This window comes from Rhamphochromis longiceps, linkage group LG19, assembly GCF_057381845.1.
Source record: "Rhamphochromis longiceps isolate RC_006_pf linkage group LG19, R_longiceps_female_GT1.1, whole genome shotgun sequence".
Lineage (NCBI taxonomy): Eukaryota > Metazoa > Chordata > Actinopteri > Cichliformes > Cichlidae > Rhamphochromis > Rhamphochromis longiceps.
This window is the reverse complement of record NC_140575.1, coordinates 34,204,842-34,274,812: the sequence shown is the minus strand read 5'-3', so window position 1 is coordinate 34,274,812 and position 69,971 is coordinate 34,204,842. Positions and strand designations below refer to the sequence as shown.

The 69,971-nt window shown below is 44.2% G+C and overlaps 6 protein-coding genes across 8 annotated transcripts in view; 3 read left to right on the top strand and 3 right to left on the bottom strand.

Moving 5' to 3' along the window:
* Positions 1-4,833, top strand: part of ebpl (EBP like) — a 25,220-nt gene extending 20,387 nt beyond the window's left edge. Inside the window, exons 1-5 of one of the 2 annotated variants that reach the window (XM_085391657.1) lie at positions 1-3,479; positions 3,636-3,812; positions 4,013-4,082; positions 4,252-4,390; positions 4,468-4,833. The exon at positions 1-3,479 is cut by the window's left edge and continues 542 nt beyond it. In XM_085391657.1, coding sequence (XP_085247783.1) covers positions 3,387-3,479; positions 3,636-3,812; positions 4,013-4,082; positions 4,252-4,390; positions 4,468-4,714 — 726 coding nt within the window. In that variant the 5' untranslated portion in view covers positions 1-3,386 and the 3' untranslated portion in view covers positions 4,715-4,833. The remainder of the gene's footprint in view (positions 3,480-3,635; positions 3,813-4,012; positions 4,083-4,251; positions 4,391-4,467) is intronic. The other variant, XM_085391658.1, reaches the window with a different exon arrangement.
* A 1,511-nt stretch (positions 4,834-6,344) lies between these two features.
* Positions 6,345-8,570, bottom strand: LOC146647247 (uncharacterized). The gene has a single exon (XM_085392137.1). The coding sequence runs from the start codon at positions 7,521-7,523 to the stop codon at positions 6,594-6,596; it is 930 nt and encodes a 309-aa protein (XP_085248263.1). The 5' UTR covers positions 7,524-8,570; the 3' UTR covers positions 6,345-6,593.
* An 86-nt stretch (positions 8,571-8,656) lies between these two features.
* On the bottom strand, positions 8,657-9,529 carry LOC146647246 (uncharacterized). Its single transcript, XM_085390747.1, has one exon. The coding sequence runs from the start codon at positions 9,527-9,529 to the stop codon at positions 8,657-8,659; it is 873 nt and encodes a 290-aa protein (XP_085246873.1).
* Positions 9,530-18,272: 8,743 nt separating this feature from the next.
* Positions 18,273-30,736, top strand: LOC146647245 (uncharacterized). 2 transcript variants are annotated; one of them, XM_085391262.1, is made up of 3 exons: positions 18,273-18,367; positions 26,939-26,989; positions 27,080-30,736. In XM_085391262.1, the coding sequence occupies exons 2-3, from the start codon at positions 26,945-26,947 to the stop codon at positions 28,427-28,429; spliced, it is 1,395 nt and encodes a 464-aa protein (XP_085247388.1). In that variant the 5' UTR covers positions 18,273-18,367; positions 26,939-26,944; the 3' UTR covers positions 28,430-30,736. The 2 variants fall into 2 exon arrangements, with proteins under 2 accessions (XP_085247388.1, XP_085247386.1); XM_085391260.1 differs by lacking the exon at positions 18,273-18,367 and adding an exon at positions 18,379-18,874.
* Positions 30,737-39,098: 8,362 nt separating this feature from the next.
* Positions 39,099-45,231, bottom strand: cavin2b (caveolae associated protein 2b). The gene is made up of 6 exons (XM_085392526.1): positions 43,856-45,231; positions 43,018-43,158; positions 42,817-42,918; positions 41,621-41,887; positions 41,399-41,551; positions 39,099-41,182 (listed from the first exon to the last, which is right to left on the bottom strand). The coding sequence occupies exons 1-6, from the start codon at positions 44,087-44,089 to the stop codon at positions 40,838-40,840; spliced, it is 1,242 nt and encodes a 413-aa protein (XP_085248652.1). The 5' UTR covers positions 44,090-45,231; the 3' UTR covers positions 39,099-40,837.
* Positions 45,232-54,910: 9,679 nt separating this feature from the next.
* Positions 54,911-69,190, top strand: vps16 (VPS16 core subunit of CORVET and HOPS complexes). Its single transcript, XM_085392525.1, has 24 exons — positions 54,911-55,144; positions 55,619-55,707; positions 55,805-55,896; positions 55,975-56,103; positions 56,188-56,332; positions 56,422-56,537; positions 56,730-56,852; positions 56,941-56,996; positions 57,102-57,191; positions 59,984-60,155; positions 60,383-60,514; positions 60,611-60,738; positions 60,917-60,952; positions 61,032-61,140; positions 61,219-61,353; positions 61,842-61,950; positions 62,030-62,127; positions 62,214-62,318; positions 62,410-62,487; positions 62,569-62,655; positions 62,990-63,072; positions 63,202-63,298; positions 68,564-68,667; positions 68,742-69,190. The coding sequence occupies exons 1-24, from the start codon at positions 55,095-55,097 to the stop codon at positions 68,881-68,883; spliced, it is 2,505 nt and encodes an 834-aa protein (XP_085248651.1). The 5' UTR covers positions 54,911-55,094; the 3' UTR covers positions 68,884-69,190.
* The last annotated feature ends 781 nt before the right edge of the window (positions 69,191-69,971 follow it).

The window sequence follows — 69,971 nt, the reverse complement described above, 5'->3', positions numbered from 1 at the left end:
AATTTTAGGTCTCTACGTCCATCCCATGGGGAATGGGAGCAGTAACAAAAGTGTTGCGTTTATATTTTTGTTGAGTGTATTTTGAATGTATGTTTGTTAAAAATTCTGAGAATTCCTTGATAAAAGCAGCGCTGTCTTTAGGTGGTCTATAAATTGTGACAGATAAAACTGGAGGGCTGCTGAAAACAATAGCATGGAATTCAAAAGTGGTAAAATGATCAAATAAAATTTGTTTGGTGGTGAGTGTGTTGTTGGCTAAAGATGCAGTCCCACCACCTCTCTCACCACTTCTAATAGAAAAAGAGAAATTAAAATTTGGTGGGGAGGCCTCAGTGAGAACAAATGCCAATTTGCCGCCAAATGCCAAATTGGCGGACAGCAAACGGCGTCCCCAGGCGTTGAGGTGGAGCCCGTCTGCCCCAAAAAGATGCCTCCTCTCCCAGAAGGCATCAAAGTTGTTAATAAAACCCACGCCGTGGGAGATACAGGCAGAGGAAAGCCAGGTGTTAAGGCTGAGCAGCCGGCTGAAACGGCCTATCCCTCTGCCACAGGTGGGGGTGGGCCCAGAGATAAAAGCACTCACCTGCAACTGACCAAGGAGGCTGAAGAGTTCGAGGAAGTCCAACTTCAGCAGCTCAGATTGCTGTTTGGGGATGTCATTGGTGCCAATGTGGATGATGAGCCGGTTAACCTGTGGGTGGGATGCCAGAATGTTGGGAATTCTGTCCACTATGTCAACAACAGTGGCTCCCGGGAACGACAGCGTGAGCGCCCCCCTCATCCGCACGTTCCTGACGATGGAATCCCCGAGGACCAGCGTGGAGAGAGGAGGTGCCACCGAGGGCTGTTGGCCATCTGAGACGCCCGCGCCGTGACACCGGGGGTGTTCAGATGGAGATGCGCCAGCCGGACTGCGTGAGTGACTCCCAGGTAGCCGCGCCGTGGGTCCTCTTCTCCGAGGAGCCGGGGTAAAGCACAGCTCTCCGCGGTGAGTTTGCACCACAGCGTCGGGTTGCCCGCCGCGGCTCCGGGGGCGTAGTGGTGGAGATGGCGCAGACCTCAGCGACACAGCGGGATGGCGAGGGCTAGCGGTCAGAGGAGGAAAGTCCACAGGATCCAGGACATTGAATTTATTCTCCAATACTACCGCACCGGAGGGGTGAGGGTGCGAGAGACAGATCCTCCTGCCCCCTCTGCAGCCACCACGCGTCTCAACCATGGTCCATGGCGCTGGTTGGAGTGGAGTGGAGCTGACCAGAGCCTTGGGTCTGGCCCCTAGCTGAAACCAGGAGTTCTCGTCCTTGGCAGAAGCACCAGCGACGCAAGTTGAGAGCCTGTGTTGACTGTTGGCGGGATCTTGGGACACAGCAGCTGGATGGTGCACTGTGTCGGCTAGCTCAGCGCTAGTAGCGGTGGTTTGAGCTTTGCCAAGGAGGATCGTGTCAAGTTCGCATTCAGCCCCCTGGATTTGGTATAGCGTGGATATCCTTTGTTCCAGCTCGATCACTTTTTGGCTCAGGTTGATGCAGCTTTCACAGCTGGATGTTGAGGTAAGTGGTGCCATTCCGGAATCTCGTACCGGCGACAGCGTCAAAAACAAAAACAGACACTGCCACTTTAGCTTACGTTAGCTAAAAAGTCAGTCGTGACACAGCAAGAAAAGAGTTTTCAGATCAATATCCAGCAAATGCAAAACCAAGCTTTCGTCAGCCTTGATAACTTTTAGCCGAGCAAAATATCACAGATCCGCACGGAGGTTACGGTGGAAGTCTACCTCCTCTTCATGGCGGCAGACAACAATTGACTGCCGCCATCTTGGATTTTTTTTAATATCCTATTAGAGCGATTAGAACATGCTGTAGGTATTACAGGTACTGTGCTGCAGTGGTTTGTATCACATCTATCTAATAGACTCCAGTTTGTGCATGTAAATGAAGAGTCCTCTTCACACACTAAGGCCAATTATGGAGTTCCACAGGGTTCAGTTCTAGGACCAATTCTGTTTACATTATTACTTTACATTTTTCAAAAAATGCCTCTCTGTGCAAAATGGGTTTAAAAACATAATCAACGATGGGATACTGTTTGTCAGTGATTTGAACCAGGCAAATTGTGGCAGGATCAGCCTGATGTTATTTGTATCCCACTGTAACTTTACTGTATAAAGAGCTAACATCTCCAAAATGTCAGGAGTAGTTAGTCATTACAACAAGTGTTTGTGAACTAAAAATCAAGAATGTGGGATACTGTTTGTCCGTGATTTGGAGAGCCCAGCGCTGCTCCCAACGCAGGGGAAACTAATTCTGTCACAGAGACCTACCTCGGCACTTGTGCAGGTGAAACAAAGGGAAGATTTGCTTCACCATATTTTCTAGTCTTTGGCTTAGAATGAAGTTGGTTTGGAAACATAGTCAGCGGTGCTTCATCTCCTGCTTTGCGTTTGTGTGGGCGCACCGTGCTAGCAGTGTCCAAGCGTTCTTTGTGTTTTTTTCCCTTTTCATACCGCGCTCCCCCTGCAATGGCTCTGTGCCCCCCCTAGGGGGCGGGCCCCACACTTTGGGAAGGTCTGTTAATAGATCTCTCTGCATTGAATCATATTTGTTATTAATCTCTGTCTCTCTTCCACAGCATGTCTTTATTCTGTTTTCCTTCTCTCAACCCAACCAATCACAGCAGATGGCCCCGCCCCTCCCTGAGCCTGGTTCTGCCGGAGGTTTCTTCCTGCTAAAAGGGAGTTTTTCCTTCCCACTGTTGCCAAAGTGCTTGCTCATTCAGATTCAGATTCAGAAGACTTTATTTATCCCCGAGGGGCAATTGAGATACTGACCTTGCCGACCGTACATACAATATACAAACATCATATTGGGGAGACAGGTCAGGCTACGTAGCTGGCAGGTCAGCCGCACGAACAGCGACCCAGAACCGAACAATTGAAAATACAAAACATCAGGAAAGACAATGAGGAAAAAAAGAACTCCCCCCAGACTGCGCTCCAACAGGGAGATCAGTTTGAGAACAGAAAAAAACCCACCGCTGCGCATAGGGGTTCATATGATTGTTGGGCTTTTATCTACTGTACAATATAAAGCGCCTTGAGGCGACTGTTGTTGTGATTTGGCGCTATATCAATAAAATTGAATTGGATGTACCAAAGAACTGCTGAAGTACTGTTTGTATTTTTTTAATGAGATTTGGGTTTTATTCCCCTGTTTGTTTGTTTGCTTGTTTTAAACACTGAGCTCCTCATTTTCTTCTTCTGTGGTCAGAATGAATGTTAACGTTTAGCTTCAGATAAACATGATGTTCATCTGCTGCTGACCTTTGACCTCAGCCGTTTGTGAGGGAGGAGGCGGGAACAGGGAGTGGAGTGTTCTCCTCACCAGTGAATGGGAGAGTGTGGGGCGGGATTTAGAAACAGCAGTTCAATAGGGAATGCCAGGGGGCGGAGCCTGAGACGTCCATTTTCACACAGAGCAGTGGTGAGCCTACACAGAACGACTGCATACAGCATTTCTGCAATATTACTACACTAATCCTAAAATAATTTTACTGTGGCATATTTGAAGTACAGTCTGTAGTACTGGTACCTCTTCTATATGCTGTTCCTTCTCTTCCTTTTTCTTCTGTGGTTGCAGATGGACTCATCGGCGCCTCCTGGCCTCTCTCTGGTCTCCGTCTTGTCTCTGTTAGCATGCAGTGGCCAGCTGTTGGCAGCTGTCCTGCTAACACGCAGGTATTGTGGGCGGAGCTCTACACAGAACTGGTGGATCTTGCTGTGGCTCTTTTATGATGTCATTGTCCATCTGACGCTGGTAGGCGGTGCTTTATTCTTAGTTATTCCCATCTTCATCATGATGACAAAAAACGTTATTCAAGTTTCAGCTCATCTTCAAAATTAGACTCATTTCATAAACACTTAGTTTTTGTTTATTCTTGTTTATTTTTTATTCTAAACCTAAAGGTTTTTAGGAAGATCCATTTGTTTCCATGTCTCTGATTTTTGTTTTTTTAGGAGGGTCCGTTTGTTTACATGTCTCTGGTTGGGACAGTGGAGGCTTCTGAAGGGCCACTGGCTGAGCTCTGTGAGTATTTTGTAAATACACTGCAGTATTTCCAGGCAGTGTTAGTTTGATCTGAAGTCCAGTATGAGAACAAAGTAATGAAGTACTTTTACTCACAGATACTGTAAAAACACACTATTTGGTACGTCATTTGGGATGTTTGACTTCTTCTCACCTGTCTTACCTGTAGGGAAGGAGTACGGGAAAGCCGACAGTCGCTGGCTGGTTTCTGATCCGACGATCGTCTCCATCGAGATCCTGACCGTCGTCCTCGACTCGCTGCTAGCTCTCCTGCTTATACACGCAGTACTGAAGGACAAGTACTACAGGTAACACTTCCTGTACTGCAGTTACTGTGTTGCTGGTACTGCTTGGTACTGATGTTAATGGTGAACCAATCTGTCAGACACTTCCTGCAGATCGCTCTGAGTGTGTGCGAGCTATACGGCGGCTGGATGACCTTCTGTCCCAATTGGCTGATGGGCAGCCCTCACCTGAACACATCCTCCTTGCTCTACCTATGGGTCTACCTGGTCTTATTTAATGGAGTCTGGGTCCTGGTCCCAGTCCTGCTGCTGCTCCAGTCCTGGTTCAGCCTAAGGAGTCTGCACGTGCTCAGAGCGGACCAAAGCAAAGCAGCTAAAAGACAGTGATGTCAGTGATATGGTTTAAACTGATTGATGGGGCCGAGTCCGAGGATCATTTAAATATTCATCTGATGTCAGAATCAATCACCACGATCAATCGTTTGAAAAATAAACATTTTATTATAGATACAGTTTCAGTGGCTTAAATTATTGCTTTGGAACATCTAACCACATTCAATTCAATTCAATTCAATTCAATTTTATTTATATAGCGCCAAATCACAACATAAGTCGCCTCAAGGCGCTTCATAGATACAGAGAAAAACCCAACAATCATATGACCCCCTATGAGCAAGCACTTTGGCAACAGTGGGAAGGAAAAACTCCCTTTTAACAGGAAGAAACCTCCGGCAGAACCAGGCTCAGGGAGGGGCGGCCATCTGCTGCGACCGGTTGGGGTGAGAGAAGGAAGACAGGATAAAAGACATGCTGTGGAAGAGAGACAGAGGTTAATAACAGATATGATTCAATGCAGAGAGGTCTGTTAATACATAGTGAGTGAGAAAGGTGACTGGAAAGGAAAAACTCAATGCATCATGGGAATCCCCGGCAGCCTACGTCTATTGCAGCATAACTAAGGGAGGATTCAGGGTCACCTGGTCCAGCCCTAACTATATGCTTTAGCAAAAAGGAAAGTTTGAAGCCTAATCTTGAAAGTAGAGATAGTGTCTGTCTCCTGAATCCAAACTGGAAGCTGGTTCCACAGAAGAGGGGCCTGAAAACTGAAGGCTCTGCCTCCCATTCTACTTTTAAATACTCTAGGAACAACAAGTAGGCCTGCAGAGCGACAGCGAAGTGCTCTAATAGGGTGATATGGTACTACAAGGTCATTAAGATAAGATGGGGCCTGATTATTTAAGACCTTGTATGTGAGGAGCAGGATTTTGAATTCAATTCTGGATTTAACAGGAAGCCAATGAAGGGAAGCCAAAACAGGAGAAATCTGCTCTCTCTTTCTAGTCCCTATCAGGACTCCTTGTCACGGCTGCCGAGGCGAGCCGTGTGGATTTAGAAGGAGGACCCAAGATGCAGGCAGTGGATGAGATACTGGTGGCTTTATTTACAGAGGTGTAGTGGCAAACAAACAGTGGGGCATAACAAATAACTAAAGACACCTAAACTGGGAGAACTAAAAATAACAGACCTGGGAGCATATGACAACGGATGATGAATAGCAGAGAGACGCAGACGAGGAACAGGACACCGTGGAACGCAGGGTAACAGACTGACACGGAGTTACACAGACTGACACGGAGGAACACAGACTGACACATCATTAATTGTGGGTGATCGTGGCTCAAGAGTTGGGAGTTTGCCTTGTAATCGGAAGGTTGCCGGTTCGAGCCCCGGCTTGGACAGTCTCGGTCATTGTGTCCTTGGGCAAGACACTTCACCCGTTGCCTACTGGTGGTGGTCAGAGGGCCCGGTGGCGCCAGTGTCCGGCAGCCTCGCCTCTGTCAGTGCGCCCCAGGGTGGCTGTGGCTACAATGTAGCTGCCATCACCAGTGTGTGAATGGGTGGATGACTGGATATGTAAAGCGCTTTGGGGTCCTTAGGGACTAGTAAAGCGCTATATAAATACAGGCCATTTACCATTAATTAAAAATGTTTTCCCAGCTAAAGATATAACATTTAATAAAGCCACCTTAAGTGTTTTAGAGGTATTACTTGTCCCCTCGTGTTTGGGAGCAGTCTGTGGCACACAAGGTATGTTTAATATATTTAAAGATCTTTTAGAGTGCATTTCTCTGTGTTTTGACCAGGCCACATGTCTCCTGTCACCTAAAAGTACAGAGATTTTAAAACCTTCTAGTAAACAGGGTCCCAGCTTCTCCTGGGAAAAGTCACCACTGCCATAATCCTCGCAGCCCGGACCCTCCACACATCACACATCAGACTTCGGAGACAGAGCATGAAGGTGGTAAGGAGGAACTAAGGGGGGTGAGGCTGAGCAATGTGACTTCGATTGCTCTGTTGAGGGTGGGGCTCGATGGCGAACCTTTTGCCGCTCTGGTGGGGGGTTTATGGGGGACAAAATGGGATTGGGCCGGGGGGTAGATCTGAGCCCAGCATTGACCCGCTCCATCATCTCCTCAGTGAATTTCAGGTGTGGGGAGGAGGGAGAAAGGGAGGGGGAGGAGGGTGATGGGGGTGATGGCCTGTCAGGGGTTTGGGGGACTGGGGAAGATCGTGGTCCCTGGTCCTGGTCGTTGGTGTTGTTGAGAGAGTTGGAGGCAAATAGGGACCCCTCTTCTTGCCTCAGATGTCTCTCCTTTCTGAGGCTCTTCCCGGGTGGGGGCAAATGGAGCTCCTCCTCAAGGTTTCTGCTGGGCTTTGTCTGTTCTTGGAGTACTGTTTGTTCCTCTTTATGAGATAACTCCTCGTTTATCTCAGCCTTGGCACCAAGCACAGATGGATGACGTATGGAATAAAACAAGTTGGAGGTGAACAGTTTCACCCCTGACTTGTTAAAATTAAATCCATTTGCTTTAAACAGATGCCTGCGTTCCCAAAAAATATTAAAGTTGTTGATAAAATGCACTGAGTGGTCAGCACATGCTGATATAAGCCATTTATTCAGTGTAAACAACCTGCTGAATCTCTCGTCTCCTCCTCTGATCGGCGGTACAGGTCCACTGATGAATACAGCTGCATTCAGAGAGTTTGCAGTATTTAATAATCCAGTAAAGTCCTGTTTCAGAACCTCCGACTGTTGTTTGGACACATCGTTTGACCCTGTATGCAGAACAATGTTTGTCACAGTTGGATATTCCTCTGCAATTTGAAGAATTCTCTCCTTCAGATTGTTGACCATATCGTTAGGAAAGCAGAGGACTTTAGATTAGAGACCTTAGTTTTCACAGGAGCTACAGTATCCAGAGTCGTACGTAGTGAGGAGGTGAAATTATTAACAAGATAATCGACCTCTGTTGGGGTAGCGTTCAGATAGCTGCTCTGCTCTGTGTTGGTACAGGGCATTGAAGATGATAACAGTGGGTGGATTATATTCTTAAACTTAGTTACAGCGCTTTCAGAAAGACATCTACTTTGATAAAGTCTACTCTCCACCGCTGTGTAATCAATTATTGTAAATGTAAATGTTATCAGGAAATGATCAGACAGGAGAGGGTTTTCAGGAAACACTGTTAAATGTTCAGTTTCTATGCCATATGTTAAAACAAGATCTAGAGTGTGATTAAAGTGGTGGGTGGGTTCTTTTACATTTTGAGAGAAACCAATTGAGTCTAATAACAGATTAAATGCCATGTTGAGGCTGTCATTTTTAGCATCTACATGGATGTTAAAATCACCCAAAATAATTATTTTATCTGAGCTCAGAACTAAATTAGATATAAACTCTGAGAAATCAGACAGAAACTCTGTGTAAGGCCCAGGTGGACGATAGATGACTGGTTTCTGAGTTTCACAGCTGGGGTGGACAATGTTAAGCATCAGGCTTTCAAATGAATTAAAAGTCTGTCTTGGTCTTTCATTAATTAATAGGCTGGTGTGAAAAATTGCTGCCACACCGCCCCCTCGGCCTGTGCTTCGAGGTTTCTGGTAGTTAGAATGACTCGGGGGTGTTGATTCATTTAAACTAACATAATCATCCTGCTGCAACCAGGTTTCTGTAAGGCAGAGTAAATCAATTTGTTGATCAATTATTAAGTCATGTACTAACAGAGACTTGGAGGAGAGAGATCTAATATTTAATAATCCACATTTCACTGTTTTACTCTTTGGTTCAGATGTGGATACTGTATTGTTCTTTCTTTGTAATTGTTTATGTTTAAGTTGTTTGTTGCTGGTTTTTAGTTTGTTTTTTGTCTGTTTGGGAGCTGACACAGTCTTTATGGAGATGGGTTTTTGGGGGGGTAGCAGGAGGAGAGAAGCTGCAGAGAGGCGTGTAAGACTGCAACTCTGCTTCCTGGTTCCAACTCTGGATAGTCATTTTTTGGGGGGTTTAATAAATTTGTCCATATTTCTAGAAATGAGAGCTGCTCCATCCAAAGTGGGATGGATGCCGTCTCTCCTAAAAAGACCAGGTTTCCTCCAGAAGGTTTGCCAATTATCTATGAAGCCCACATCGTTTCTGGGACACCACTCAGACAGCCAGCAATTTAAGGAGAACATGCAGCTAAACATGTCACTCCTGGTCTGATTGGGGAGGGGACCAGAGAAAACTACAGAGTCCCACATTGTTTTGGCAAAGTTGCACACCGATTCAATATTGATTTTAGTGACCTCTGATTGGCGTAACCGGGTGTCATTACTGCCGACGTGAATTATGATTTTACTGAATTTACGTTTACCCTTAGCCAGCAGTTTTAAATTTCCCTCAATGTCGCCTGCTCTGGCCCCTGGAAGACAATTGACTATGGTTGCCGGTGTCTCTAGCTTCACATGTCTGAGAACAGAATCCCCAATTACCAGAGTTTGACCCCCGGCAGGTGTGTCGGCGAGTGGGGAAAAACGGTTAGACACATGAACGGGTTGGTGGTGTACCTGGGGCTTCTGTTTAGGACTATGCTTCCTCCTCACCGTCACCCAGCCGCCCTCTTTCCCCAGCTGCTTGGGGTCTGCTGGGGAACAGCTAGCGGGGCCTACGCTATCTTCAGCTGCACCAGCTATAGGGGCCTGGCTAGCTACGGGTGAATGAAGGGTGCGAAGCCGAGTCTCCAATTCAGTAATCCTGGCCTCCAGAGCTGCAAATATGCTACATTTGTTACAGATATCATTACTGCTAAAGGAGGCCGAGGAGTAACTAAACATCTGACACAATGAGCAAGAAAGTGCAGGAGGGACAGGTGAAGTAGCCATGGGCTGTATCCCAATTCAGGGTCTGCAGCCTTAAAGTACGCATTTCAAGGCCGATTACGTCACAGCGGCGCGCCGAAGGCTGTCCCAATTCAAAGGCTGCTCGAAATGCGAAACTGTGAAAAGTAAGTACTGAATATTATGTCACTTATTTATGTGCAAATGTTTAATAACGAAGAACATTAAAACATTACTGTTGGCCACATGTCGGCAAAGTTATGTGACATTGGTGACGTTTGTACTAACTTTGTTTTAAAGCCTTTACTTTAAAATATTCGCCGTTCAATAGCTGAGCTTAATCCTACAGAGAATGATCAAAGCTCATGTAGAAAGAAACAAACAAATGAACAAAATATGTTCTCCTTCATTTCTGTCAAACAAAGCTGTATGACACGTTTCCAGCTGTTAGTATCATGGTTGCTAGGCAACCTGGGCAGCGCAACGGAGGCTAGACCGTCCCATTTCACAAGCTTCGCATTTCCGGCCTTAGCGGTCTTTAAGTACGCGGCCCATGAGGATCGTTGAGGCTGCGTACTTTAAGGCTGCAGACCCTGAATTGGGATACAGCCACGGTGCTAACGAGTCGGCTACGAGCTAAGCTAAGCTAGCGAAACAGTACAGAGACAGTGAGTGAATACTTTGGCTATTAATTAGGTAGTGAGTACACAAAAAGTGTGCTTCGGATGAAGCAGGTGAAGATTATACTATGAAAAACGAATGTATTTAAAAGTTGTTAATTAAATTGCTAAGCAAATAAGCTACTCAGAAACACCACTGTGTTTGAGCAAGAACAGGAAATGATACTCTACCGCAGAGCGAGCCCATCTTGATCATCTTGTTGACGGAGTTGAAGGCCCGCTGGAGGCCGAGTCCCTTCAAGGCGCTGCAGGCCTGAATCTCCCATAGTCTGTCTGTGTAGCTGGGGAGGTCTAGCGCAGTGGACACCTGAGGGGGAGGAGTCAGAGAAAAGGAGTCATCAGTTATTGAGGAAATATGTAATCAGATTACAGTAACTTTAGTATTTATCATCAGAGCTCGTGTGAGCTCCAGAGACAGGAGTTAGAATCAGGCCATTTTATCGGGGTGGCTGTAGCTCAAGAGGTAGCACCGGTCATCTATTACTCGACAGGTTGGTGGTTCAATCCCTGGCTGTTTAAGCACTCTGAGATAAGATGTAAGAACCAGTGTATTTAATATTTACTTTATTAATCCCAGAGTAAACAATGTGCTGACAGATGCTCAGAGACAGTAAAAACAGTAAGGGGTTAAGGTTAGACCCAGTGCAGGACGCTCTGAGGCCGTCCTAGTAAGGAAATCAAACATCTGAACTTCACCTGTGTAAATGTTACAGCAGAGATTCTTAAAGTCAGGGCTGTGGCCCTCTGGTGGGTGGTAAAAGTACGGCCCGAGACATCATTTATAATAAATCTACAGATCCTATTTAAATTATTCTAGGAGTGGCTCCAAAATCAAACAGATTTCTCTGTTCAAACTTTCTTTGACTACATTTTTGTCATTCATTTAAATAATTAATGATAACATGTGCATTTCAAAAAGAGTATGAACTGAAAACACAACAAGGCCGAGTGTCATGGGCCTGGGTCTGAAGGACCCAGGGTTTTTGAATAAGTATTGACTGTGTATTTTTGGTGCTGCTGTCCTTTGTTTCCACGTGTTTGTGTATAGGTGGGTGTGTGTGGGTGTGACAGAGCACCGGTTCTTCTGGCCTGGTGGGTGTGTTAGCCAGGAGCCTGGCCACGCTTGCAGAGGAGAATCACACACACCTGGAGCTGATCAAGCCTCGTCGGGGAGCTATTTAACAGTGTGGCTGAGTGCTCCTTGATGGGGGATTGTTGTGTAAGACTCCACGGCAGTGTCTTAGCGTAAGTTAAAATCAGCTAGCGTATAACGGCGCGAGCGTGTGTCTTGATGGCTGCCTCTGGTATTTTTCCAGTCAAGAGAAACAAGGGAGTCAAGGAAACACACAGGGATTTGTCATTTTCTGCACTGTAAATAAACGCTCTGTTCACTGCACAGAGTCCAGCGTTTGGGTCCTCCTTCCCCACGGTCTGCCACTCAGACCGTGACACGGACGGCTTTAAAAGCTACTGACTCTGTCAGATGATCTCATCGCTGTTTAAAAATGAATTAAAAAAAAAACCAAGTGCTGAATCATTCATTAATACAGACTATTAGAGTAACAGGTGTGTAGCATCGCTAACTAGCTAGCAACAAACCTCCAACATAGTGCGTATGCAAGCGGTTAATCTAGCGAACAAATTCACAACAGAGTGATTTTAGAACTATAAGCTATTAGCTATTAACTATAAGCACTTTGCACTTTGCAATAATCTAGAGATCTCAGACCTACCATTTATCAGCTCAAACATCCAACGACATGAATGCTTTAAAAGCATCAACATCAGCGCTTCTCTGACAGCATGGTGGGAGTTTCTAAAATTGACAGCGTCTTCATTAATCCCATGCAAACGTACACCTATCTGGAACAACCCTGACATATTACAAAACAATAATATGATAAACTTTTCAGATTGGAGTGGTAAAGGAATCAAATATTTAGAACATATACTAGAAGGAACAGAATTTATTTCATTTGACAGACTAGTTACACAATATGGGATCAACAAGAAAAGATTTTTAGAATATCAACAAATTAAATCTATAGTAAAAAAGAAATTTAAACCGGGTCAAGTTGAACTACAAACACCACCAAGTGTGGTTCAATTTCTTACTCTTAAAACCCCCAAATTACTATCCAAAATATACAGAATGCTTTCTAAAACAGATGAATCAATATCACTTCCTATTGCAAAATGGGAAGCGGATTTATCAGTTAACTTAGACCTAAACTTCTGGTCTCAGATTTGCTTAAAAACCTTTCATCTAATTAGAAATCCCAGTCTTCAATTAATTCAATACAAAATATTACATAGAGTGCACTATACAGGTCATCGGATGTTCAAGATGGGCTTTACGTCTACCAACAACTGCTCACACTGCCAAACCAATTCACCGGACAATTATATCCACGCTCTTTGGTTCTGTCCACCAGTTCAGAAGTTTTGGCGCGAGATATGTGAAGACTTATCAAAGTGTCTGAAATGTAACATTCCAACTTCCCCCTTAGTGTGTTTGTTGGGCAGCTTAGATAATGTCACTTCAGAAAAGAATATCGCCCATATGGTTTTCACTGCCCTATGCATAGCCAAGAAAACAGTCCTCATGAACTGGAAAAATAAAAATAATCTTAATTCTAACCAATATAGAAATTATCTATTAGATTACATTAGTCTTGATACAGCCTCTGCCACCACATCAGATCAATTGCTCTGGGCTCCTTTGATCAGCTCCATCACCTAGTGGGGGTGGGGGGTCATAGTTTGGTCCCGCCTTCACTGTTGTGATTGGTGTGGGGGTAGGGACAGGCTTAGGGCGTCGGGGGGTTCCCCGGAGGCATTTTCCTTGGGGGGCTCAACCCGGGGTAGCGGTCATGTCCGGTTAGGGGCTCTGTTGGCTCTCAGGTGACTTGTTTCCTCGCGGCTGCGTGCAGCGGGACTAGGGGAGGGTCTGTGGTGACGGGCGTGGGTTACTGACCTGGTAGCCTGGCTGTCCCTGGGTGGGTCCAGGGTATGCGTGAGGTTCTGGGGGCGCTCCGTCTCTGGGCTGGGGCCCGGGCCGGGCCTCGGGGGCTTGGGTCCTGGTTGGTGTGTTGCCAGGGTTGTGGGCGGGTGGGTGCATGGGGGCCCAGCCCTGGAGCAGGGTGCCGCCGGTGCATCGAGCCACCTGGGGGGCTCTTCAACTGGTGGGGAAGATTGTCACATCTTGCAGGAGCTTTCCTCTCCTCAGGGGCTCTCTCTACAGGAGGGGGAGATACAGGAGAGGTGGAGGAAGATCTCAGCCTGGGTGTTTATTGTCTTATGTAGTCTGGAAGAAGAGTGGATGGTGGGGTGGGTGCAGTTTTCTCTGTGGTGGGGTTGGGTGGACTGTCCTGGGCTCTGTGGGGCCGGGAGGCGCTGCTGCGCTGGGCCCCGGTCTGGATGGGCCTGGGCCCCCTTTCCCTGGTGGGTCGCGGAGTATGGGGGTGCCTACTGGGGTCAGCGGGGGAGCTGGCCCCAGGGAGGGGTCACTTGCCCCTCCCTTCCTTCCCTCCCCATCTCCAGCTGCCTCCCTCTTCCCGCTCCATCACAACCACCCACACATGCAGGACCTTGGAGTAGGGGTATGTCACCAGGGTGCAGAGGAGGCCACCCCCCCGTCCCCTTCTGGCTGCCTCTGCCTCAATTTTATCCCACAACTTAGACATTCACATTACTCACACTCTCATTACACATACATATAGGATCTTGGGGGTGGGCACGATACACGGAATCCAAAGTACCATCAGGGTGTACACCCCACCCCTGGCGTCGTTGCCCACCTCTCAATGTTAAATACACGTAGACATTGAGGGCCAGCAGGAGGGACCATGCGCTTACCTGCTGCTCTCTGGCAGGTAGCTCCATGCCCTCCTGGGTTTTAAATGCACCTTAGAACACACATGCATCAACACTACAATGAGCGGGTGGAGGGAGGTTTGGAGTCTTCTCTCACCCCCATTCTCTGCGACCTGCTGGAGCGGGGGGGCTAGGAGGAGGAGTTGGCCGTCCGACTGCGGTCTGGAGTGTGGGGCCTCCCTGCTGCTGCGGAGTCGGGGCGGTCTGCCTCCCCCCACCGCAGGGAAAAGGGTAACACCACCTGGGTCTGGGTGCAGTTCCCCCCCCTCCAGGGCCAAGGGTACCTAGACCCGGGGCTTAGAGTACGCTTGGGGAGTGTGATCGTGTGTACAGCGTCTCTTTATGTCTGTCTCCACGTTGGTTGAGTGTGGAGTAAGTGTATATGAGAGCATGAGGGTGGGAATGGATGTTTGTATATGTGTGTGCCTGTATTTCTGTGTCTATATGTCAGGTTGGGTGTCAGGCGCCACCTCTCTGGGGACATCTTAAGCCCTCCAAGGTATGGAGGCCTATCTCCCCCTACCACCACTTCCCCTGCCAGTGGCGGACTCCCTCAGACGTCGGTGCGTTGGTGGTTCTTTGTGTCCGGGGATGGGCGTCCAGGTACACACCGGCTCACTCCTTGGCGGCCGCTTATTGGGGCCTGGGGCCTGGGGCTCGCTCGGGCCACTTCGGAGGTGGGGTGCCCCCGGCCTCTCGGCCTAGGGCTCGGTCACTCAGGCACGGCTGGCTACCGGTGGAGCTCACGGGCGCGTCACTGCAACTCCCCCTGGCTTCTGCTCCGCGGCTGCTGAGTGAGCCCTCATCTGGGACTCTCCTCAGCTCTTTCTGGGACAGTGACGCGGCTGCCCCTCTGTTGGTCTTCCTTGGTCTCTTGTGTTCTGGGGGCCTCTGGATGTCTGGAGTTTTGATCTCCTCCATACCTGCTTCATGCCCTGGAGGACAGGGCTGTGGCCCCCCCACACCCTCTAGCAGATCATTACATGAAGGAACCTTTTAAAAAACAAAAAACAAGCGCGTCCATGCTCACAGGTGTTCACACTGTGTTCTGTTGATCTTATGTGCTGCACAATAATGTTTAATATTTAGTATTTACTGTCATATTCCCATATATCATTGTGATGTTGTTTATTCTATTACTCTTGTTCTCTTCTGCTTGTTTTCTTTTTTCTTTCTCAGCAGGTGACCCAGGTGATTGATATGTGCATTTTTTTTCTTTTTTTTCTTCTTTTTTTTTCTTTTTCTGCTCATTCTGTTGGTTTTTGGTTTTTGCCCTTCTCCCCCGTCCCTCTTCTCAGCTGTTTCTCTTTCCCTCTTTCTTTCTCCCCTTCTTTCCCCCAGTCAAGTCTGTCCCATGTTCAGTAAGTGAAAATAAAATAAACAATAAAAGGTGAATCAAATGGACCATTATGGCAAGGCTGGGATGGTCAATTTGGTAAAGTAAATCCGTTGGGCATCTTTCTTTGCCTTTAGACAACAATTCTGATGGCAAAAGAGCCAAACGGGACAGGCAAAAAAAACAAACAAACTATAAGCTGATAAGCTGTGTTTTTTTTTTTTTTATAACAGTGACATGGTTGTATTTACCTTAATTAAACGAGTCGTCAGTTGCAGTAAACCAGCAAAAAACTCGGGCTACGTAAAAAGTGTAGAGGGGCGTGTTTGCGGTCACGTCCAGCAGGTGTGTGGGCGGGAGCGTTACACAGTCGCTCCACCTCAACTCACTACGCAGACTCTGGCTCCTAATTTGCAAGATGGCAGCCTCCACAAGCGGGATATTTTGGCTTCATTTTTGCACAATGGGAGGAGGCGGTGTCGCGTCGTCCATCTTTTATACAGTCATTGGTCGAAAGCATCGGAGCGGCTACAACCATTATCATCTGCAAATTATGCCGGGCGACAGTCGTAGCAAGGAGATGAAGCACTGTTGAAAAAACTGCGCTTCCTCCACTTCTGTAACATTGATTCCTTAATGTTGAATTCTCTCGCAGCTGTTCTGTTCCCATGTTGTTGCAGTATATTAATAACTAACCTCGTATTGTGAATGAATAATCTCAGTTGTTCTCCTGACTGAAGTTTGCCCCGTGTATAGCATCCTGCTATGCAATTGCATTTGTCCCTGACCACCAGAATCCCTCACGTTAACTTTTATAAAGTGGAAAAAAAGTTGGTGTTCATCCTTCAGCTTCACTGTGCTAATGTTATGCTAACATAGCTGTGTTGCTAGCAATAACGTAGCACAACATTATATAGCCCAACTTCAGTAACCCTGCAAACATCACTGCTGTTTAGTTTTCTGTCTTCATTTACGTTGGAAGTGATAACAGAGCTGTACGTTTTAAATTGTTTCCAAAACCCCGCAGTCAGGACATGCTATATTGTATTTAGATAGAAGATAGTGGGCTAACTTCCTGCTAACTTCTAACTCCATTAAATGTCATAAATTCCATTTTCATGGATGCCTGGATGTTAAACTCAATTGTTACACCTGGTAGAGCAGAACACTGATCATTTATTAAAGATGAAAGACTTTAGACAGTTTTTCAACTCTCAGTAATGCCATAGTGATCATTTGATATATGGATCTGCAGTGGAGTTAAGTCCCAGACATGGCTAGTGACGTCAGACTTAAGAACCGGATACCTTTCTAATGTGACGTTGTTGTCCCTGGCTCTCTTTCTCTGTCTCTCCCTCCCGCTCTGTTCCTGTGCTACTGAGAGTGTAACTACCAGGGTTGCCAACTCCTCAGTAAGGAAAATCGCTATTGGCTGTCCGAAAAGTCGCTAGAAGTCGCTAAATGACGTCATCGCCTAATTTGCATACTTGGTCATGCTAATATAATTGTAACCTACGTTGTTGGAGAGAGAAATAACATCGTGGAAGAAACATAAAGTGAGTAAAAAACGTCCTAAATGCATTTAGAATTTATTTAGAACTACGAATTAAATTTATTTTAGCAATTATTGTTTTTTGTAATGTCACAATTGCAACCCTGCTCCTTTATCTGGGCTTGGACCGGCAAAAGTGACCTGAAATAGGCACTCTGGTGGAGTTACTTTGTGTGTGTGTGTGTTTATAAGTAGTTTTAAACCTGATCCACAAAACAGCATAACAGTAAAAGAAGAACTGACTGCGTTACAGTCAGTGCGGGAGCAGCGGCTTCGCTCATGTGCGATTCGTTTGCAGTTCGGATGCACAGGTGTGAACATCTCCTGCCCTGATAGCAGCTGGGGGAGGACTATCCTCCGCCTGTGAGCGCTTTGGCACGGGCGAGGTGCCCACGGCAGCACCCGCTGCTTGTTGAGAGTAAGAGCGATACGTGCTTTCACGTCAAAAAGATGTCATAAATAAGTCTCCAATAACACCAGAAAAAGTCGCCAGATTTGTCGCTAGTCGCTTATTAGAAAAAAAGTCGCTAAGGGGGTCTGAAAAGTCGCTAAATATAGCGACAAAGTCGCTAAGCTGGCAACACTGGTAACTACTGTCCCTCCCCCCTCTTCCCAGCGCAAAGCACAAGGCTAGCATGTGGAGTGAAGCGGAAAAAAAGTGGAGAGAGGGTGAGAGAAAGGAAAAAAACAAAACATGGCTTGCGATAAGGAGCCGGCTTGTGTCGTTCACGAGCCATTTCGTTTGCGATCGACACATCACTACTAGTGATGGTAAATTTGATTCTTGTTACTGAATCGGATTTAATGAGTCACTCACCAAAGTGAATCGGGTTTTTGAGTCCATTGATTCACAGAGTCAGTTGACCAGAGAGTGCAAAAAATTTACATTTTCACTCAAACTTAATTTCTTTCTCTTTTCATGTAAATCCTACTGCTAAGATGAATGATTCTAAAAAAAAAAAAACCCAACTATTTTATAGAGCAAAAAAGAGCAAAAACATTTCTAAAATTAAGCAATTTCCTATTAAAATTGCTTAATAAACATTTCTTTTGTTTATGGTAAATGGTAAATGGCCTGTATTTATATAGCGCTTTACTAGTCCCTAAGGACCCCAAAGCACTTTACATATCCAGTCATCCACCCATTCACACACACATTCACACACTGGTGATGGCAGCTACATTGTAGCCACAGCCACCCTGGGGCGCACTGACAGAGGCGACAGAGGTTTATTTTTATTTTATTAGCATTTTCCTTAAATGTGTTAAATATATATTTTCTCATCTAAATGTCCACTGAGCTGTGAGCCAGAGGGCGGTAATGCGCCTTAACATTGGTTGCCACCAAGAAGAAGAAGAAGCTGTGAGCCAGGAGGGAGGGGGTTAGTGAGTCCTGAGTGATTCGCTTACGCTTATGATTCAGCACAGGAAGGGAGGGGGTAAGTAGCTCAAATGTGCTGTTAGCATGTTAGCAGAGCGATGCTACTGTGAACCGAGAAGCTATTTTCTTGATGTGAGCTTCTACTCAGGGTTTTTTCTTCCAGTTCAGAGCAGATTTTTTTTTGTTAAGATACTGGATGTTGTGTTTTTCTCCACAATTTTAATTATAAGCTAGATACATTGCTGCTAACAGCAACAGGGATGAGTCAGTGAGTCAGTTGGGCCTGTGAATCATGATTCATGAGTCAGTAAAGTGATTCTCGAGTATTGAACGATTTGTTCATGATTCGCGCATCACTAATCACTACTGTCCAGTCTCTGAGGTGACAGCACTGCTGTGGCTCCTACAGCTTCATGCACAGCCTGCAGAGCTGATGGAGTCTGCTCTCAGCTGCACAGCAGTGAACACCAGCAGCACCACCCGTTAGCACACAGTGCTCCCTCTGCTAACAAAGGACTGTGGGCTTCCTGTACCAACTGACAGGATCCAGCTCTGCAGACAGATGGTAACACATCACCGCAGCACAAATAGCACAGGTCTAATATATGCACGCATGACTCGGTGTGAATGTGACCTTTAACCCTGATGACCGCAGTGTGCGGGTTGGTGTATTTCACAGTCAGTGGCTAACGTTTGGTCCTGCATGCTAACTGATAACCTTCCTGGAAGCTGAACAGCGTTTGTTTAATTCACCCTCAGCGTGACTGAAGGCTCCCACTGAACATGCTCTTTGTTCCCAGTGACCACATGTTCACCCACGTGGCGCACACACTCTTCTTTTACATGACCTCAGTCACATGTTTGTGTTTGCCTCTTACTTTGTAAAACACACAGGTTGCAGCTGTCTCACTGTCGACTTACTTTGTACTGATTCATTAAAGATTCATCCAAGCTCTGTGGTTTCTAATAATTCTGGAAAGGTTATTGTTTGATCTGTGTTTCTGTCCTGATTATTACGAGGTTCAGTAAGTTCTCAACCAGTGTCGGTGTTGATGTTGGTGCTGTTCTCCTGAGGCGCTGTAACACTGAGTCATTAGTCCAAGCTGTTAGAGCTGAGGGTGTGTAATGTTGGTGAAACATGGAGTTTTATTGTGGTGATCTTGCTGTTTGCATGCTTGTTGTTCAATGTCTGTCCAGGGCTGAGTTTGCTCTGTGGGGCCGATAGGTTGGTCAGGAAGTAGCTCTAAGGTCCTTTAAGACTTTGTGGGATTTTGTAGTGTTTTCAATTTCATTTGTGGCAGGAAAACATAATTTTTATTAATCAACCCAGAGAATTAAACCATGTTGATGTTGGACGAGCTGGGATATTTGAAATAGGCAATTATAACTCATAATTATATTTTAATAATAGGCATTTGTTACGTAATGTGATTTATCTGATTATGTTTGTGTGTCTGAGGATGTTGGGATGACTTATAGTTTCCATTTTGTTTTTAGATTTGCTACAGAGCTGATTTTTTTTCTATTTATGTCAGTGCGCCTCAGGGTGGCTGTGGCTACAATGTAGCTTGCCATCACCAGTGTGTGAATATGTGTGTGAATGGGTGGATGACTGGATATGTAAAGCGCTTTGGGGTCCTTAGGGACTAGTAAAGCGCTATATAAATACAGGCCATTTACCATTTTACCATAAATAGAACCTGTTTACAAGGTTCACGATTCCTGGCATTCCCTCTTCAAGTGTGGAAACAATATAATTGCACATAAGATAAAGTGTCAGGAGTGAGCAGCAGTACAGATTTGAGCAGTACAAGATTAAAAGTGGCAGTTAGTACAGTACAGTACGGAGAATGAGGTTTTGTTTTTTTTTGTGATTACTGATAAAGTGAGTGACCAGTGCAGAATGTAGAATGTACTTGAGCAACTTTAGGACAGCTTCTGTGTGCATCCTGTGGTGTGTAGTGTGTGAGATGTGGTTCAGGTGTCGTATGGCTTGGTGGTAAAAACAGTTTTTAAGTCTTGTAGTCTAAGCAGACAGACTCCTGTAACGTCTGCCAGATGGTAACAAGGAGAACTGCTGATGTGCTGGGTGGCTGTGGTCCTTGATGATGCTGTGTGCTTTATGGTGGCACCGCTGGAGATAAATGTCCTGAATGCAGGGCTCGCAAAATTTCAAAATCCCTGGTAGCCCTTCGGGCAGGGACTCTTCAGTTTTTGGTAGCCCAAAATAAATTTAAGTAGCCCGAATAAAAAAGGTAGCAATTTTTTGATTGATGTTTTGTTTCCCATTTTGTTTCCTTTACAATATTATACATTAAAGTATAAGATTGTAAAGGAAACAAAACATTAATCAAAACAATTGTTGAAACACAAATTACAACATTGTATAAAAATTACAATCATCAACTTAAATACTTGGTTCTAATTGAACAGACATTTCTATGAACTTGTAAAAACTGTGTAGGACATGAATCAGTCTCTGTCAGATCCTGAATTTGAAATTTCCACTGAAGTCACGGGTAAGAGGCAAGTGGAACCAAGATCGAGGACGTTTGCTTTTTGAAGTTTGCAAAGACTGCTAAATTTTCCCAGTGGTAGTTCACTCTTTGCAACATAGTACGCTGTTCCTTTTGCAATTGGTGTTTGTTCTGTGAAAGATATTGCAGACTGAGCAATAATGCATTTCTTGCATTTCTCATGGGTTCTAATGGGGGCCTTTCTTAAAATGACTGGTCCCAGTAACAAAGGCGCTTGTCGACTCAGAAATCGAGGGAAAACCAACAACACATCCGGCAGAACATTATGTTATTTACACGGGTGCACATAAGTGGTCCGCATGTGCGCATTCGCTGTCAAAATAAAAGACGCGCACCAGATAAGAAGTTGCAACGTGCGTTTGCATCCATATAAAAGGCAGTGTTTTTGTCCGCTAGAGTGGGATTTTCACGGCACATCCTGCACCACGTCTCTGTGCGTTCATCATTTGTTTGAAGCCAGCTCACCTCCTGCAACTACTTGTCCGAGAATACGTGCTTCTTTTGTGGTTCGGACTCCTTCTGACATTTCTTTGGAGGTGGAGGAACATCACAGTAATTGCTTAAAGGAGCTTCTTCGACATCTTTAAGAGTTCTAAACAAATGTCTGTCCTCCAGAAAATCTTACAGTGGGGCAAAAAAGTATTTAGTCAGCCACCGATTGTGCAAGTTCCCCCACTTAAAATGATGACAGAGGTCAGTAATTTGCACCAGAGGTACACTTCAACTGTGAGAGACAGAATGTGAAAAAAAAATCCATGAATTCACATGGTCGGATTTGTAAAGAATTTATTTGTAAATTAGGGTGGAAAATAAGTATTTGGTCACCTCAAACAAGGAAAATCTCTGGCTCTCACAGACCTGTAACGTCTTCTGTAAAAAGCTTTTCTGTCCCCCACTCGTTACCTGTATGAATGGCACCTGTTTGAACTCATCATCTGTATAAAAGACACCTGTCCACAGCCTCAAACAGTCAGACTCCAAACTCCGCCATGGCCAAGACCAAAGAGCTTTCGAAGGACACCAGGAAAAGTATTGTAGACCTGCACCAGACTGGGAAGAGTGAATCTACAATAGGCAAGCAGCTTGGTGTGAAAAAATCAACTGTGGGAGCAATCATCTGAAAATGGAAGACATACAAGACCACTGATAATCTCCCTCGATCTGGGGCTCCACGCAAGATCTCATCCCGTGGGGTCAAAATGATCATGAGAACGGTGAGCAAAGATCCCAGAACCACACGGGGGGACCTGGTGAATGACCTGCAGAGAGCTGGGACCAAAGTAACAAAGGTCACCATCAGTAACACACTACAACGGCAGGGAATCAAATCCCGCAGAAAAAAAACAAAAAAACAAACAAAAAAAACCAATCGTAAGTACTCAAACAATAGTATGTACAATATATACAGGATAGCAGCATTAATATAATGCTGCTATGATCACTCACCAATCAGTGCTGTCGCTCTCTATACACAGTTCTATACACAGTTCGCGCGATTGCAAAGTGAAAGCAAAAAACAAGCGCAAATTCAAACGCGATTTCAATATGTCACATATTGACAGTGGCTCACCGATGCCAATGACATAATTACCCAGCTACATTTCCGAAAGAATGCAAAAGCATTGACATATATTTTTCCTTCCTACGATAGGCCGACGGGCAGGGCAGAGATAGATTTTGGTAGCCCGACTGGAAAAATCGCTAGCCCCGGGATGTTGGGCTAGCGATTTTGCGAGCCCTGCCTGAATGGCAGGAAGCCTCATGCCAGTGATGTGCTCTGCTGCCTTCACCACCCTCTGTAGTGATTTTCAGAAAGTAGAGTCGCTTGTGAGCTTTCCTGATAGCAATGTCTGTGTGAAGGGTCCAGGAGAGATCCTCAGTGATGTAGACTCCAAGGAATTTAAAGTTGGTGACACTTTCGACCTCGACACTGTTGATGTTGATGGACTGGTGTTCCCTGACTGGTCGTTTCTGGTAGTCCACTATCATTTCCCTTGTTTTGCTGATGTTGAGAGTCAGGTTATTTTCCAGACACCACTTGTACAGCGCTATCACCTCCTCTCGATAGGCCATCTCATCGTTGCCTGTGATGAGGCCTGGTTGTGTCATCCGCAACCTTGATAATGGTGTTGGACTTATGTTTAGCAACGCAATCGTGTGTGTGAACAGGGAATAAAGGAGGGAGCTAAGCACACATCCCTGTGGCATTCCTGTGTTTAGGATGTGATGAGGAGGTGTGCTTACCTGCTCTCACGACCTGGGGCCTGTTCGTGAGGAAGTTCAGAATCCATCTGCAGATGGGTGTTCCCAGCCCAAGGTCGACGAGCTTCGAGGCAAGTTTTGAGGGGATGATGGTGTTAAAAGCCGAGCTGTAGTCGATGAAGAGCATTCTTGAACATGTTTTTTTTTTTTCCAGGTGAGTGAGGTTGGTGTGCGTTGTTAGGGCGATGGCATCCTCTGTAGTTAGGCGAACTGAAGAGGGTCCAGCCTGTCAGGGAGGGAGAAGCAGATGTGACCTTTGACTAGCCGCTCGAGGGACTTCATAATGACAATGTCAGTGCAACAGGGCGGTAGTCATTCAGACAGGAGACCGCTGATTTCTTTGGGACAAGAATGACAGTGGATGTTTTGAAGGATGTGAGGACCACTGACTGTCTCAGGGAGAGGTTGAAGATGTTGGTGAACACCCCTGCCAGCTGGTCGGCGCACGCCCTGAGAACCCAGCCTGGGATGCAGTTATAGCCTCACTGTCCTCCTGAGGGTAGAGGATCTGCTCCTTGTTGTCTTTATATGCGTCAGGATTCCCTGAGGTAAAGGCAGAGGTTCACGCCTTGACCTTAGTATGATTGTCTTTAATTACCTAGACTTTCTGATTTGTATATTTGCAGACGGTGGTTTTGGTGATGATATCGTCTATAGATTTATCAATATATCCAATGACAGAGTCTGTGAGTTCATTGATGTTGCTATGAGCGGCATTCTCAAATATCTGCCAGTCAGTTGTCTCAAAGCAGTCCTGGGGAGGGAAACAGTCTGTGATATAATGTGAGCCACCTTCATCTCAGCTGACCTCAGAGAGTTGATTCTGTTCATCTGGACATTTTCCGTGGGAGAAACATTTTGGACACACAGGTCACGCTGATGTCTGACTTTAAAAATGTATGATTTCATAAAACAGTTGTACTGAGTAAATTACTGAGAAAGTGTTCCTCTAACTGGTTTAAAGCGGATTGTGCTAAAATGACATGAAGACATGAAATGAAATAACCTTTGCCTTAGTTCAACCGGGATGAAAGGTTGGAGATGGTAAATGGTAAATGGATTGGTTCTTATATAGTGCTTTTCTACTCTATCTGAGCACTCAAAGCGAGATGGAGTGGATGATAAGGTGTAGCTAGATATCGCTGGATCTCATGTGAACAGAGAGATTGGATTAGGGCTGCAACGATTCATTGAGTACTTCGAATAAGTGGAGTACAAAAATTCTCCACAGAAATTCTTTGATGCTTCATTTAACAAACTGGACTGGACTCATAACTCAGACGCCCTCTACAGGAAAGGGCAGAGCAGGCTGTACCTGCTGTGGAGACTCAGGTCGTTTGGAGTAGAGGGCCCACCCCTGAAGACCTTCTATGACTCTGTGATGGCCTCAGCCATCTTCTATGGTGTGGTCTGCTGGGGCAGCAGCATCTCTGCTGGGGACAGGAAGAGACTGAACAGGCTGATCAGAAGGGCCAGCTCTGTTCTAGGATGCCCTCTGGACCCAGTGGAGGTGGTGAGTGACAGGAGAAAGGTGGCTAAGCTGTCATCCCTGTTGGACAACATCTCCCACCCCATGCAGGAGACTCTGACAGCACTGAGCAGCTCCTTCAGTGGGAGACTGCGGCACCCACGGTGTGGGACGGAGAGATTTCACAGGTCTTTCCTCCCCACTGCTGTCAGACTCCACAATAAAGACTTTTGCAGCTGATCAAACCCTCACATGTGCAATAAGACTACTATATGTGCAATTCTTCTTCTGACGAAGTTGTATTTTTGTATTTTCCCACTCAGTTGTATATAGTATTTGTATTTATATTTTATTCTATTGTATTTTATTGCATTCCAGTGTTTTCTAATTTCTGCTACATAACTTTGCACTTTTGCTGTAACAAAACAAATTTCCCACCTGTGGGACTAATAAAGGTCATCTTATCTTATCTTAATGGATGGCTCTGTAGCATTAAATGATGTAAACGTGTTTCACCCACATGTGCGACTACAAACAGACCTGCAATAGAAATGCATTTAGGAGTAGCGTGTGAATATAAAGTGTAACCACATCAGGCCCACGCAGCCCGCAGTTTTAAACAAAAACAATGATAACACAACAGCACTCGACTGGGCATACATTGGAGCTCCTCGAGGCATTTTGGGTCGGTTCATTTTGATTTTGCTGTACCTGTCATGGTCCTGGGTTGGTGACCAGTGTTTAGTGTTGTTCTCTGGATACGTCCACGTCGGATTAGGCCAGCACATCCTCGTCCATCCGCCAAATCACACCGATTTTGGCCATCCACCAAACTACATTGATGCCCACAATCCTCCAAACCACACCAACGATGGCTGCCATCCAAGTCACCTGAAGCTCTTTGTCTCCGTCATCTTCTTCATTGGGTTCCAGAAAAGGCCCTCCTTTGCCATCGTCGTACTCAGGATCTATTGGCCAAGGATCTTCGCCATCAAAGGTGGCCTCCTGAACTGTGGCGTTGTCGCCTCTTCCCACGCGGTCGACCTCCGGAGCTGCTTCCAGTACGCCGCCGCTGCTTTCCGCAAGGTTGGCCTCCAGACCCACTTCGCCTTCGCCCCTACCACTTTCCACGCGGTCGGCCCCTGAACTGTATCTGCACTGCCACGGCCTTCTGGACTATTTGTTTTTCTTTCTGGTTCCGTTCCTGTGTTTTCATCTGTCTGTCTGTCGCATCGCACCATCATGTTCCCTCATAGTGCTGTGGGTTTCCTCCGTGCATCTTGTGATTCCCAGTTCGAGTTTCCCAGTTTCTGCTGTAGTTCATTGTTTCTAGTTTTTGGTCAGTTTTCTCGTGTTAATGTTCGGGTTTCGTACAGCCACTAAAGCTGCCTCCCTTAGTTACTCCTTGGGCCATGTGCACACTAATGCCTTTTCGTTTGAAAACGTGTCTTTTCTCTCCATTTTGGCCTTCCGTCTACACTGAGACAGTGTTTTTGGTCAAGGAAAACTGACCTTTTTGAAAACGCTTTCCAAAGTGGATACATTTGAAAACGCTGGTTTTGCATCGCAGTGTGCCCTGCGAAAACGCAGGCCTTTTGAAAACGATGACGAATTTTAGTCATGTGATGCATTCATGTGACCAATTCAACCAAGATGGCGGACGGCATTGTACAGCAGTTATTTTGTTTGCTCTCAATTTTGACAGCCATATCAAAGATTAATATCAGTTCGGACATGCTCCAGATAGCTTTTCTTCAAATTCTTTAATTCTCACTCACTTTTGCAACTTTGTACTTTTGTGTTACTTGCAGCAACTCCACCTCATTGTTAGTCCATTTAAAAAACTTGATGCTTTTCCTAGACATTTCAAAGAGCCGGAAAGTAAATAAACGGCAGACAGAAATAACGCAGGTCGAATCATCTTACGTTTCACGCATGCGCAGTACAGCAAAGTAATTGTTTTTAGTCGTTTTAGTGTGGATGCACAACTGTTCAAAACTGATTGAAAACAATAGTGTGGACGTTTTCAGTTTTCAAATTTGTCCAGATTAGTGTAGACGTAGCCTTGGTTTCCCGTGAGTCCTGCATTTGGGTCTTTCATCCTTCCTCCCACACAGTTTATCAACACCTGCCAAATGACTGAACCAGACTTGTTGCTGGCCCTGGAGATCAACACACCACTGCCTAACAACAGGCTTGCTGATATGCAAATTGACAATTGATCAATACCAATGAGTAATGCATCCATATTAAATAAAAATATGCAGCTTCAGAGTTCAATATCTTTATGGTCTAAAGGTAACTGCCAGCAAGTGTTTGGATTGTGTTTGATTATCAATGATGATCTTTTCCATCCCAACAGGAGGAGATGGAGGAGCAAAGGAAGAGTTTAGAAATTGATTCTCCACAAGCGGTGAGGAGACAGGTTCATACACATGCTAACATGAATTCAGTGACATTGTCTCAGGACTGCAGGTTCACAGATTAGTTTCTGTCACTACAGGAACAAAGAGGAAAAAATGGCCAGAGACCTCAGCACTGCAGTGGGCCTGACAAAGCTCACCCACCAGCCGCAAAGGGAAACAGAGTGCATCGTTGTGTCGTCTGTGGAAAGGCTTTCGCCAAGATGGACCACCTCAGAAGACACCAACGCATCCACAGTGGGGACAGACCCTTCATCTGTGAGCAGTGTGGAAAGGGTTTTACTCAGTCGAGTGATTTAAAAAAGCACCAGCTCATCCACAGTGGGGTTAAACCATTCAGCTGTGAGCAGTGTGGGAGGTGTTTTATTCGGAAGAGTGATTTAAAACAGCATCACTTCGTCCACAGTGGGGTTAAGCCATTCAGCTGTGACCACTGTGGAAGGGGTTTTACCTGCGTTAGTAAGTTACAGAGACACCAGCTCATCCACAGTGGGGTTAAACCATTCTGCTGTGGTCAGTGTGGAAGGAGTTTTAATGAGATGAGTGATTTAAACAGTCATCAGCTCACTCACAGTGGAGTTAAACCATACATCTGTGATCAGTGTGGAAAGGCGTTCACTTGCATTAGTAAATTAAAACGACACCAGGTCACCCACAGTGGAATTAAAGCATTTGTCTGCGGCGAGTGTGGAAAGGCTTTTACAGAGAAGGGTGATTTGAAAAGACACCAGTTTGTCCACAGTGGGGTTAAACCATTCACCTGTGAGCAGTGTGGAAAGTCTTTTACTTGCCCGAGTAAATTAAAAACACATAAGCTCATCCACAGTGGAATTACAGCATTCACCTGTGAGCAGTGTGGAAAGGGTTTTGCTTTCAGTGGGATCTTAAAGAAACACCAGCTGATCCACAGTGGGGTTAAACCATTCAAGTGTGATCAGTGTGGAAAGTGTTTCACTCGCAGGGATGATTTAAAAACACACCAGTTCACCCACAGTGACGTTAAGCCTTTCAGCTGTGAGGAGTGTGGAAAAGGTTTTGTTAGCCACAGGAGCTTAAAAAGACATCAGCTCATCCACAGTGGGGTTAAAGCATTCATCTGTGGGGAGTGTGGAAAGGCCTTTACTGAGATGGGTGAATTGAAAAGACACCAGTTTACCCACAGTGGGGTTAAACCATTCAGCTGCGATCAGTATGGAAAGTGTTTTAGTCAGAAAGGTGATTTAAAAAATCACCAGCTCCTCCACAGTGGAATTAAACCATTCAGCTGTGGTCAGTGTGGAAAGGCCTTTACGCTGATTACTAACCTACGGAGACATCAGCTCACCCACAGTGGGGTTAAACAGTTCAGCTGTGGTCAGTGTGGAAAGGCCTTTACTCATAAAAGATACTTAATAAACCATCTGCAAACCCACTCTGGACATAAGCAGTAAATGTGTGACGTCTGTGGAGAAGCAGCCTAAAACCAAAGCATGGACACTCCACAGTGGCATCCATCGTCTGCCTTTTATCCAAATTATTGGAGTTCTGAAGTAACACTGTAACCAGAGAGACCCTCAAATCCCTCTCTATGGTAATAACATCATCGTATCATTTTAAAATCTTTTGATTCATAAAATGTTATTAAAGAATGAACAGTGGGGTGCTGGGATCGCCACTCCTTGCTTTGTACACTATTCTTACTGCTTTCTTTTAAACATACTGAGTTTGTCATTGTTTTATGTTAATCCCCCCCTGTTGACCCAGTAGAGCAAGTATGGAGCTACATACAATACAGTACAGTTTTTAAAGACAATCCATATTTACAAGTCCTCTTTGTGTAATAAAGTTTTTTTCTTAGAAAAAAAACTGTTAAGATGTGTTTCATGGGGTGGGGGTGGGGGGCAACTTCATTTACAATCTAACAATACACCTATGAACTTTAGTTTTGGATCCATCATCAGTTTCAACATTGTTTATGCTGAATTTACTATTATGATTTATTGGTTGATTTCCAAATGGATAGTGGATGTTCTTAAATTTTATAATAACCCATTTATAAGAAACAGTTTTTATACCTTTACAGTACCCAGGAGCTGATCCAGGATTTCCTCACTGACAAACACAGTGGTATTTAAATCAAGACATTCTAATTAGTTTAAATACAGTATAAAAAGTAAAGGACTAAGTACTGAACCTTGTGGTGGGTTATAAGAAGGAAGGAGGCCAAGGACTAGTGAGTGTCAGAGCCACTAACCAGGACGAAACAACAAATATCCAATGTGTACCTCGAGAAGATAGCCACAACTAATCACGTTAAGGAGCAGATTTACAGATTCCCATAGGTTCACACAGAACCAGTGTGGAGCACGCTCACTTCTTCTGAAGTGTTGCTGTAATGCACACTTACACACCTCCTACTGTCATCAGTCATCAGCCCAACTGTTTCTCGTCGATCAGTCGTGTAGTTTTAACAAACTTCACAGGAAAAAAGATGGAAATGTTTAACCCAGAAAAGCCTGATGTAACACTAGCCCTACATTTTATTATTGTGTAGTAAACAGAGGCTCCCTCCATCAGGAGCAAATGACCCCCCCCCCCCCCCCCCCTTCTTCCACAGGACCCCTATGACAGTGGGAAGGAAAAGCTCCCTTTTAACAGGATTGTGGGATTCCTCTGTATTATTGCAGGGCCTCTACCTTACAATGTAAAGGGACTGTTGTTGTGATTTGGTGCTACATAGGTAAAATGTAATAAATTTAATCCTGTTTTTGTGTGTGGGTTTTTTGACCACTCAAAGCTTTTTCCAAAACCCAGAATGCCCAGTAAACCCAAAGCACTCGTGCTGGTTCCAAGGTGGTCCCAGTGCTGTGGGTTTCCTGTACCAGTCCATCAGATGTGCTGACCCTCTGATAGACTGTTTTCAGGTGAGATGGTGCCTTCGATGAGCCTCAGGCTATGTCCACACTAGCCCAGATAGATTTGAAAATGGCGTTTTTGTCGGAAAATGCTCCGCGTCCACACTAGCATTTTCAGTCGTTTTCACAGAGTTGTGCGTCCACATTGAAACGGCCGAAAATGCTTACATTCCAGTCCTGTGCATGCGCAAAAGCGAGTGAGAACTCGCTGGCTCCTTCCACCCAGTGTGTACGTCTTGCCTGATCCAGTCTGCCCGTAACAAAAAACGGTTGCATTTTCGCTGTTGACCAAACGCTCCACCAGGAGATGGACGCAGGACTCGTACGCCTCATCCTGGCAGGGGCGGATCTAGAGAAAAATTTTTGGGGTGGCATGGAGATCAGATAGGGTGGCAAAGTCGAAGCCATTTCTTTACACATTTGCAGGTGCTACGTTTTCTAATACATGCCATATATAGTCAAAATACATCAATTTTTGTTTAATATAGCGTAGTCTAACATTCTTTTTGGCATTAGCCGAAATAACTAAATATTTCAGTTCATAGCCTATACAACAAATAAGCATATATCCCAATAAGTACAAAATCCAGAAACCTACACAATACAAGGTGGATTAAGTTGGACTTGTATTTTTAATTAAGTTTCAAACTCTTTTTATGTTGGAAATACATTCAAAAGTGTATTACATCCTTACATTTACACCAAAAGGTCAGAAATCTGCACTTAACAGAAAACACTGAACAAAATATATGAAAAAAACAGTTTTCACCATCAGGATTCACTAGTCAAGTACTTAAATTTGAAAATGGCGTTTTTGTCGGAAAATGCTCCGCGTCCACAGAGTTGCAGTCTTACATGCCTCTCTGCAGCTTCTCTCCTCCTGCTACCCCCCCCCCCCCCCAAAAAAAAACACATCTCCATAGAGACTGTGTCAGCTCCCAAACAGACAAAAAACAAACTAAAAACCAGCAATAAACAACTTAAACATAAGATAAGATAAGATAGAACTTTATTATAAACTTTATTATAACATAAACAATTACAAAGAAAGAACAATAAAGTATCCACATCTGAACCAAAGAGTAAAACAGTGAAATGTGGATTATTAAATATTAGGTCTCTCTCCTCCAAGTCTCTGTTAGTACATGACTTAATAATTGATCAACAAATCGATTTACTCTGCCTTACAGAAACCTGGTTGCAGCAGGATGATTATGTTAGTTTAAATGAATCAACACCCCCGAGTCATTCTAACTACCAGAAACCTCGAAGCACAGGCCGAGGGGGCGGTGTGGCAGCAATTTTTCACACCAGCCTATTAATCAACCAAAGACCCAGACAGACTTTTAATTTATTTGAAAGCCTGATGCTTAACATTGTCCACCCCAGCTGTAAAACTCAGAAACCAGTCTTACTTGTTATCATCTATCGTCCACCTGGGCCTTACACAGAGTTTCTGTCTGATTTCTCAGACTTTATATCTAATTTAGTTCTGAGCTCAGATAAAATAATTATTTTGGGTGATTTTAACATCCATGTAGATGCTAAAAATGACAGCCTCAACATGGCATTTAATCTGTTATTAGACTCAATTGGTTTCTCTCAAAATGTAAAAGAACCCACCCACCACTTTAATCACACTCTAGATCATGTTTTAACATATGGCATAGAAACTGAACTTTTAACAGTGTTTCCTGAAAACCCTCTCCTGTCTGATCATTTCCTGATAACATTTACATTTACAATAATTGATTACACAGCGGTGGAGAGTAGACTTTATCAAAGTAGATGTCTTTCTGAAAGCGCTGTAACTAAGTTTAAGAATATAATCCACCCACTGTTATCATCTTCAATGCCCTGTACCAACATAGAGCAGAGCAGCTATCTGAACGCTACCCCAACAGAGGTCGATTATCTTGTTAATAATTTCACCTCCTCACTACGTACGACTCTGGATACTGTAGCTCCTGTGAAAACTAAGGTCTCAAATCAGAAGTACCTGACTCCGTGGTATAATTCTCAAACACGTAGCCTAAAGCAGATGACTCGTAATCTGGAGAGGAAATGGCGTGTCACAAATTTAGAGGATCATCATTTAGCCTGGAGAAATAGTTTGCTGCTTTATAAGAAAGCCCTCCGCAAAGCCAGAACATCTTACTATTCATCACTGATTGAAGAATAAGAACAACCCCAGGTTTTTCTTCAGCACTGTAGCCAGGCTGACAAACAGTCAGAGCTCTTGTGAGCCAACAATCCCTTTAACGTTAACTAGTAATGACTTCATGAACTTCTTCACAAATAAAATTTTAATCATTAGAGAAAAAATTACCAATAATCATCCCACAGATGTAATATTATCTACAGCTACTCTTAGTACCATTGATGTTAAGTTAGACTCTTTTTCTCCAATTGATCTTTCTGAGTTAACTTCAATAATTACTTCCTCCAAACCATCAACGTGTCTTTTAGACCCCATTCCTACAAAACTGCTCAAAGAAGTCCTGCCATTAATTAATTCTTCGATCTTAAATATGATCAACCTATCTCTAATGATCGGCTATGTACCACAGGCCTTCAAGCTGGCTGTAGTTAAACCTTTACTCAAAAAGCATCTCTAGACCCAGCAGTCTCAGCTAATTATAGGCCAATCTCCAACCTTCCTTTCATATCAAAAATCCTTGAAAGAGTAGTTGTCAAACAGCTAACAGATCATCTGCAGAGGAATGGTTTATTTGAAGAGTTTCAGTCAGGTTTCAGAGCTCATCACAGCACAGAAACAGCTTTAGTGAAGGTTACAAATGATCTTCTTATGGCCTCTGACAGTGGACTCATCTCTGTGCTTGTCCTGCTAGACCTCAGTGCAGCATTCGATACTGTCGACCATAATATCCTATTAGAGCGATTAGAACATGCTGTAGGTATTACAGGTACTGCACTGCAGTGGTTTGTATCATATCTATCTAATAGACTCCAGTTTGTGCATGTAAATGGAGAGTCCTCTTCACACACTGAGGTTAATTATGGAGTTCCACAGGGTTCAGTGCTAGGACCAATTCTGTTTACATTATACATGCTTCCCTTAGGCAGTATCATTAGAAGACATAGCATACATTTACACTGCTATGCAGATGACACCCAGCTCTATCTGTCCATGAAGCCAGATAACACACACCAATGAGTTAAACTGCAGGAATGTCTTAAAGACATAAAGACCTGGATGGCCGCTAACTTTCTGCTTCTTAATTCGGATCAAACTGAGGTTATTGTACTCGGCCCTGAAAAGCCTAGAAATATGGTATCTAACCAGATTCTTACTCTGGATGGCATTACCTTGGCCTCCAGTAACACTGTGAGGAACCTTGGAGTCATTTTTGACCAGGACATGTCCTTCAACGCACATATTAAACAAATATGTAAGACTGCGTTCTTCCATTTGCGCAACATCTCTAAAATTAGAAATATCCTGTCTCAGAGTGAAGCTGAAAAACTAGTTCATGCATTTATTACTTCCAGGCTGGACGACTGTAATTCATTATTATCAGGAAGTCCAAAAAACTCACTGAAAAGCCTTGAGTTAATCCAAAATGCTGCAGCAAGAGTCCTGACAGGGATTAGAAAGAGAGAGCATATTTCTCCCTTTTTGGCTTCCCTTCATTGGCTTCCTGTTAAATCCAGAATTGAATTCAAAATCCTGCTCCTCACATACAAGGTCTTAAATAATCAGGCCCCATCTTATCTTAATGACCTTGTAGTACCATATCACCCTATTAGAGCACTTCGCTCTCGCTCTGCAGGCCTACTTGTTGTTCCTAGAGTATTTAAAAGTAGAATGGGAGGCAGAGCCTTCAGTTTTCAGGCCCCTCTTCTGTGGAACCAGCTTCCAGTTTGGATTCAGGAGACAGACACTATCTCTACTTTCAAGATTAGGCTTCAAACTTTCCTTTTTGCTAAAGCATATAGTTAGGGCTGGACCAGGTGACCCTGAATCCTCCCTTAGTTATGCTGCAATAGACGTAGGCTGCCGGGGGATTCCCATGATGCATTGAGTTTTTCCTTTCCAGTCACCTTTCTCACTCACTATGTATTAACAGACCTCTCTGCATTGAATCATATCTGTTATTAACCTCTGTCTCTCTTCCACAGCATGTCTTTTATCCTGTCTTCCTTCTCTCACCCCAACCGGTCGCAGCAGATGGCCCCGCCCCTCCCTGAGCCTGGTTCTGCTGGAGGTTTCTTCCTGTTAAAAGGGAGTTTTCCCTTCCCACTGTTGCCAAAGTGCTTGCTCATAGGGGTCATATGATTGTTGGGTTTTTCTCTGTATCTATGAAGCGCCTTGAGGCAACTTATGTTGTGATTTGGCGCTATATAAATAAAATTGAATTGAATTGAATTGAATTAAAGTTTATTTTTCATTACATTAGGCCACGTTGAAGAATACTGTGTCTACAACAACCGAATGCGGCGATTTCCATGTTGATTAGCAAACCGTCTGACAAACTCATCCAAATCCAATGCTTTTGTGTGTTTGGATTCAATACTGAGTATAGACAGATTGGACAGTGTTTCCTCTGTCATAGTTGATCGTAAATAGTTTTTAATTATCCTCAAAGCAGAGAAAGGTCCTTTCACAAGATGCACTGCTGACAGGCTACACTACAGCTATTTTGCACAGCCGGAACAGTTCAAAAAACACATCATTATATGACTCCAAGAAACTCACAAACTGTAGGAGAGTGGTAGGAACTGTTTCATCACTCTTTGCAAGTCTTTCTAAGACTCGCCTAATCTGAGGTACTTCATGCTTCAGATCGTCAGTATTGGAGTCATAAGCACGGGCAAGAAGTAGTACATCCTCCTCTCTCAAAAATGTGCCACTTGATGGATTTAATGCCTGAACACCTTTCATAATATTACAGTTCAGCCTAGAAAAGCGTCTTTCCATTTCTCCCATCATACAATCTATAACTGGGTAGAATACTTGGATTCTGAACATTTGTTTGCTGTCTGGGTCTGCATGCTGTCCAAGGGTAGAATTAACGAGAGAATCATGAAGTTTTCTTGCTTTCTGTATTGATCGTTTTGGGATGTGTTGGGTTGAATTGCCACTTTTTTCACGTTTCTACAATATCAGTCCACAGGTCATCAAAAAAGGATTCAGTTCGGTAATAAACCATAATAGAATCACTCAATACTTTTCTGAAGAGTGCAAGGCAACCAACAAAATTCAGATCCATTTGAACCAGAATGCCCTTTGCTTCTACAGCTCTCTGTGCATTGTTCTCTGATGAGATCTCTTCTAGTACACGCAAAATTGCAGGCAACCTGTTCACGATATTGCGACATGCTATATGTCTAGAAGACCAACGTGTCTCACTAAGGCACTGCAGTTCTCTTGGTACCCCATGAAACATTTCCTGCTGCACTGTCAGCCATTTCTGATGGACGTAAGATCCAGATATGAATGTGTATAATCGTTCGAGCAAAGAAAAGAAATTTCCTGCATCAGGCACACTTTGGACTGCATCTACTATGACAAGGTTTAAGCAGTGGGCACTACAGTGAATGTAGAAAGCATACTTTGCCACCTCCTTTATCCTAGCTTGTACACCAGAATGTGACCAACTCATCACAGATGCTCCATCATACCCTTGGCCAACAAGGTTCTGTCTGTAGTCCAGCCCATGTTTTTCTAAACAGCCAATAATCTTGCTGGTCAGCCCAGCAGCATCCAGTCTGACTGCCTCTTGAAACCCTAAGACAGCGGTCCCCAACCTTTTTTGCGCCACGGACCGGTTTATGCCCGACAATATTGTCACGGACCGGCCTTTAAGGTGTCGCGGATAAATACATCAAAATAAAACTAGTACCGGTACCGAAAAAAAGAAGATTTATTCATAACACACGTGAAAAAACCCGGGAAAACCGAGTTAAGGATAAAAACGATAACAAAATAACGCTGAAACTGTCACGGTGAGTGAGGTGAGCCGTGTGGAGGAAATGAAGGAGGATCCAAATGCAGGCAGTCGTGAAGGTGTAAAGGTGGTTTATTGAACATGAAAGTAAATACAAACGGCAAATGGAGCTAGAACTAAACTATACTGGGATCAACTAAACTACAGAGCACAAACCTTAACGAGAACGACCAGAAGAGACTAACGGCGGACAGCAGGGAGAACACACGGGTGAGACATGGTAGAAACGCAGATGAGGCAGGGTGGAATACACAGACGGACCAGCAACAACAATGACGGAAGACATGACTTAAATACACAGAGAACCACAGGGGAATTACACACAGGTGGTGGACACAGCTGGGAATAATCAACAAGACGAGACAAAGGTAAAACTGAACACACTCACATGAGACGCAGACCTTCACAATAAAACAGGAAACAAAACACACTTTACTAAGACACAGACTAGACAGAGACAGACTTGAAATGACATATGAAACTAAACCCACATCTTAAACCCAGATAAACAGAAACATGGAACTCTAATAATAGACATAAACATTACCATAACACGACAAGAGAACAAGAACACAATCCCTGATGCAAACTTAAATCAAAACACAATAAACTCAAAATACTGGGTCCAACGGACCCAGAACCGTGACAGAAAAACCGATAAAAACCGTGAAAACCATACATTTCACACCTGAGCCTTAACTCTCGCGGCCTGGTACCAAACGACTCACGGACCGGTACCGGTCTGGGGGTTGGGGACCGCTGCTTTAAAACACATCTTTGATCCTAAGGCCAAAAAATGGCCACGCCCCAAAAAGTGCTAAAAAATGTTATATATTAATATTTAATATATTTTCCACCTTAAATGAGTCAGTCTTTTAAAACTAGTTCTGCCTAAAATATTCATATCAAGTATTAATTATATTTTCAGTGTTTTAACCCTTTAAATCCCAGTTTCTTTACATGAGCGCACTGTTTTTTTTAGCCGAAAAAAACAAAAAACTTATATATTTTCCATAAAATACATTTGAAGTAATATTTGGGTGCTATTATAATTAGAACTTTAGATGGGCCAAAGATTGGCACCAACATTCATTTTGATCCGCCATTATTTTTTTTGCATGAGCACAGTAAATATAATGTAATGGTATTCAAATCAATTAAATTCAATTCAATTTTATTTCTACAGCGCCAAATCACAACAAAAGTCGCCTCAAGGCGCTAAATATTGTACAGTAGATCGCACAATAATAAATACAGAGAAAAACCCAACAATCATATGACCCCCTATGAGCAAGCACTTTGGCAACAGTGGGAAGGGAAAACTCCCTTTTAACAGGAATAAACCTCCAGCAGAACCAGGCTCAGGGAGGGGCGGGGCCATCTGCTGTGATTGGTTGGGGTGAGAGAAGGAAGACAGGAAAAAGACATGCTGTGGAAGAGAGACAGAGGTTAATAACAGATATGATTCAATGCAGAGAGGTCTGTTAATACATAGTGAGTGAGAAAGGTGACTGGAAAGGAAAAACTCAATGCATCATGGGAATCCCCCGGCAGCCTACGTCTATTGCAGCATAACTAAGGGAGGATTCAGGGTCACCTGGTCCAGCCCTAACTATATGCTTTAGCAAAAAGGAAAGTTTGAAGCCTAATCTTGAAAGTAGAGATAGTGTCTGTCTCCTGAATCCAAACTGGAAGCTGGTTCCACAGAAGAGGGGCCTGAAAACTGAAGGCTCTGCCTCCCATTCTACTTTTAAATACTCTAGGAACAACAAGTAGGCCTGCAGAGCGAGAGCGAAGTGCTCTAATAGGGTGATATGGTACTACAAGGTCATTAAGATAAGATGGGGCCTGATTATTTAAGACCTTGTATGTGAGGAGCAGGATTTTGAATTCTGGATTTAACAGGAAGCCAATGAAGGGAAGCCAAAAAGGGAGAAATATGCTCTCTCTTTCTAATCCCTGTCAGGACTCTTGCTGCAGCATTTTGGATTAGCTGAAGGCTTTTCAGCGAGTTTTTAGGACTTCCTGATAATAATGAATTACAGTCGTCCAGCCTGGAAGTAATAAATGCATGAACTAGTTTTTCAGCTTCACTCTGAGACAGGATATTTCTAATTTTAGAGATGTTGCACAAATGGAAGAATGCAGTCTTACATATTTGTTTAATATGTGCGTTGAAGGACATGTCCTGGTCAAAAATGACTCCAAGGTTCCTCACAGCGTTACTGGAGGCCAAGGTAACGCCATCCAGAGTAAGAATCTGCTAAGATACCATATTTCTAAGCTTTTCAGGGCCGACTACAATAACCTCAGTTTGATCTGAATTAAGAAGCAGTTTAACTCATTGGTGTGTGTTATCTGGCTTCATGGACAGATAGAGCTGGGTGCCATCTGCGTAGCAGTGAAAATGTATGCTATGTCTTCTAATGATACTGCCTAAGGGAAGCATGTATAATGTAAACAGAATTGGTCCTAGCACTGAACCCTGTGGAACTTCATAATTAACCTCAGTGGGTGAAGAGGACTCTCCATTTACATGCACAAATTGGAGTCTGTTAGATAGATATGATACAAACCACTGCAGTGCAGTACCTGTAATACCTACAGCATGTTCTAATCGCTCTAATAGGATATTATGGTCAACAGTATCGAACGCTGCACTGAGGTCTAGCAGGACAAGCACAGAGATGAGTCCACTGTCAGAGGCCATAAGAAGATCATTTGTAACCTTCACTAAAGCTGTTTCTGTGCTGTGATGAGCTCTGAAACCTGACTGAAACTCTTCAAATAAGCCTCTGCAGATGATCTGTTAGCTGTTTGACAACTACTCTTTCAAGGATGTTTGATATAAAGGAAGGTTGGAGATTGGCCTATAATTAGCTAAGACTGCTGGGTCTAGAGATGCTTTTTGAGTAAAGGTTTAACTACAGCCAGCTTGAAGGCCTGTGATAGCCGATTATTAGAGATAGGTTGATCATATTTAAGATCGAAGAATTAATTAATGGCAGGACTTCTTTGAGCAGTTTTGTGGGAATGGGGTCTAAAAGATATGACATCCATGGAGGACTTTTACCTGTGAGCAGGTACTTCTCTCTGTTTGTGTCTGTGCTGGCGGAAATCAATCAATTAATAGTCAATTGATTTTCTTTATAATAACTAAAGCTTCATAAACTGAAATCTGTGTCTATGTTCATCCGATCATTAATCAGTCATTAAATCAGAAGCAGAGGCAGTTGTGTGGTTTCACAGGTTTTATTGATTATATGGAGGATTAGATAATTAATTGAAAAAGGAAATCAGTTCTTTGGCAGCACAAAGTTTGTGGTAAAATAAAAACAAGCAAAACAGAAATGCTACACCTGAAAGCAACAAACTGATCAATAAGTCTGATTAGGTCTGCTGAGGAGGTTAACACCCTGGTCACAAATACTTCTGTATGGTTAATAAGCAGGAAATGGCAGGTTATTGAAAAGCTGAGTCCCTCAGAGAGGACAAAAGATATTGATCGAATAAGAAAACATTAGATAAAAATTCATGTTTAGTAAATCAACACAGCAACTGGAACAGGCAGGAACATCAGGAGAACCTCAGCAGAATGTAAAGAAAACAACAGGGGAACATTAGGAGAACATATCAGTGGAATGTAGAGTCATGTCAGGGCAACCTTTCAGGAAATATTTGGAATATCTTTGGGAGAGCTTAAGAAGACACTGGGGAATGTTTAACTTCAAGTGAAGCAAGTTCCAAATGTAAAAATCTTGTAGAAAAGCTTCAGTGTAACCAACAGTTGATCTTTGGAAACCTTTAAAAAAACTTAGTGGAACATCAGAGCAGTCAAAGATGAGAATTTTCTGGAGAACCAGACTGAATCTTTTGGGACAAAAAGAGTCTAAGAGAATCAAAACCAACCAGTTTAACCAAATAAAAACTCAACATAAACACCAGAGGAACATTTTAGACAACACGTGGTTAGAATTGGGATTGTTACCAGAATACTACAGAAACCCTGGAGATCATGCTGGGAATGTCAGTAGAACCTTGACAGAATGCTTTGGGGATCCTCAAGGGGTCATTAGGGTACTACCAGGTTAACAATATCTAGGGATCTCCTGGGAACCTTAGTGGAACACTGGTATAATGTTCTAATAACCTGAAGGATCAAATTAGGTGAATGCTTGTAGAACATTTTGTAAACCTTCTAGGGGTCTGTTTAGCACCATGTTAACCTTGTGTTCCCTGAGATCTGGATGATTGACAGGTGAGGGTTTAGAACATCACTGGGTTCAACTGGGTGAATGTTTTATGTTTCGGATCAGGCCGATCATCACAGTTACATCAGTCAGCTGCTTAAAAAGAACGCATATCAGCAATAAAAGAAGGAACATAAAAATCATCCCATTCCTGTAGAAACCCCATATCTCCAGGTTCTAGCTTTAGGTTTCAGATCAGTGGAGGAACTAAAGTTCTTGACGTCATGCATACTTCAACCTAAAACACTAAGGAGTGTAACATATACGTGGTTTACAGGATCACATGTAACACTGGACTGTTTGTGGGGGTTTATCAATACTCAGAAATATATATAAAACAAACCTGAGCTCCGAACTTTAAAGGAACATTTCAACATTTTTGGGTCTGTAAATATGAAACTACAGCAAACAGCTACTAAGACTAGCTTGGCATAAAGACCAGGAACATGGAGATGCCCCGGAGGGCTCGTAGAGGAACTTCAGCAAGCCGTTTATTGAGTGAACTTTGGAAGGATGCCTGGGGTTCTTACAATGACCTTTGGGAATCTTTAAGGAATTAACTGGGGAATTGAAGGAGAACCTAGGAAGAACCTCTGTGGAAGGAAAGTAAAAAAAAGAACCCAGGCACACTGAAATGTTAATTTAAGAAGATGAGGACTTTCTGATTGATCGTAGCTCAGGTTTGTTTTGTCACTAATGAAACTCCATTACCAGAGGAGTGTTTAGGATTCATCCACCTTCTCCTCCTCTCCTTTCTCCTCCTTAGGGAGGGTGGAGGATAGAGCATACTCCTCTCCAACTCCCTCCGAAACCACCGACACATCAGCCTCCACCACAACTGACGTCTGCTGCTCTTTCACCACCTCTGTCTCCTCTTCCTTCTCCTCCTCTTTCACTTCCTCCTCCTGCTGCTGCTCGGTTGGGGCCAGCTGGGCATGAACTTCTGTGAAGGAGACCTCCTGCTCAGTGCTGCCCAGTGGGGAGAGCTGGATGTTAGCCTCAGTAGTAAGTGTCTCCCCAGTTGGAGCAGAGGCCTCTGGAAGCTGAGATTCAGAGTTGCTGCGAGGCTGTAAACACAAAATCAAAGATTTGAAATCCAGAGAAACCCAAGGGGAACCTCAGTGGAACACTCGGACATTGTTCAGAAGACTTTGGTGGAACATTCCATGTGGACTGGGTAACTTTAGGGTAACTTTAGGGTAACGTTGTGAGGGGAACATACTGGGACCTAATGGGTACATTGGTGGCGTCTCTGGAAAATAGTAAGAGGAATAACTCTGTACCTTCCTCATGTGGAAGCTCAAAGGTGAAACCTTCAGGCTGGCAGTCTTTTGCTTGATCTTCTCTCTTTGTTCGGCAGAAACGATCTTCGTTCCGATCCTTGTCATCTTCTTCTCGATGTTCTGCCTGGAGAACGCCTTCTTTAGACTGTCCACCTGTAGACAAGGACATGATTACCTGTCTGTGTGACTACTCTCACCTGTCTCACTGTCTTTATTTCTCACCTTCTTCAGGCTGGATCGTTTCAGTTTCTCAGCTCTGGACTTCTCCATGTTCTCCAAATCTTGAGGCCATGCCTCCTCGTCTTCTACCTCTGCCTCCAGCCCAACGTCCTCATCAGATGATAGGTCGATAGTCTGGAGCCCGCCCTCCTGGGAACGGTTGCCATCCAAGCTGCCCGGCTCCACTTCCTCACCTTCCTCCAAAATCTCATCCCGAGGGTATGGAGGAGGATCCTTCACAAAAACACTGGAGGGGATCTCGTTCTCCTCCTAAAGTGGAACACAGGAGAGCATGAGGAGGCTGTCCGGTGATCTGTGGAGGAACCAGAGACCTCTCCTCTGACTCCAGGGGGATCTTGGTGGAACAAAAGGAGAACTTCGAGGTTTTGATAAACCAGGAAAAAAGCAACTGTGCCCAGTGAGGAGAACTCTTTTTTTTTTGTTTCACCTCTAGTGGAACCACAGAGACCAGAACCAGAACCAACAAGAACCTGAAGAACCCCAGTAATGAGTGTGCGCAGTGCTGTCCACATAAACACAACAGGGGAGGGCTTACAGAAGAACCACACACAGTAACACACTCTGACTCACACACACATGTTAAAACTCATGAGGAATGCTGGGTATTTAGGGAGGATGGGAGTGTTTACTGTCAGTGAGAGAAGACAGTGCTGACTTTAAGTATACTGACTGTAGTACTAACTGTAGTATTGACTACAGCTGAGTCCTCCTCACACCTCATAGGTACACACTGATACTGCAGTACTACAGCTTTACTGCACACCGCGTCAGCTGATATCAGCCCCGAGGACAAGCTATGGAAATAAAAACTGACCTCATGACTCTGCTGACTGTCACTATGATAACCAGATCACATGATCACTGTCCATTTTTCCAGTTCAGTTCCCGTAGCAGCTGGTGGCCAAATAAGGCGACCGGCTGAGAGCCAGCTGGACCCTAACAGACCTCCTTTGTTCATAACTACAACTCCCAGCATGCCTCAGAGCTTCTGGTCCAGGTGTGACTCACAAATGACGTTGGGGTGGGAGGATCTTTGTAGCAGGTTGAACTCACCTGCATTCATGCAAAAAAGCACAGCAGAAAACAGGAAATCCTGGATATTCCCGAAGAGGCTCAGAGCAGCTGATGGAGTGCCTGACCTCTGACCTTTGACCCACCTGTACAGGGGTATCACTAACCTGGAAGATGAGGACTTTGAAGTTGTTCCTGTTGATCAAGTGGGCGTGGTTGGCCTCCAGCTTCTTCACCTGCATGCCCTGACGCTCCATCTTATCACGAATCTGCATCAATGCACAAGTGAGAGGGTTAGGGACAGGTGTGCTGTAAATCAGTGCTGTGTACTGACACGTGTCCCGCATACCTGTGCTGGGTTCACTGACCTCTTTCATAGTGACGGACAGCTTGCGGCTTTTGTCCAGCAGTTTGCTGACTGTGTTCGACGTGAAACTTTGACTTTTGGACAGTTTGGTCATGTCAGCCTGGATTCCCTTGACGACGCCCTCCATCTCCACCTGGTGCACCTGAGACACAACCAGCCAATAACCTTGGTTCAATAGTTCATCGGTAACAAAATCTGAGAGGATCCCAGAGATTAGACATTTGAATTCTGGACATTATGCACCATACACATGGTGTGCTTTATTTGCTGTATATTACCGGCTGCTTAGCACTGATTTGAACTTTTTTATTTCATCCTTGTTCTTTTCTGTTTCCCTGTATATGCCGCTCTCTGCACTCTGAATCCCCCTGTAGGGATAAATAAAGTGACTGAAAATCAGGAAACATGTCCCAAGCATTGTTACTGATCCGGAAAAACAAACCCAGGCTGTAGTGCGAGCCTGCGACCTAATCTGCAGTCTGCAGTAAACGTCTGTCAGTGACAAACATGACAGGAATCCACAATTACACCAGAGCTCAACATGTGGCAGCTGCCTCACGTTGGTGTGAGAGCCAGAAAGCGAGCGGTCACAGAGAAAGGAGAATAAGGGTTTTAAAAGGAAATTTGGAGTTTTTGACTGGAGTTTGGTCTGGACTATGACTGAACATAGCTGTCTTTGATCCTGGAAACACCAGCAAGCCTTCCTGTTTCTATTCCAGGATAAACTGGACTAATGTTGAACACTGACTTAAATCTGCAGTTTTTTGTCTGGAGTTTGGTGAGAGCTTCAGGACCCTGTGTCAGAGCTGGAGCCCCCAGGTGTGGCCCTGCAACCTCACCTCCATCTTGTGCTGGTTCTCCTGCACGGCATCCAGCATGTTGACCAGCTTATCCAGCAGCGTGAGGACTGTGATGGCGTTGACGGGACCCTGACTCATCTTCTCCGGGTCCAGTCCCGCCATGAGAGAAGAGGGCGAGGCCGGGTCCTCCTGCTGGTTCTCGGGGTCTACCTGGTCCTGGTCCTGAGAGGGGACCAGCAGGTCCTGGCACTGGTGGGTTTCCGTGGTTACCATGATGGCAGCGTCAAAGCAGAAACTCCAAAATGTCCGAAATGTCCCTGCTGCAGGAAAAGTGCGGAGCTGCTTCCTGAATGCTTGCTCTCAGTGTGTGTGTGTGTCCTGGGCTCTGATTGGCTGTCTCTGAGGAAAACTTTCCGTCTAACTTTCCAACAGTGGAAGCGTCCACACCTTTAACTGCTTCACTGCCACAGCCTGACACAGACTCAGGAAACCTTCACACAGAGACGGGCTTTTAATGTGGAAGGTTCACGTTAGTGTGTCACTTCTTGTCAGGTGTTGTCAGGTGTCTGCTCCTGTCAGAAAGCATTCAATCATTCAGAAACTGACCTGAGCAACACGTTCGTGGAGCTGAAGGGTTAACTCTGCAGCCTTGGGGTCTGCCACGCCCACAGCGGAGAGGGCTGTTGCCGTGACAACAGGGCAAGAAGGGCTGTTTGTGTTTGGAGACAGAGAGAAAGGGAGGGAGGGAGTCGTGTCTCTCACTCATGTTTTTAAGGTGAAGTCATCTGGAAGGAAACACTCCCTCTCTCTCCGTCTGTGTGAAGCTCTCTCGCCCACCGCTCACGTCAGACAGGTTCTGTTTGTCGCTCTAACGTCGTTTTCATAAAGTTTAATTCAGCTTTATTTATACGCTGCAAACTCACAACAACAGTCAATTCAATGATACTGTGAGGAAAGCCCCTGCAGTATCAGAGAGGAAACCCTGACAGTCAGACAGCACCTGGCAATGGTGGACAGGAAGAACTCTCTTTTAACAGGAAGTAACCGTCTGCCATGTGCTGTGGTCACAGCAGTCTAAGATCATCACAGGTGTACCCTCAGAGCCCTCCCCAGTCCACAGATGGTCTTTACTTCCTGTCCAGGATCTGCAGAGTTCTCACCTGCTGTCATGTGACTGCTCAGGTAATATGGAGGAAAAATGTTTCCTAAAGAAAAACAGATATCCGAACTAAACATGATGGAGGCGTCCAAGTGAATATAATGAATGTAACGTTGTTTGTATGTGTAACCAGCGCCACCTGGAGGAGGAACTGTGGAAAGGTTGTGGGTGCTTGAGGTCAGCGCTCTCCTGTGACGATGATTAATTTAAACAGTTTAATGAAATGTTTTTATGGTGTAAGGTTTTCACTGATAATCTTCCCTCTGTTGTCCTTTTTTGTTCTTTTGATTCAAACATCATTTTGTCTTGGTGAGTCCGTCCAGCTGTGAAGGACGAAGGGCGGACTTACCTCTTTGTTGTTTCCTTTGTTTGTTTGAGCCACTTCCCTTTACAAACCCTGGTTACAGGTCACACACGGCGCTGATTCTCAGACCCAAACTGTTTGTGGCCCACAGGTGACGATTTGCAGTGCAGGGCCATATGCCTGCACCTTTGGTTTGATATGTGCAGCTGAGACATTAGTAAAATGTGAACGATGGAATAAATAAATTAATCTCTTCTGGGCATTTTGTTCTACGTCTCAGTGCTCAGTCACATATGTGACGTCGTGATGTTCTTTCTATGTCATTGTGGTTCTGTAGCTGGTCTAATTGATTATTTCTGTTCTAAACTCAGTTTTAATTTCACTAAAAACCAGTTTGTCTCTAATCGAAGACATAACTGAGCTACAGTAACGATGTTCACACGTACGGAGATTCACTCAGACTGTCTTTAATATTCACACAAACCAACCTGAAACCCCCTGTTGGTACTGGTGCTGTAATCACTTGATGATGATGATGATGATGATGATGATTATGTGTGTTGTGGTCAGTTTGATCTGCCCATTGCCGTCATCACAGGTGACCTGAAGCCTGGTCAGAGCTGGAGAACCACAGAGGAAGAACTTGGAGTTCAGCTCACAAAGACAGGAAACAGGAAGACGCTGAGTGTGTTAGAGAGAGGAAACATCTGAATATCTGACGTCAGCTCATTAAAACACATTCACTGTGTCACCATGGTAACACAGGGAGGAGTGTCAGCTTTTATTAAAGTCAGTGTTTGTAGTCCATCAGTGAGGAAGAGGAGGGTGAAAGAGGAAGGAGAGACCACAGCTTCCTCTGACCTGCAGGCTAGTGATGTATCGGTCGCGAACGAAACAGCTCTTACAGTCGTCTCTTTGAAGTGAACAACGCGAGCCAGCTCCTTATTGGGAGCCGTGGAGTTTTTTGTCTTTCTCTCACCCTCTCTCGCACTTTTTTTCCGCTTCACTCCACACGTGAGCCTTGTGCTTTGCGCTGGGCAGAGGGGGGAGGGGCAGTAGTTACACTCAGTAGCACAGGAACAGAGCGGGAGGGAGAGAGAGAGAAAGAGAGCCAGGGACAACAACGTCACATTAGAAAGGTATAGTAATCATCCACAACTATTTTCAGTTGCAGATGATAAAGGATTCAGAAAGTGTATTCATGCAGGCCCATATGACAGAGAATATGCATCTTCTTTTTGTTTTCATATTTTAATTTATATTTAATTGTGTTGTGGTTTGCAGTGTTTTGTGTTGTTTTACTTTAAATTAGTTGAAAAGGAAAAAGCTGAAAATTTAAATAGTTAAAAGTTGAAATGTGAATAGTTGATTTTTGTATTATATGATTTATTTATTACATTTTATGTGAATTAATGAAAGTATATTTACGGTGGCCCCTAGAGACAAAGCACGTACAAACTCCAAAATACGTACGAACTCCAAAACATGTAAAAACTCCGAAGCACGTACAAACTCCAAAACGTACAAAACACAACAGAAGTGCTCCAGGATGCTAGGGGCAGTGTTTTGTTACCTAGTGGCTACACAAGCCAGGAAGTACCAGCGACCGGATTTGGTGTGTGGTATTAACAGGTAAATGAACTTTTTTTTTTAATTATTTGAATATATATGAGTGCTTGTGTATAAATACACAAACAATACACATATGCTTTCAATTGTGTAATTTAAGTGATCTAGGTAGCTCTGTTTTGGAAGTTCAGTTAACGCTAGAAATGTGTTTTGGAGTTTGTACATGCTTTGGAGTTTGTACGTGTTTTGTCACTAGGGGCCACCGTATATATTTATTCATAAGCATATATTAATATAATCAAGTTTCTTTTTACATTAGTAATTCCTTTTGTGCATAATTGTATATTGTTGTTAATAATAAATTAATTACAGCAACAAAACAACCTGAAGAGTCGGTTTGGAGCCGAAAGAGCCGGCTGTTTTTAGTGAGCCGAGCCGAAAGAGCCGGTTCTCTAAAAAGAGCCGGAAAATCCCATCACTACTGCAGGCTCAGCTGGGGGGCGGGCAAGATGGCGGACTGAGCAGTCGCATCCATCTGAACTCCTCACTAAAGTCCCGATGTTTTAATCTTGAAGTTATAAAATCCACTCCTTTGAGCTATATTGACGACGTTTCAGCCCGAACATGAAGAAAACCAACAACACGAAACCTCCGGCAGTGAAAAACCTCCCTTTTACAACCCAGAGAAACAGCGAGCATGACTACCCAGCTCCGATGGAAACTGCTAATTCCAGCAGCAACAAGAGGGACAGACTGTTAACAACCCCTGATAATACTCCTGAGAAACCACATATGGAGAAAAAAGCAAAAGGTACGGCTAGTGATAATGACTCCAACACATCCACTGACACTATACTGAAAGCTATTGAGAGTCTTGGAAAACGTGTTGATGACCGCATGGACGAAGTTAGCAAACAAATTCAACAACATAGCGCCATGCTGGCTTCCATCGCTAAATCGGTGCAATTTAATTCAGAGGAGCTGCAAGAATGCAAAAAGAAAATAAAACACCTGGAAAAAGAGATGGAATCAATCAAAAAAGATAATGACGATATTAAGGATCGTGTATTGAGCCAGGAAAGATACAAAAGAAGATGGTGTCTTCGTATCAAAGGGAAAAAGGAGAAAACAAATGAAAATATCAGAGAAGAAGTGGTGGAACTTCTAGGAAGGATTGCTCCGGACCTAAAGATGAAGATGGAAGAAGCAGTTGATGTTGTCCACAGAGTGGGAAGAGCGGTGGAGAATAAGCATCGACAAATCATTATTCTGTTTATGAGACGTGCCGTGAGAGATGACATCTGGAGGCGAACAAAGGCTTCTCCCGTGTGCAAAGAAGAAGGCATCCGCTTTGCTGAAGACCTGACCCCAGAGGACTGGAGATCCAGACAAGCGTTGTGGCCAAAAATCGACCAGGCACGGAAGGAAGGCAAGGCTGCAGGCTTCAGGGGCCCTTTTGGTTTCATAGAAGGCAAACGTATCAGGGTAGAGACTCCAGGTACGGGCTGACATCTGACTACGAAAGGAATATACAGTGGAACATTTCGGATGATGGGACTTTTACCTCAAGATTTTCCTACTCCATCTCCTAAACTTCCTCTTTAAAGCTGTTCATGTGTTCCGTGTTCCAATTAAAAACGAATATTTCTTTTTTTTTTCCTTTAACACAAGGGGACTTAAAGACTCAATTAAGCGCAAAGCTGTTTTTCTGTTCTGCAAGGGGCAACAGGCAAATTGTTTTTTTCTCCAGGAAACTCATTCTGAGGAATCTGATGTGAAATTTTGGTCACAACAATGGGGAGATAAAAAAATTTTTAGTCATGGTACAAACAGGTCGGCTGGGGTTGCTATTTGTTTCAACAGATGTCGTGGTAGGTTTTTGTGCAACATGGCAGACAAAAATGGACATTGGGTTGCCTGTGTGTTAAATATTGATAATACTCTGATTATTTTGGTTAATGTTTATGGATACAACAATGATCAAGAGAATAAGAACCTGCTGCATCAAATTTCTACAGTTATAAAGGAACTTTATACCAAATTCCCTACTGATTATATAGTAGTTGGAGGTGATTTCAATGTGACTCCTGATGAATGGTTGGATAGATGGCCTTCAAAGTTTTCAAGAGAGCATAAAAACCCAATATTTGAAAAATTCGCTAATGATACTAAATTAATAGATGTATGGAGAGTGTTAAACGAAGATGTAAAACAATTCACCTGGCACAAACCTAATGGTCAAAGCAGGTCACGTATTGATTATTGGTTGGTATCCAACTCAATTTTACAATATGTCAAGGAAACAGTCATCTCTAACAGTCCCTTAAGTGACCATTGCGCCATTATTCTGAGACTACAAAGCAAAGACCAAAACAACACATTTAAGGATTATTGGAAATTTAATTGTCAGATGCTGAGAAATGAGGAGTATTGTAATTCTATTAAAAAATTAATTTTAGATATTCAGAATGATGAAGCCATCAATACACCGATACTCAAATGGGAATATCTTAAATTTAGAATCAGAAAAACCTCAATTGCATTCGGTAAAAAGTTAAACAGACAAAGACAAGAAGAGGAATCAAATGTAGTAAAAGAACTTATGAATCTGTATGGCAAATTGAATTGGACTGAGGAAGAAAAAGGAAAAATTAATAATTTACAATCTAAATTGGACGAAATGTACCTTTATAGAGCCAAGGCTGCTTATTTGCGATCCAAAGCCAAGTGGATAGAAGAGGGTGAAAAGAACACTGCCTATTTTTGCAATCTAGAAAAACGTAGACAAGAATATAACTCAATATGTAACCTAATAATCGACGGAGAGGAATGTACAGACCCTAAACGCATTTCAAATGAAGTATTTACTTTTTACAGTAACCTTTATAAGTCTTCATACTCAGAACAAAATGTCACCTCCTTAAATCAGTAATTGGATTCCAGTAATTGATGATAATTTTAGAGAAATTTGTGATGAAGACCTAACTATAGAAGAATTTGATTTTGCTATTAAGAGCATGGCATCTGATCGCTCACCGGGACCAGATGGTATAACAACTAATTTCTATAAGCACTTTTGGGAAGACCTAAAATTACTATTATTCAGTGCGATAAATGAATGTATAAATCAAAAGGAGCTTATGACAACAATGAAACAGGGAGTTATAAAATTAATTCCAAAACCGGGGAAAGATAAGAAAAAACTAAGTAATCTAAGACCTATAACACTTTTAAATACAGACTACAAAGTTTTTTCAAAAGTTTTAGCAACAAGACTAAAAACAGGTATTTCTGAAATAATTAGCCCGACACAATCAGGATTTCTCAAAGGACGGTTGATCCAAAATAATATCCGCTTGGTTTTGGACCTCATCGATTACAATTACCTAATTAAGGATGATGGTTTTATGTTGTTCTTGGACTTCCATAAAGCATTTGATTCTATTGAATACACTTTTATTATTAAGACATTTAAACATTTTGGGTTTGGTGATGCATTTCTGGATATGATCACTATGTTATACACTGATATTAATAGTTGTGTTTCTCTTTCAGAAGGCACATGTCCCAGGTTCAGGGTGGAGAGAGGTATCAGGCAGGGCTGCAGCATCTCACCTCTTTTATTCATTGTAGCCACTGAATTACTTGCTATTACTGTCATAAACTCAAACATCAAAGGATTAGACATAAATAATCACAAATTAATAATAAGTCAGCTTGCCGATGATACAACAGTCTTTCTAAAAAATAAAGAACAAATTCCATTGGCCTTAGATACAATAAAGATCTTTTCTGATGCTTCTGGACTACGCCTGAACCTGGACAAATGTGAACTCATGAGTATCCACAATTGTTCTCACTCTTCTTTGTACAATATACCTGTCAAAAATGAAATCAAATATCTTGGAATCTGGATAACTAAATGCATGGCTGATAGTGAAGAAAAGAATATTCAGAATACAACTGACAAATGCAAAAAAACTCTGAACCATTGGCTACAGAGAGATTTAACGTTGTTCGGCAGGATAATGTTGACCAAGGTTGAATCTTTGTCCAGATTAATCTATCCAGCTTATTCCCTAGCCATCCCAAGAATTATAAAAGACATCAATAAGGTGAATTTTAATTTCATATGGAAAAATAAACATCATTATGTTAGTAACAGGGACTTGATAAAAGATTATGAAGAGGGGGGTTTAAAAGCAATCGATTTTGAAATAATGAATGGCATTTTAAAGATTAATTGGCTACGATCTTTCTTGAAAAATGATAATGAGATCTGGTTCTTGATACCATCTCTTATTTTCTTTTTTTTTTTTTTTTTTTTTTTTTTTTTTTTCTAAATGACATCAGAAACAGCAGTATGCGACATTACGTGATGGCAGAGCTTCAGTTCATCCTTTGTCATTTTTTTTTTTTTTTTTTTAATAACTAGGACAGGGGGAATGAATGAGAGAGAGAGGGGGAGAGAAAGAAAGAAAACCAAAGGGGAGAAGAGACGGTGAGAAGGGGGGGGAAGAGAGACAAAAAAAAAAAAAAAAAAAAAAAACTCCTGGGTCACCTGTATGGAGAAAAAAAAACAAACAAACAAACAAACAAACAGAGGAGACAGCAAACAACAAAGAGCAACATAATAATAGAGAAAACAAAGCACCATCACAATAAACTAGCTAGTCATAGATATCAGTATTTACTAAGTAATAAACAATATTGTGCAGCACGCAAGATAGACAGCGCACAGTGTGCTTTGAGGCAGCAGCCAAGAAAGCTTTAGTCCGCGTCTGTGAATACCCATGTGTGCATACCTGTGTGGATCAGCATGCTTGCATTCAAAAGGTTTCTCCATGTAATGATCTGCTAGGGAGTGTGGGGGGGCCTCAGCCCCGTCCTCCAGGGTGTGAAGCGGGTATGGAGGAGATCAAAACTCCAGACATCCAGAGGCCCCCAGAACACAAAAGACCATGGAAGACCAACAGAGGGGCAGCCGCGCCACTGTTCCAGTAAGAGCTGAGGAGAGTCCCAGATGAGGGCTCACTCAGCAGCCGCGGAGCAGAAGCCAGGGGGGGTTGCAGTGACGCGCCCGTGAGCTCCGCCGGCCCCCAGCTGCGCCTGAGTGACCGAGCCCTAGGCCGGGAGGCCGGGGGCACCCCACCTCCAAAGGGGGCCCGAGCGAGCCCCAGGCCCCAGGCCCCGACAAGCGGCCGCCAAGGAGTGAGCCGGTGTGTACCCGGACGCCCACCCCCAGACACAAAGAACCACCAACACATCGACACCTGAGGGAGTCCGCCACCGGCAGGGGAAGTGGTGGTGGGTGGAGATAGGCCTCCAAACCTTGGAGGGCCTGAGGTGTCCCCAGAGAGGTGGCGTCTGATACCCAACCTGACATATAGACACAGACATACAGGCACACACAGACACAAACATCCATTCCCACCCTCATGCTCTCATATGCACTCACTCCACACTCAACCAACGTGGAGACAGACATAAAGAGACGCTGTACACACAATCACACTCCCCAAGCGTACTCTACAATCCGGGTCTAGGTACCCTTGCCCCTGGAGGGGGGAATTGCACCCAGACCCAGGTGGTGTTACCCTTTTCCCTGCGGTGGGGAGAGGCAGACCACCCCGACTCCGCAGCAGCAGGGAGGCCCCACACCCCAGACCGCAGTCGGACGGCCAACTCCTCCTACTAGCCCTCCCGCTCCAGCAGGCCGCAGAGAATGGGGGTGGGAGAAGACTCCAAACCTCCCTCCACCCGCTCATTGTAGTGTTGATGCATATGTCTTCTAAGGTGCAATTAAAACCCAGGAGGGCATGGAGCTACCTGCCAAGGAGCAGCAGGTAAGCGCATAGTCCCTCCTGCTAACCCTCAATGACTAAGTGTATTTAAAATTGAGAGGTGGGCAACGACGTCAGGGGTGAGGTATACACCCTGATGGTGATTTGGACTCCGTGATTGTGCCCACCCCCAAGATCCTATATGTATGTGTAATGAGAGTGTGAATAATGTGAATGTCTAAGATGTGGGATAAAATTGAGGCAGAGGCAGCCAGAAGGGGACAGGGGGGGGGGTAGCCTCCTCTGCACCCTGGTGACATACCCCCACTCCAAGGCCCTGCATGTGTGGGTGGTTGTGGAGGAGCGGGAAGAGGGAGGCAGCTGGAGATGGGGAGGGAAGGAAGGGAGGGGCAGGTAACCCCTCCCTGGGGCCAGCTCCCCCGCTGACCCCAGTAGGCACTCCCACCCTCCGCGACCCGCCAGGGAAGGGGGGCCCAGGCCCATCAGACCGGGGCCCAGTGCAGTAGCGCCCCCCGGCTCCACAGAGCCCTGGACAGTCCACCCAACCCCACCACAGAGAAAACTGCACCCACCCCACCAACCACACATCTTCCAGACTACATAAGACGGTAAACGCCCAGGCTGAGATCTTCCTCCACCTCTCCTGTATCTCCCCCTCCTGCAGAGAGTTCCTGAGAGAAGAAAGCTCCTGCCAGATGTGACCATCCCCCCCACCAGTTGAAGAGCCCCCCAGGCGGCTCGATGCACCGGCGGCACCCTGCTCCAGGGCCGGGCCCCCATGCACCCACCCGCACACAACCCCGGCAACACACCAACCATCTCTTATTTTCAACAAAGTTGGGGGGATCCAATTCCTTTTAGTATGTGATTTTGAAATTTCTAAACTACCCATAAAACTTTCCAAATTTCATCAACAAGTTTTGTTAAATTGGAAATTAATGTTTAAACATAACTTTAGTCCCCACAATGTTCCATTGTGGAATAATAGGGTGATATTGAATCGGGGGAAATCTATGTTTGTGGAAGAATGGATGACAAAACAAATTTGGTCTGTGACACATATAATGGATGAAAATGGAGATATACTTGAATTAAACAGGCTTAATGAGAAATATGACATGAGTTGCTCGTTCGAGCTCTATAAAAAGGTTTCACAAAATATCCCAACAGTCCTTGTAAATACGGTAAAGAACAATTTTTCAAATATACAGACTCCAAATTTGCATAAAGTTAAACTAGATGGTCTTGAATTGGTCAATGGAAAATGCAATAATCAGTTTTTGAGGAGGTATTTGGTTAACACCTTATATCCAGGTAGGACAAAACATTCACTCGTCTTTAAAGATTATAACAAATCTGAGATCTCGTTGATCAGAACCAAATATTTAACATTTCCAATTCCCCCCAAATTTAAAGAAGTCCATTTTAGAACTACAAAAAATATTTACCCCTCCAATGAATTTATGAGAGAAAGATTTAAATTTGTGTTAGACAACTGTTATAGTTGTAAAATAACTTCGGAAACAACAGAGCACATGTTCTATGGATGTGTGACAATCCAGAATTTATGGAAATCTCTCCATGTCCTAATATTGTCCCAGTATGGATATATTGATTTTTGGTCTTTTCAAAATATTCAAATTGGAGTAATCCTTAAGAACAAAAATAGTGAGTTTTTAATTAACAATCTCATTATTATAACAAAGTATTACATACATAAATGCCGATATGCTAAATCCCCCCCTTCATGGCCTGCTCTTAAAAACGACCTCTCCCTGTTCCGTAAATCTCTTAAGCTAATAAATAAGCCCCAAGCAATCAAATTGCATAGATTTTTAGAAGAGTTTGATTTTTCTTAGCCCCTTATTTAAGTTATGAGTCTTGTTTATGGAACCTCACTTTTAGAGATTTTATGTTCCCCCTTGTCTTCTTTATTTCTGTTCCTTGTTTTTCATTCTTTTTTTTTTTATTCTTATTTATGTTTGTATTGGTTATTCATCTTTTTATATTATTATTATGTAGATGTGTGAATATGGATGTGTATGTATGCATATGTACATGTATATATATGTGTGTGTATGTATGTATGTTTACTTTCAGTTACTGTCGATTTCATTGTGGTGTATAGGAGATGTGATTCTGTTCTGATTGATTTATTATGTCGCTTGTCTCTTTGAGATTGTCATTGTTATTGTTCTAAATAAAGTTCATATTAAAATAAAAAATAAAAATACTGCAGGCTCAGCTGTAAACACAGAAGTGCCGTAGAGGGCAGCAGAGCGCCCGCGGCGTCTGCCTGAATAACTACCGAAGAAGAAGAAGAACTAGGCTGCAGTCAGCTGACCGGGCAGAGCGAGAGCTAAAGCTAACGCTACGTCCGGCCGGTGCACCGGGACTTCCTCCGGTTTGTTCCCCGGGGTACCCCCTCCTGAGAAGCGGATCATGGCGTTCATCACAGCCAGCTGGAACCCGCTGGGAGACGCCTTTTACCGGTCAGTGAGCGCCCACTGTGTCGGTCTTTCAGCTGCTAGCAGCGAGGCTAATGTTTGCTGACAGTCAGCTGACCGCAGCTCCATCCGTGTTATATACACCTGTGTTTTCTGCAGTTGTGTGATTGAGCTGTTTAAACAGAGAAATCAGCCTGTAACCTGCGCCTCTGCTTGTCATTTGACCCTGCTAAAGCTGGCTTCAGAAGCTTTTTCCCTTTAATGACGTTTCCTTAACACACACGTCACGTGAGAGGACTGACGTCCATGACGAAGTGAGCAGGAGGTTGTAGCCCATCAGAGTCAGGGTTTACTCAGGTCGGCAGGTGACATTTGTGTGCAAGTGACAGGTGAGCTTAAAGTGAGCAGAAAGTGACCGGAGGCTGGAATAGTGTTAGGCAGATAGGGGGAGGAGCCTGCGGGGGACCATGGGGAGGGGTTTGTTTACATTAATGTGTACTTTCCTGTGTACTACTGCAGTAAGACGGATCTGTATGAGATGAGCTGGAGTCTGCGTGATGGACTCAGAGACAGTCTGGTGGCTGCAGCTCCATACGGAGGCCCCATCGGTACAAACTAAATAAAACTTTATGAAACGCTGCAGTGAGATAGTTTTTTATAGTCAGATTTAAGGCTTTGACCCCTGACCTCTGTCTGACCCCTCAGCCCTGCTCAGAGAACCTCAGCGGCGTTCTCCGAGTTCTCGTCCTCAGCTGGAGATCTACTCTGCGTCAGGAGGCACCGTTGCCAGCTTCCCCGTGAGTAGCACCTGACCACACCCGGAGACAGGTTGGGTCTCTCTCTGACCCGTCTCTCTCTCTCTGTCTCCGTCTCAGTGGAAAAGTGGTCCAGTGGTCCAGCTCGGGTGGACGGTCTCTGACGAGCTACTGTGTATCCAGGAGGACGGCACGGTCCTGATCTATGACCTGTTTGGATCCTTTAAGAGACACTTCAGTATGGGACAGGTCAGCACACCTGAGTTTGTTCCTCTGAATAAATGAAGCTGCTCAGACGATGTCACTGATCAGGTGACCTCTATCTTTAAACAGGAAGTGGTCCAGAGTCAGGTGATGGAGGCCAAGGTGTTCCACTCCCCTTATGGAACAGGTATTGCCATAGTAACAAGCTCCTCCCGTTTCACCTTGGCCACCAACATCGATGACCTGAAGCTCCGGAGGTTACCTGAAGTCCCAGGTAACACCTGACTCACCTGAGATGGTGTTTTCACTGCCACGGTTAAGCCTTTCCACCCTTACCTGTCTGTCCACCTGTCTGTCCCTCAGGTCTGCAGGGAAAGCCATCCTGCTGGGTAGTCCTCACTCAGGACAGACAGACTAAAGTCCTGCTGTCCAACGGACCAGAACTCTTCATCCTGGACAACACGTCCTGCACTGTGGTGGTGAGACATGTAGAGACAGGTGAAGTCAGTAATGCTCAGTTTAAGATCGTTCTAACCAAAACCAGTCTGAGACGACGTTTGTCTGACAGTCTTCGATGGTGATGCTAATCCACAGCCAGTAATCTTCACACTCAGATTTGTCCTCATCTTTCTTTTACCTGTCTCACTGCCTACCTTTGTGTCTCTCTTCAGTGTCCTCCAGGCCTCAGTCCTCAGGACGGCAACATTGTCCACATGTCTGTGTCTTTCAGCTATAAATACCTGGCTCTCCTCACTGACAGTGGACACCTGTGGACAGGCTTGTCCACCCTACAGGTGAGCAGCTGTTCTGGCCAATCAGCTTTTCAGATATCTGTGAAGCATCACCTGTGGAATGACTCACAGGTGATGCTTCTGTATGCAGGAGAAACTGAGTGACGTCGACACCAAGAAGACCATGGCGCCCAAGCAGATGTTGTGGTATGTGTGACCTCTCGTTTACCTGTGCTCTTATTTATTCAGCTGCTCACCCGTCGAAGCTCTTCTTTTACACCCGTTTAACCTGGAGTTTACCTGTTTGCCCAGGTGTCGCAGACCAAAGAGCCAACAGCCATCTGTGGTGTTGATGTGGGACAGACTGCTCCTGGTGGTCGGGGTGTGTAATGAGACCATCCAGTATCCTTCAAACTTCACATCTGAACATGTTCAAATACACTTCAGGTGTGTTAAGGTTCTCCTTGGAGTTGTGCAAAGCAGCCGGTATTTGTATCTGTTAAGGGGGGAAAAGTATTTGTGTTTGTATTTGAGTAAAATTCAAAATAGGTTGAAAAATCAATTTTTTTTCTTGTTTATGCTTCTGATTTACGTTACAGTGTAAGTATTCTTTAATTATATCCATTATAATAAATATGGATATGCAATATTGGTTGGTATTTTTCCATAAATACAGCAATGAACATTTAACAAGGAACGTCATTGAAAAGAAAATAACACAACAGCCATTACCTCATCCATGGTTAAACCAACAATTAATAAAATATCATTGTGAACATTATGAACAGACAGAATTAAAAACAAATAATACTTCAAAGAACTGTTCTTCTGAGAGAACATCTTTCTAATGCACAGAACTAAACTTTATCAACCCCTGACTGGGAGATGTGGCAGAACAAAAGTTGTATTCTATATAATACTGTTAAACCAAAAGATGCAGCCCTGCTGTTGTCAACTGTCTGCCTAAAAACAGACACAAAGGGTTTTTTTGTGTTTTATGTTGACCATAACTCAACCATATTTCACTTTGAAGAAGATGTCTTCTGCCAACATACTCTCAGTTAAGTTTCTCCATGTAGTATTTTGTGATCACAAGCTTGTCCACATGTGAGGGCAGCAGTCTGGAGCGTTGTGGGGACAAGATACCTCTGCTTGTTGGGGCAGGTGCGATATTTCATTGCCACATGAGCCAGGGCTGCAGGGTCTGAGGTCAGTGATTCAGTGCTGTCCTCAGCTAAGTAGCTCTCAACTATCTTGCGGAGGTCATAGCACCAGATGAGGCAGATTTGGCTTTTTTGCCCGCTGGCCTCACTCTCAACTGAGGATGAGCTGGGTGCTTCAGGTACCCCAGAAATAGGGCTGTTCGATATAACGATATATATCGGATGGAGATTTATATATATGTCTATCGTTTCCTATTACGCTATTGTTTGTTTCGTGTTGTCGTAAAATAAACTGTTTACAGAAATATTTTTTCATCGTTTTGATGGTCACTGTAGTGGCTATATTATTTTCTTAAAGTTCTCTCTTTCTCTTTTATTTAATATAACCACACTACGGACGGACAAGCGCCTGTTTTTATGCGTTGTCATTAGCAACAACGTCGGTAAAACCATCACGTGCCCTCTTGTTTATTTTCTACATAAACTTTTCACAATAAAGCTCAAGATCCTGTTGAGACTTTTCAAAATAAACTGAATCACGTGAAACAGTATGCAGAGAGTTTACGGATGCGAAGCAAAAACGGCCCGTCAGGTGCTCATGCATCAGTTAAAACACTCGACTCCAGCTACACGACGCCCAGCTGGAAACACTTCACGCAAGTTGAGCTGCCCGAGATTCACAGAATTTATAGAAAATGTTAAATTTTTGTGATTTATATCGTTATCGGACGATAGTGTCTTATATCGGGATATGAGATTTTGGTCATATCACACAGCCCTACCCAGAAACATCATCCGCTTGGAGTTCTGCATCCACCTCTGCAGACACATCTGCCTTGAGCCTGTCAAACTCGGATGACATGGGCAAGCTCTTAAATTGGGGATCCAGTAGGTTGGCTTTAAAGTAATGACCCAAGGAGTCATCAAAGACAGCCTGGAAGCGCTGAGCCAACTCAGACTGCAATATGGTCACCATTTTAAGTGCCTCGGTACATCCACATCCACCTTTAGGTTTTGAGAGCCTGCGCACAAGGGATGACAGAGACAGAGAACCCACATCCTCACACACAGTACCTCCCAGATCCATCTCTGCACTCATGGTAGTCAGTGGTCGTCTCTGCTCCAACAGTCACTGGAGCATGTGAAAGGAGGACTTCCACCTGGTTGACACATCATGCACCAATGTGTTCTTGGGAAGGCCAAGCTCTTTCTGGAATGCCAACGAGCTTGGTAGTTGGTATGGAGGTGCAACCACTTCGCGAAGCTTGCAAAAAACTTTTATTCTCCACTACTAAGTTGGGCATCAGGTCAAGGCAAATAATTTCTCCCACTGTGTTTGTTATTTGTAGTGGGTGGATGGGTGTATAAGCCTGTTTTGCAATAAATGCATCTAATATAGGTGATTGAAACTGACTTGCAGGGGCAGAACATGGCTGTGATGATGATTTGGTGCTGTTGGAGAGGTTGGCACACAGTACCAGGAGAGGATGCTTTAAGTGCATGTGATTATGCATAACAGATGTTGACAGATGTTTGATATCTCTGCCTTTGATGTGACTTTTGCACACATTACTTGTAACTTTGGTTTTATCTGCAGCACTGACTGTAAAATGTTTCCACACAGAACTTGAGCAAGGTTTTTGGCTACTGGAGGACACTGTGTGTCACTCACCTCTTTACACGTTACTCACTCACTCGTGCCCTGCGTTCTCATGAGGAAACGCAGCTTTTTGATATAAAGTTTTTCTCGTTCCCAAATACAAATATTTTTAAGTATTTGTTCAAAATAAGTATTCGTGAAAAACATGTTATTTGTGCCTTTCTGAATACCGTATTTGGGTTCGGCTCCACCCCTAGTTCTCCTGGAGCTCACTCAAAAAAGTTCTCTTAAAGCTCATTTAGGTTCCGCTGGAGCTCCTTCTGGGTTTCTTGTTATAGCTGGTCATTTATAAACAAAGAATCATGTTCCGTGTTCGAGGATGTCCTCGTGAGTCATTCTCTGGTGGTTTGACCCTTGACCCCGGCCTTCAGGTATCCCATTGAGGATCCATGTGTTTTGGTGGGAGAGATGGATGGAGTTCGAATAATCAGCTCGTCCAATCAGGAGCTGCTGCAGGAGGTTCCTCTGGTCTGTCAGGACATCTTCAAGATCGCCTCCATGGCGCCTGGAGCTCTGCTGTTGGAGGCCCACCGGGAGTACGAGGTACATCATTCAGTACCACATTAGTACTACAATACTGTCCCATTAACACTGTAATACTGCCACAGTACAACATCAGTACTTGTAAGTCCACTCCATTACATCACCTTAATACTGTCATTCACTGATGTCCATGTACACATGTAGTACGGGTACACATGTAGTACGGGTACACATGTAGCACGGGTACAGGTCTGTCAGGCCTGACGTGTGTTTTTCTGTCTTTGCAGAAATCGAGTCAGAAGGCGGACGAGTACCTGCGGGAGATCAAGGAGCAGAGCATGCTGGGAGAAGCAGTCAGACAGTGCGTGGAGGCGGCAGGTCACGAGTATGACACCAACACCCAGAAATCCTTGATGAGGGTGAGAGCGTCCGTATGATCTGTTTTAGCATGTCAGGGTAATGCGACCTGCCCTGTACTATGACCTGTCCCTGTAATGTGGCGTGTCTCCCTCCAGGCGGCGTCCTTTGGGAAGTGCTTCCTCACAGACTTCAGTCCGGATCAGTTTGTGACGACCTGCAGGGAGCTGCGAGTGCTGAACGCCGTCAGAGACAGCAGCGTAGGGCTGCCACTCACGCACACTCAGTATCCTCTCAGTCTGCACAGGTGCATCATGGGAGATGCAGTGTGTGGTAACGTCTCACTTTGTTCAGAGTCAGGGGCTGCATCCCTCGTCACGCCGCTGTGACCCATTCTTAGCTTTAGGATTCAGCTCAGACGGGTGTGTTACCATGGTGATGAATTCCTTGACCTCTGACCTCAGATTCAAACAGCTGACTCTACAGGTGCTGATTGACAGGTGAGTGAACTCATCGAAATGTCTCTGAGATCTCATGTTACCCCTCCACCTCTCACTCACCTGTCTTTCTCTCTCTTAGGTTGGTGTATCGGCAGTTTTACCCATTAGCCATCGAAGTCTGTCGTTACCTGAAGATCCCTGATTATCAGGGAGTCAGCCGAGTCCTCAAACACTGGGCGTCATGCAAGGTAACTGTCTCACACCTCGCCCACCTGAGACTGTTTTCACATGACTGATTGGTGTGACGTGTTTGCGTACGTGTCCAGGTGCAGCAGAAGGACCTAACAGACGATGCCATAGCACGAGCAGTGTGTATGAAAGTGGGAGACTCACCTGGGGTTTCGTACTCGGACATCGCAGCTAAAGCTTATGAATGTGGACGAGCAGAGCTCGCCATCAAGGTGAATTCTACAGAGGTTTGGAGGGTTAATTTCCATAGTATGGTTCAGTGGTTCAGGCCGGAGTCTTTCTGTGTGGAGTTTGCATGTTCTCCCCGTGTTTGCGTGGGTTCCCTCCGGGTACTCCGGCTTCCTCCCACCGTCCAAAGACATGCAACTTGTGGGGATAGGTTAATTGGATCCAAATTGCCCATAGGTGTGAATGTGATCGCGAATGGTTGTCTGTCCCTGTGTGTTAGCCCTGCGACAGACTGGCGACCTGTCCAGGGTGGACCCCGCCTCTCGCCCTATGAGAGCTGGGATAGGCTCCAGCGCCCCACGCGATCCTGAAAAGGATAAGTAGATGGATGGATGGTTCAGTGGTTTTTGGACAGATTTGGAGCCAGGTTTCAGCTGGATGGTCACTGCCCATCTGCTATATTCAGCAGGGATATTGATATTGAGTGTGGTCGAGTGTTTTTCAGTATTTGTCCCTGTGTGTCTCTATGAAGCTCCTGGACTTCGAGGCTCGGTCTGGAGAGCAGGTTCCTCTGCTGCTGAAGATGAAGAGGAGTCAGCTGGCTCTCAGTAAAGCTGTAGAGAGCGGAGATACCGACTTGGGTGAGTGTTTCAGCCCCACACCTTATGTGTTTGCCAGATGGATGATGTCACACTGACAGTTGGCTGTGTGTGTTGTCAGTGTACACAGTGGTGTCGTACCTGAAGAACGAGATGAACAGAGGAGATTTCTTCATGACTCTGAGGAACCAGCCAGTTGCTCTCAGCCTTTACAGACAGGTGCACCCAACTTCACCACTACCGCTCTCCTCCTCCTGGTTTACATTTGGTAATGTGTGTCTTTGTTTCCATTTGTTTGCTGTCAGTTCTGTAAGCTGCAGGAGCAGGAAACTCTGAAGGACCTGTATAACCAGGACGATGACCACCAGGAACTGGCCAACTATTACGTCACTGCAAGCTACAGGGAAAAGGTAAGGACTGCTAACCGTCACGCCCAGCAGAGATTAGACTCGTCCATCATCACTGTAATCACCTGTCTGCTGTTCACCTGTCCATCTGCAGAGGTTGGAGGGCCGGCTGTCTCTTCTGCAGAGCGCTGTCGATGAGTACAACAAGGCCAAGAATGAGTTTGCAGTAAAGGTAACAAACGAACAATAAGACGTGTTTGCAGGTGTGTGTTTGTACCTGATGCTCAGGTGTGTTTCACTGATTGGTCTGCAGACCACAGAGGACGAGATGCGTCTGCTCCGTTTTCAGCGCAAACTGGACGATGAGAAAGGGGCGGGGCTTCTTGGACTGTCCCTACAGGTAACTACAAGGGGCGGGGCTCCCTGGCCAGCTGACGTTTCCCTCTACCAGTTACCTCCACCTGCATGCTCTGTGTTCTCAGTCTCCATCACCTGGCAGTACTCCAGGTTACTTTAAAGAGGCCAGTGTGGTCGCTCCGCTTTAAAGTGCTCCTCCTCAGATCATTACAGACCCAGACTTCCTCCATGTAACTTCTAAGTTCTGGGACAGCCAATCAGATTGGCCAAATCCGCGGTTTGATTTAAGCAACTGATGAAAACTTGTTTCTGCTGATTGTGACCATAGTTACATCTGCTGTGTGTGTGTGTGCTGTGATGTCACTTGCTGTTTGCAGGTGACCATGGAGACGCTGTTGTCATTAGGACTCCACAAACAGGCAGAGCAGCTTTACAAAGACTTCAGAGTACCTGACAAAAGGTGTGTCACTGAGGCTGCGCTGTTATTGGCTCTGTCTTTTACTACAGTCTTTCCTGTCTGTCCCTCTCGCCTGTTTGCCTCTCTCGCCTGTTTGCCTCTCTCACCTGTTTGCCTCTCTCACCTGTGCAGGTATTGGTGGTTGAAGTTGAAGTCTCTGGCGGAGAAGGAGGAGTGGGATGAGTTAGAGAAGTTCTCAAAGAGTAAGAAGTCTCCCATTGGCTACCTGGTAAGGAGAAGCCCCACCCCCTCTGTTATGTTGCATTAACTACAGGGTGGGCCATTTATATGGATACACCGTAATAACATGGGAATGGTTGGTGATATGAAAGTCATGTTTGTGGTACATTAGTATATGTGAGGGGGCAAACTCCTCAAGATGGGTGGTGACCATGGTGACCGTTTAGAAGTCGGCCATCTTGGATACAACTTGTTTTTTCAATAGGAAGAGGGCCATGTGACACATCAATATGTGTATGAAGCTTTGTAAGATCCCAAAAGATGCAGGAATAAGTAGTAGGATTTAAGAGTGTAATAACGGACTGAAACAGAAGATGGCAGCACTTCATGTACAAGGATGCCAGCTGCCGTTAAACCCCGAAGAAGAAGAAGAAGAAGAAGAAGCTCTGTCCCAGAATTTATTTATAGCTTAGTTTCCAACAATGGCGGCAGCTAGTTGTGTGGATGCCCTCAGAGGGCATCCACACTATTGAGTTCCTGTTTCTCTTTAAACTTTATTCTTATAGTTGCTCCACGTTTTTCGGCACTTAACTACTCCCTCAGTTTTCAGCCGATTTTCTCCGTTCAAACGCTAAACTGTTCTGCTATTTCTGCTAATTCCAGCTATATCTTTTGGTGTTTATTGCTATTATACTTTTTAAAATATTCCCATTTTTTCCTTTTTTTTGTCCCATTGAAATGAATGGAAAACTTCCACAATTCTGCTAAAACTTGCTTGTTTTTCAAACTTAACTACTTCCTCATACTTTCACCTAGAAACTCCATTCAAACTTTAAAACGTTCTCAAATGATTGGGCTTTTTGTGTGTGATTCAGCTTTTTCATATCTGTTACCTTTTTCATTTAATGCCTCTTTAAGTTTTCAGTTGCAGCTTTGTGATTTTTCAGAAAATATACAGTGGGGCAAAAAAAGTATTTAGTCAGCCACCGACTGTGGAAGTTCCCCCACCTAAAATGATGACAGAGGTCAGTAATTTGCACCAGAGGTACACTTCAACTGTGAGAGACAGAATGTGAAAAAAAAATGCATGAATCCACATGGTAGGATTTGTAAAGAATTTATTCGTAAATCAGGGTGGAAAATAAGTATTTGGTCAATAACAAAAATACAACTCAATACTTTGTAACATAACCTTTGTTGGCAATAACAGAGGTCAAACGTTTACTATAGGTCTTTACCAGGTTTGCACACACAGTAGCTGGTATTTTGGCCCATTCCTCCATGCAGATCTTCTCGAGAGCAGTGATGTTTTGGGGCTGTCGCCGAGCAACACGGACTTTCAAACTCCCGCCACAGATTTTCTATGGGGTTGAGGTCTGGAGACTGGCTAGGCCACTCCAGGACTTTCAAATGCTTCTTACGGAGCCACTCCTTTGTTGCCCGGGCGGTGTGTTTTGGATCATTGTCATGTTGGAAGACCCAGCCTCGTTTCATCTTCAAAGTTCTCACTGATGGAAGGAGGTTTTGGCTCAAAATGTCACGATACATGGCCCCATTCATTCTGTCCTTAACACGGATCAGTCGTCCTGTCCCCTTGGCAGAAAAACAGCCCCATAGCATGATGTTTCCACCCCCATGCTTCACAGTAGGTATGGTGTTCTTGGGATGCAACTCTGTATTCTTCTTCCTCCAAACACGACGAGTTGAGTTTATACCAAAAAGTTCTACTTTGGTTTCATCTGACCACATGACATTCTCCCAATCCTCTGCTGTATCATCCATGTGCTCTCTGGCAAACTTCAGACGGGCCTGGACATGCACTGGCTTCAGCAGCGGAACACGTCTGGCACTGCGGGATTTGATTCCCTGCCGTTGTAGTGTGTTACTGATGGTGACCTTTGTTACTTTGGTCCCAGCTCTCTGCAGGTCATTCACCAGGTCCCCCTGTGTGGTTCTGGGATCTTTGCTCACCGTTCTCATGATCATTTTGACCCCACGGGATGAGATCTTGCGTGGAGCCCCAGATCGAGGGAGATTATCAGTGGTCTTGTATGTCTTCCATTTTCTGATGATTGCTCCCACAGTTGATTTTTTCACACCAAGCTGCTTGCCTATTGTAGATTCACTCTTCCCAGTCTGGTGCAGGTCTACAATACTTTTCCTGGTGTCCTTCGAAAGCTCTTTGGTCTTGGCCATGGCGGAGTTTGGAGTCTGACTGTTTGAGGCTGTGGACAGGTGTCTTTTATACAGATGATGAGTTCAAACAGGTGCCATTCATACAGGTAACGAGTGGGGGACAGAAAAGCTTCTTACAGAAGACGTTACAGGTCTGTGAGAGCCAGAGATTTTCCTTGTTTGAGGTGACCAAATACTTATTTTCCACCCTAATTTACGAATAAATTCTTTACAAATCCGACCATGTGAATTCATGGATTTTTTTTTTCACATTCTGTCTCTCACAGTTGAAGTGCACCTCTGGTGCAAATTACTGACCTCTGTCATCATTTTAAGTGGGGGAACTTGCACAATCGGTGGCTGACTAAATACTTTTTTGCCCCACTGTATGCGTTGTTATGGTTGCTATGCAATTAACTCAGAGTGAGAGCTGGTGCTTTCTGAAGTTTCTCTTCATGTCCAAACAACTTCTTGCTACTCGCTCAATTTCCACTCAACTTCCACAAATTATACATCAAAACGTAGGTATTTTTGCTGGCTTTAAGACAGTGTCACTATAATTATCGTGCGAGTTACGGTTTTTTCACAATTTGCCTCGAAGTGACACAAGATCTAAAAACTCCCCATTCAAAGTCTATGGGGAGGTTGTGAAACTCAGAGCGCAAATACTGAAACTGAAGGCATTTTCAAATCGTCATATCTCCTTAATGAAGCGAAATTAAGACATGAGGCTTGTCCCCGTATATCTTCAGACACTCCTGACGCTCACAATTCAAGAATTATTTTCTCACCTATTACCGTTCTGAGATGAGTTAGACTTGTTTGAGGGTAGGAAATCTGTCCTCCTCTCAGTTTTCCAACTCCGAAAATGAAGTCGTTTCTTCTCTCGTCATATCTTCCCGACGGAGTTACAAAGAGCTATGAAAATCGCAGTCAAAGTTCACCAAAGTCCGCTGATTCACCCAGTGCAAGAATTTTGCTTCTATCCCACCTAGTTTTTGAGTTACACGACGTTTTGTAACTCCAAAAAACTGCGTTTTTCGCCTCTGAGCGCGATCTAATTCTGGCTGCTCATCACCCTGTTTTCCAGGCGCCCGCTCTCTTTCCCAGTGGCGCAGTTGGTAATAAAATGGATCTGAAGATCAAAGGTCGTGGGTTCAATTCCACCTTGTCCACGTTTTCTTCCACTACAAATTAATACAGTATCACAGACCAGTAACTCATATTGATAATTTATTACAATTAAGCAAAGTTTTATGATTTTAGCAGCTTTTCTAATATGGACCTTAGATTCTTGTTAACAGTCCATGGCAGAAATACATACAAGTACACAGCCTGCTGAAGCACACAGAAGCAGTACCTCTGATTGGTGGACTGAAATTGAGCAGAACCAGGTTGTTGTGCCTCTTTTCACCAGAAAGTTCAGTGTTTTCTCAGCCTCTTCTGCTGTTTTTAATAAGAATTTTAAGCTTTTTCACCTGTTTTCAGTTATATGAGAACCAGTTTGGCTCAGTGAGATGAGTATGAGATGAAATTCTGCTGATTTACCTCTTTTCTGCCAAATCTTCAATAATTTCACCTCTTATCAGCATAATTCTCAGCAGCTTCTGCTCTTTTCAGCAGAATTCTGATCATTCACCTCTTTTCAGCAGAAATTCTGCTGATTGAACTCTTTTCAGCAGAATTTTCACCTCTTTTCTGCCCAAATTCTGCTCATTCACCTTTTCTGCAAAAATTTCAGCCTTTTCACCTCTTATTATCACAAATCTCAGCTGTCTTCAGAAAAAAAATCTTTTGAGCAGAAATTCTGCTGATTCATCTCTTTTCAGCGCAACTTTCTGCTTCTTTACCTCTTATCAGCAGAAATTCTGCTGATTCACCTCTTTTCTGCAAAATTTTCAGCCTTTTCACCTCTTATCAGCACAATTCGCAGCAGCGTCTGCTCATTTCAGCAGAATTGTCAGTCTCTCCAACTATTCTTTGCAAGAATGAGTTTGGCTCAGTGAGCTAAATAGCTGCCCTTAGACCACAAGGGCCAGGTTCAAATCCTGCTCAGGGCAACGTTTTTTTTTCTTCAACTTTATACTTTTTCAGCTTTTTTCAGCAGACATCTTCAGCGTTAAGGCATCCACACAGCATTTTCGCAGGAAATGCAAATTTTTCTAGTATTACTCTTATTATTCTTTCTGGGTCACAAAATAAAAGTTTTACATATTTTCAGGCGAGAATGTAGCTGTGTAAACCTCAAATATCTGCTCAGTTTATCAAGACACCACATATTTTCAAAAGTGCTCTGACGTTTTCGGAGACGTCTGTTTCCCACCCGCACGATAGCTAGCCGGGGGCAAGGCTCACTAGAGCCGGTGAGAACACCGGACTCCTGGCAAATCGTTTTCAAACCCACCGCCGTCTTTCGCTACTCAGGTTAAACATGATATATAAGTTACTTAGATAACTTAAAAATGTTATTGTTTGTTTTTTTCAGTATTGTATTTGTTCCTGAGTAAATTGGTTTGGCTGAGATTAAAGTTATAGTTTTTACACAACTGAATAAACGTCAAGCAGACAGCTGATTATCAGAAGTGTGAGATGCTCGAGAATTTACTCCGGTGTCCTGTTGTATTTTAGATGGCAAGTTTATTAAACTTCACTGAAACAATCTCCAAATTTCATTAAACTTTAATAAACTATCATCTTGTCTTTATTTTTAGTTAGCACATACCTTAAACACTTAAAGCTGTAAGCTAGTGATAGTTATATAAGAGCAGATGCATGCTGGTGCAATAAGCTGTACGTTGTACGTCCAATGGATGATGATCTGATTAGTCGACTAATCGCAAAAATAATCGGTGACTAGTCGACTATCAAAATAATCATTTGTGGCAGCCCTAATTACCAATAAGTTTGATGTGTCACATGGCCCTCTTCCTATTAAAAAAACAAGTTGTATCCAAGATGGACAACTTCTAAATGGCCACCATGGTCACCACCAATCTTGAGGAGTTTGCCCCTCACATATACTAATGTGCCACAAACACGACTTTAATATCACCAACCATTCCCATGTTATTACGGTGTATCCATATAAATGGCCCACCCTGTACATTTCCCATGAGTCTTAGCGGGATCTCTTCTTCAGGCGTTTGTTGAAGTTTGCATCAAGTGTAACAACAAGTACGAGGCCAAGAAGTACGTTTCCAAGGTGACGCCTGAGCAGAAGGTGAAGGCCCACCTGGCCGTCGGGTAAGACACCTCTGTGACATCATCACACAGCACAGGTGGGAGCACTCATGTAACTCCTCCTCTATTCCCAACAGTGACCTGGAGGGGGCTGCGGATGCTGCCATTGAGCGCAGGAATGAAGCTGAGATTGGGGCAGTCCTCTCCAGATGCTCCGCCTCCAACAGTCTGGTGATCGAGCGGCTGAACCGAGCTCGGGCCGCCATTGCCAAAAAGTGAGCTTCCACTCTTGAGCATGACGTTGGTGGGAGCCAGCTGCTGTTACTGATCAGAGACTGTGATTGATTACTGATCAACTGATGCTTTCTTCTTCCCTTCAATTAAAAGCTTTGACTCTATTCACACTCGAGCGCCACACCTGGACAGAAGCACTTCCTGCTGCTGTCCCTTCACAATAAAAGCTTCAGTGTGTAGCATGGCCGGTGTTATATTGTGAAAGAGGACAGTAAGTGTCCAAGCTGACCGCATGTGTCACTTTGTATGATTTTAAATGTTGTTAGTCGATCAATAAACATGAAAAACACAGGGTGCAGTTCTCAGTCTGACCACCGGGAGGTGACAGAAATATAAAAAGCCTCTTTGTTCTGTAAATAAAATCCTTTTCTATTAGTGCCCACTTGGATCAACTCTCCATGGTTTTCAGGATTTTCCATTAGATCATAGTACTTGGTAGCCGTGTTGTACCAAGTGTTCCTGAGTCTGAAGAAAAGCCACAGACCGAGCTGCAGGTATGTTGTCTCCTCCACGTCCACTTTTGTGGTAGTGTTCGTTTCGCATGCTACATACATTATGAGATACTGGACTGTAATGAAAACCAGTCGACCCGAGTATATATCAATGGGAAAAGGGACTTAAAAACAAGTTTGTAAACGAGTTGATTCTGTTCGTCTGGACGCAGCCTTTTCAGAAATGTCTGCCAACCTTCACAGCACCTTGGTCATTCAGTGGGCTCTGTCGTGTTGGCGCCGTCCAGCCCCATGCATGGGGTGATCCGCGTTAACTCGCTAATGGAGATTTGCCGCTTTAATGCGGTTACGGCGTTAACGTCATATTAACGAAGACAGCACATGTGTGTGTGTGTGTGTGTATATGTACAGTATTAGATTTCATTTTTCTACTACTGTAACTGTGGCTTAGCAAGCTTTCTTAGTGTTCTTTTAAACTCTGTCATAACAATTAGTTATACTGAAAACTATTTTAAAATTAGGCTAATAGGGAAACCACATGGTATTGTTTAAGTCAGTGGTTCCTAAACTTTTTTTGCTAGGCCCCCCTTTGTTTTACAAGAAAAATGTTCCCCCCCCCCC

Coding starts and splice junctions, on each gene's coding strand:
- LOC146647245 (XM_085391260.1), top strand. Junction 26,990..27,079: donor AAATTGATTCTCCACAAGCG/GTGAGGAGACAG, acceptor CTGTCACTACAG/GAACAAAGAGGAAAAAATGG.
- cavin2b (XM_085392526.1), bottom strand. CDS start 44,089: ATGGTAACCACGGAAACCCACCAGTGCCAGGACCTGCTGGTCCCCTCT. Junction 43,159..43,855: donor AGAACCAGCACAAGATGGAG/GTGAGGTTGCAG, acceptor GTTGTGTCTCAG/GTGCACCAGGTGGAGATGGA. Junction 42,919..43,017: donor TGTCCGTCACTATGAAAGAG/GTCAGTGAACCC, acceptor GCATTGATGCAG/ATTCGTGATAAGATGGAGCG.
- vps16 (XM_085392525.1), top strand. CDS start 55,095: ATGGCGTTCATCACAGCCAGCTGGAACCCGCTGGGAGACGCCTTTTAC. Junction 55,145..55,618: donor CTGGGAGACGCCTTTTACCG/GTCAGTGAGCGC, acceptor GTACTACTGCAG/TAAGACGGATCTGTATGAGA. Junction 68,668..68,741: donor AAGGCCCACCTGGCCGTCGG/GTAAGACACCTC, acceptor TATTCCCAACAG/TGACCTGGAGGGGGCTGCGG.
- LOC146647246 (XM_085390747.1), bottom strand. CDS start 9,529: ATGGCTACTTCACCTGTCCCTCCTGCACTTTCTTGCTCATTGTGTCAG.
- LOC146647247 (XM_085392137.1), bottom strand. CDS start 7,523: ATGGTCAACAATCTGAAGGAGAGAATTCTTCAAATTGCAGAGGAATAT.